The sequence below is a fragment of the Onychostruthus taczanowskii genome, unplaced genomic scaffold (assembly GCF_017590055.1).
Source record: "Onychostruthus taczanowskii isolate IOZ18803 unplaced genomic scaffold, ASM1759005v1 scaffold255, whole genome shotgun sequence".
Lineage (NCBI taxonomy): Eukaryota > Metazoa > Chordata > Aves > Passeriformes > Passeridae > Onychostruthus > Onychostruthus taczanowskii.
The window spans coordinates 93,979-165,592 of NW_024499852.1; the positions used below are offsets into that span (position 1 = coordinate 93,979).

At 42.7% G+C, this 71,614-nt stretch overlaps 2 protein-coding genes across 3 annotated transcripts; both read right to left on the reverse strand.

Moving 5' to 3' along the window:
* Positions 1-3,092: 3,092 nt before the first annotated feature.
* LMNB1 (lamin B1) lies at positions 3,093-25,254 on the reverse strand. Of its 2 annotated transcripts, none has more exons than XM_041407146.1 (11): positions 24,673-25,254; positions 16,080-16,236; positions 15,242-15,367; positions 14,090-14,260; positions 12,589-12,714; positions 9,886-10,106; positions 8,385-8,610; positions 6,330-6,434; positions 5,792-5,911; positions 4,957-5,070; positions 3,093-3,843 (listed from the first exon to the last, which is right to left on the reverse strand). In XM_041407146.1, exons 1-11 carry the CDS (start codon positions 25,020-25,022, stop codon positions 3,802-3,804), a joined length of 1,758 nt encoding a protein of 585 aa, XP_041263080.1. In that variant the 5' UTR covers positions 25,023-25,254; the 3' UTR covers positions 3,093-3,801. The 2 variants fall into 2 exon arrangements, with proteins under 2 accessions (XP_041263080.1, XP_041263079.1); XM_041407145.1 differs by having other exon boundaries at positions 3,093-3,846.
* Positions 25,255-41,356: 16,102 nt separating this feature from the next.
* PHAX (phosphorylated adaptor for RNA export) lies at positions 41,357-50,903 on the reverse strand. The gene is made up of 5 exons (XM_041407142.1): positions 50,722-50,903; positions 48,056-48,675; positions 46,197-46,317; positions 44,299-44,382; positions 41,357-43,257 (listed from the first exon to the last, which is right to left on the reverse strand). Exons 1-5 carry the CDS (start codon positions 50,815-50,817, stop codon positions 42,988-42,990), a joined length of 1,191 nt encoding a protein of 396 aa, XP_041263076.1. The 5' UTR covers positions 50,818-50,903; the 3' UTR covers positions 41,357-42,987.
* Between the last annotated feature and the right edge of the window lie 20,711 nt (positions 50,904-71,614).

A 71,614-nucleotide genomic window follows, 5' to 3' on the forward strand; every position in this document is an offset into this window, starting at 1 on the left:
AAACAGAAAAACCCGATCTGTTAATAATTAAATATCTTTACTTGTTACTTTTTGTGAGATGGCGCCTCATTTAACACACAACTGGTTAATTAAAGAAGCAGTTTCCTTGCAAGCAGAAATGAGCCCTGCCTCTTCACTGCCAATTATTGGGTATTCAAAAGTATCTTTAAAACTACAGTGCCAACTCATGGAATCAGGCAATTTTTAAGGTGGAAAGGATGATGCATTGAGTGCAACCACGGACCCAGCACCACCACGCTGAGCACAAACCACGTCCCCAGGTGCCACATCCACAGGTTTTGTGAACACTCACAGGGATGATAATTCCACCACTTCCCTAAGCAGCCCATTCCACCCCTTCAGTGAAGGAACTTTTCCTAACATCCAGTTTAAACCCATCCTGGAGCTGCAGGGGTTGTTGTGACCCGAGGGCAGGACCCAGCACTTCCCCTGGTTGTCCCTGACCCCACTGGCCTCATCCCATGGATCCAGCCTGTCCAGAGCCTCTGCAGAGCCCTCCTGGCCTCCAGCAGATCCAATTCAGTGTTATCCAGAACTCCAATGCAGAGTTATCTCCAAATTTACTGAGGGAAAACTCCAGATCAATAAAGATAAATAATAACCAGAGCTTGTCCCAGCACTGCTGATGACACTTCACTGATCCATGCTGTTATTCCACATTTCAAACTTAGTTTCACTTGCATTTCCAAACGAGACAGCTTTTTTAAAAAACCAAGGGTTATATCTTAACCCTTAGCCTGCTTTCAGGTATTAAATCTTCTGCTGACAGCCTCTCCTCCACACCTGCTTGTGGCAAGGCTACAAAACACTCGTCCTCAGTTTGGGATTGAAAGGTTACAAAACCAAAGGGAATTTTCTTTATTCTAAGTATACCAAAGACTTTCCCAATAAAACCTGTCAAAACAGACAACAAATGTTGATATCCTATGTACAACATGCCCTTAGTAGTAACAACAAAACACAGCAACCTCAAAAACAAGATGTTGCAGTTGCAGGGGAAATCAATGTCACAGTTTCATTCCATGGCTTCTATTATTATGCAGAAAGTAAGACTTGCTTGCCAAAAATAATATTTTTTGTTCTGAAAATGCAGAACAGCTATGAAAACTCACATCCCATCCAAGAGTTAATTTTTAATTGCTTGAAAATTCTATCAGTCAATCATCTTAAGCTGAAATGTGCCTTCCTTTATTAATGCCTCAAATGAAGCTTTTCTTCAGGGTTAATCACAGTGTTTTTATCACACAGAAATCCTGTATTTATGCAAACCTCCTAAAAATATACCAGGAGCTCAGCAAAAGGCTCTGAGCAATAAATGCACACCAAGCAAAACCTGGGATAAAACAGCTAACTTCTGCCATAATCCTGTGATGGAGCTAGTTGAGTATTATATATAATTAAGTGTCCCAGCACTTCCCTGATGTCCAGGAAAAGCTAAATAAGCATTCACATCCATCACACACAGCCTCCCCTCCCTTTCTAAAAATCACCAATTATTATCAGTTGTCCTCTTTGGAACAGGGGCTTTAAGAGCTTTTAGTCTCCATCAACTACTTGATTTCTTTGCCTGGAGAAAAATCCTTCACAGTTATCACGTGGCCATTTCTGTAAAAGCAGCAGCATTTAACTTGAAGTACAGATACAGCTTACAGTTCAATATAAATACGAAACACAGCGTTTCACAGATAAAAACCATCCTTTTCAATCCAGAAACCCCCATAGTAGTATCAAAATGATACACTGATAAGAGAAATTTTCATGGAAAGAAATTAAACTAAGAGTAAGCATTTAAAATTACATTATTTGTAGAAGGAAATTAATAAATAGCATCTGTTGAACAGAATTTATGTATTCATTTCTCTGTCCATATTTTGCTGTCAGCTTGGGACAAATGTGATGTATATATGTAAATCATGAACAAGGAAACACAAAGCAAAAACCAATTTTTAGGACAAAACTGCTGTCAACAGCACCACAAACTAATTTGCACCAGTTTTGACTACACTGGGGTTTTTATAATGAACACTGGGAAAAAAGAATGCAGTTCACAGGTTTGCTGCACAGGTCAAACCACTTGTTTCCTAAATTCCTAATCTGTTTCTCACAGGAGTGAGTGTGTTTGAGCAGAAACATTTCTGGTAAAGTGTTTATCCAGCTACAAGCAGTAAATTGCTAAAGAGTTTTCACCTGCAGGAGGATGCAATTTGTATCTAATGCCAGAACCAATGATAATCAAGTTATGGAACTTGCAGGGAAGTGCAGAAAGTGTTGGGTGCTTGCTGTACAAGTATTTTAAAAAAAATCAAGCAAAACAAGACCTCCACCTTGTGGCAGCATGTTTCACAGTTCTTTCCTAACATTCCCTTCTTTTCATTTACAGTAATTCCTGCCACAGCAAAGAAAAAAAAAGAAGAATTATTCTAAAATCTCATTTCTCCCATTGCCATTGAAGAACAGGCTCTACAAAAGCTAAAACCAAGAATTTGACCATGCAGGAAGGTTCCTACCATAACTTCAGATTTGTACATCAACCCCTCCCTTTCCACCTTCTGCTGGCACATGGTTGAAATGGCACCAAAAAAGGGTTCATCCAAGGTGAAAGACATGTAAAAAAATCTTAATTTTGCCATGAAAAGTCCAGTCAAAAAAAAAAAAAAATACAATCAACTTCCAAAATTCTGGCTTTGCATTTGAAACAGTAAATTCAGGCTATGGCTATGTCAAAGATAAGTATTTTATAGCACTTCTAAATTTCTCTTTATGTTACTGCGCTTGCTCACATTGCTTAGCCTGGCACTTGCAGGATGCAGTAAAAGCCAGTCCAGTAAGGACAGAACCATGAGCCAAGATGAGCACAAATGCAACAGAGTGTGAATAAAGCTCTAAAGAATTGATTTTCCAAATGTGAAGCAGTATCAGTCATTATTCAGAAGGAATCTTTGCACCTCAAATGCCACTGTTCCATTTAATGGATGTTTCTTCAGCTTCAAAGTCCATCAATTTCAAGGACTCAATGCTCATTCAACTTTTAGCTCAGTTCTAGGAAGAAACAAATTCCAAAAACTTTACTCTGTAGCACAGACATACTTTATTAAAATGTTTTCCAGACATTGGAATAATGTGAAAAGGACAGAAAAACTTTCAACATTGGCAAAATTACAACTGTTTCCCATACAAATGTAGACTAGACCTCTAGAGACTTTGTTGTGTTACTAAAAATTGTAAACAAGTAAGGCAATCCATATTAAAACAGCTTCCTAATTTGTTAGAAAAAAAACACAGAAAATTTAAGCTGGTAACACTATCTTAACAACACAACTACAAAGTGTAACATGAATCCTCTTCCAAAATTAGAAGCTCTAAACCAATCCCCAACAGCACCTAAATTACAAAGAGGTCGTAGCAACTAGTCTAGAGTGGTATAATCTAAAAAAAATCGATCCCCAAAACACACTGGAATATTCCTACTCCAGCAAGGTTTCAATGAAGAGAGACTGGTGTATAAATCTGAGAGAGACACAGGAGCATCAGGTTAATTCTCCTTGTCAGGAGCTACCAGCTCACATCCTGCAAGGAAATCAAGATGCTTGTGACAAACCTTCCTTTTTCTTTTTTCTTTTCTTTTTTTTTTTCCTTCCTTCACTGGCAGAGGAAATTTAAGGCCATCAGACTCGCAGCTTTAAAAATTCACAGACAGGAAAATAAGGTTGTGCTTCTCAGAAGGCTCTGTTCTGCAGGCAGGGATTACCACGGCTGGAGGAGCCTGGAGTGGCTGGAATTTCACATGACCACACAGCTTCTGTTGGCTGCTCTTTGCTCTGCCTGCTGTGAACAAGGGAGAACCATTTAAAACAAAAAAAAGCCCAGAAAAAAAACCCCAAAAAATCCAACAAACCACCCAGCAGCATAACGTTCAAAATGCTTTTCCACTCAAAATAATCTACTGTGCTTTTTGATGTATACTTTTAAGTAAGTGTATATAAATTTTATAGGAACTATAGATTAATTATCTATCAAACATACATTAATTACATAGTAATATATAATTAATTATATATTTAAGCATTTAATTGTATATTTAAATATATTATTATATTTAATATATAATTAAATTTATATACACATATATGTATATACATACATATAAACACACACTTTTTAATATATGAAATTACTGGCCTGGCATGGTACAAACAAGAGTCAGCAAAGCTGTACAACCTGTTTTACCCTGGAATTAAAACAATGTTACATGTCCTTTCTTATTGAGGAGTAATAGAGGACAGGTATCAGAAAAATATAATTTATTGTCATATTTGAATAAGGGAGCATGAACAAGAACCTTAAGAGGTTTTATATAATAAATCTAACCTCACTGATTTCCAACACAGTCTTTTTTTTTGGTCTTCAAAATTTCATGTTTTCAGCATGTCAGGCACATTTTCTCTCAAAGAGTTTTCAAATTTCAACTTATTTCTATCAGAGAAAATATGTGAATATCTCTCTTTATCAGAGAAAATATTTTCTCTATCAGAGAAAATACGTGAGTACAAGACACTAACATGATTTTCTCTATCAGAGATAAAAAGACATTTAAATTCTGAGAACTTTCAGTAAATTTACCTTCTTGAGCCAAGCTTCACTATAAACAATTGGCATGGGGGGGGGGGGGGGGGAGGGAATCTTACGAGGAACAGAGTTTAAGGGGAAAAAAATAATCCCCATATCTTAAACTTGAAAAAAAATGTACTTCTCTGCAACAGGATATATATTAGGCAATATTTTCAGTAAAACAGCTCCATGCTTTCCTTAATTACTGATTAAAACAAATAAAAGAACATCCACACTCTATTTTCAGATTTTTTTTAATAATTCATGACTTATATCTCCATTTTTTTAATGTAAATAACCTTGTTAACGTTAAAAAAAAAAAAATACCTGCTGACGGTAAATGTCTTCCTCATCCAGAGCTTCAGCTACTTCTTCCTCAACTTCCTCATCTTCCCCTTTACGTGCTGTTGTTTTAAACACAGTGCTTCTCTGAGCAACCTCCTGCAAGGCAGATTTTTAAGACTTCAAACAAAAAAAAAAAAAAAAAAAAAAAAAAAAAAAAAAAAAAAAAAAAAAAAAAAAAAAAAAATCTCCTGTTTCCCACCTGCTTAAGACTTTTGAGAAATGAAAGCTCCATCTGCTGGGAAAACTACTTTTACTCATTTTGTCTGTATGCTTCTCAAGGACTGTTGATCATAAACAGTTTAGTTTTAAATATCTTCATGATTAAAAGGACTGTTTCTGACAACACAGTCATCAGGTTCTTCCAAAATCTGTTTTTTTCATATATATTTATTTATTTTCTTTCATTTGCAGCATATTACAGTAACCCCTCATTTCTTCACATGGATTTCACTGTGGGATTCCCCACTCCTCATAAGCACACAGGCTTAAATCAAACTGATTTAGAAGACAAATCACTCAGGAGTTCAACAAAACTTTCTTTTCAAGGCATATTCTAAGGCACTGCCCAGCTCCTCCCATGAGGGAGATGCCTGAACAAGTAATTTTTTCACTATTTAGACTCAATACAGAGTTAAAAAAAAAAAATAAAAAATCACAGGGCTCAGTAGAGGCATTTCTAAACTGCAGCTAGTTCTCCAAAAGGAGAAAACTTCACCAAAAAAAAACCACTGCAGGGCATTCCTGTATGGAGCCCTGATCTGAATCCTTGCAGGTGATGCCACACAGAGAGACCTCACACAGATCTGAGGTGCTTTACCTCTCCCTGAGAATTTTTCAGCACAACTTTCACATCTTCACCGGTGCCCCAGGAATTCTGGTTCTTCCAGATGAGGTCAGTGGGAGGGCTCGCAGTTACTCCAGCATTTGCAGCCCAGATCTGACAACAGAAGTCACACACGAGCATTTTTTGCCAGTCCTACCACATTTCCAAATTCAGTTAAAGCAGTATTTCATTTAAGCAAAGCTGTGAATCCCTGCCAGCAAGGAAAAGCAAGCATCTTCCAAAGTTTTGTGCAATAAAACACAAGTGTTTTTAATGCAGGGACTTTAGAATGTGTAATATGATGTAAGATTTTCACCTGTAGATGGTGAAAATCAGTGCTTCATGCAGAAAATTCTGAAAAAACATCTCTGTATTAATTATCCCAGCAACTGACACAACCAATGCCCAACACAAACACAGGTGACAACTTCCTGAAAACATACAGAGGAAGGACAAAAGTAAAAATCCTTTTGTCTTTTTGGCCCACAGAAGTTGGCCTGAAGTCCATTTCAAGGGAAACTTGACAACTTACTGTAACAGTCTGGCCTGCCTTTAGTACATATCTTGAGGTATATCTGTAACTTGCAGAAGTGTCTCCTATTTTTCGGATCATCTCCCAACCTCCCATAGGTTGATCCTTAAAAAAGGGAGAGGAAAAAAAATAGTTATTTCCACCAGCATTCGTTTTTCTGCTTTGCATGTAGTTTTACCTTTAAGGTTGTGACACACACAAAACTTAAAGTGAAGCGGTTTATTATCACTTGATCTTCAGCATGGAATTAGAATAATTTTAGGTAAATTTATCTTACCTCTTATTTGAAATTAAAGCTTAATACATTCTGCTTTTGAGTTCTGATGTTAACTTAACTAATGTTTATGATTTGCATCAGTTTTATTATCACTTGGTCCAGAGAAATACATATTAGTAATAGGTATTAAATATTAAAATCCCCTTACAAATATTTATTGTGTTTTGAAGCACAGAATGGCAAGCAGGCTTCCTAGAAAACAAAATATTGCTGTTAGTATTCTTGAAATATTTTTACATATGCACACTTGCCACCACATAATCCCTATATTATTTTTTTCCTATCAACTACTTGAAAAGCATTAACAAATCACATACAAGTCATCTTTACAGAATGACTGCTTCAAAACAAGAGTAGGTGTTTTTAAATTCAAAACAAGAGTTTTAAATTCAAAAAAAGCATTTTTTCAACTATCCCACCAGCATAGGTTCTGATCATTCAAGAGGTGCCACTGTCAGGTAAAATTATCTGAAATAAACAATCTTATATATTTCAATGGATGCTGACATTCAGTTTGTCATTGCACCAAAACATGCCATACTTAGAGAGGATTTTATAAATTTTTAAAATCTATTTATTTATATAAACTGTCAAAACACTCATGAATATTCCCCAAGTACAGTTTATTACACTGCACTACAGGTAGTTGCTCAAATCTAGACCCCCTAGAAAAGTGCTAAAAACATGAACCACGCATGGTTACTGGGAAAACTGATGCTTCTCCTTCCTTATGAAACAATGGATGTGCAGGGAAATTAAAGGTGGAGGAAAAACAAGTATATAGAGTTTAAAAAGTATATGTGTGGGGGCAAGCTCAAAAAAAAACTCTCAAACAAGCAAAAAAAAAAAAGGCAGGTTCTGACTCACCAGAAAGTTTTTGATCTGGCTGAATTGAGTCATCTACAGACTGAAGTGTCTAGACCAAGAAAAATGTCAAGGTTTCTTGAATTCACTGCACGAAACCATCACTCCCCAGGGTAATTACAGGTAATTAAAACCCATATTATCACTGTCTGGAGGAGCCTGTCCATATCCTCCCTGATTAGAGGGGACTGGGACACTTGGAACCAGACCAGCTCATCACAACAAGCTGCCTTTTAGTGAAGATAAAGGAGGGAAATGTACTGCACATAACAGCATCATTTTAAGGGCAAAATAAGGAAGTGATTAGTATTTGTCAAAGGGTTCTTCATTTGTGTAGATATGTGTACCCTCACAATACAAATTCTAACCTATTCAGAGAATTATATAATCTCAGTAGTCACTGCAACAGTGGCTTTGGCATGGGAATTGAGGGCTCATAAAATTGTTGGTGCAGCCAAGGAAGAAGAAAAACTGTGATTTAGGAAAGCTCTATGCAGATACAAGGGACACTGGCAGTTAATTTCATCTAGACCTTTATTCTGCATCTCTATTTATTTTGAGCCTTTTTAAGGCAGAGAAGGTGCTGAAAAGGCTTATAAAGCAGCTTGGTGTCTGCTTGCAGCATTTCTTATCAGGAACAATGTCATCTGTAAAGCTTTGCAGGTGCATTACTTGCAAGGCAGAACGCAGAAGTGCGAGGTTTGGGGGACAGGCCACCTTGCAGCAAAACAAAAGCACCAAAAATCCTTGGGGAAAAAGTCACCATCAATCCAGACCAGTGTGTGAAAGCTTTCTTTGAGACACACCAGCTCCTTAAAGCCACAAGCTCTGGGCTCAAAGTGAAGCCTGGGAGCTGCGAGGGCACCGAGGACGCCCCGGCGCCTCAACTCACAACACGTGTGGTCACTCCAAACCTGCTCAGAGGTGTTCTTCAAGCGGATGAACTTCCCATCCACATCTATCTCCTCGATGGACACGTTCCCTGTGGCAGAGGCAGAGTGGGAAATGGTCACGCTGCTGCTGGCTTCGGACTCCTCCACATCAATCCTCTTCCTCTTGCCGCCGGCCACGCGGACGCTGCGGCTGGACGAGGCGCGCGAGACGGTCACCCGGGAAGAGGGGCTGGGGGACAGCTTCAGCCTGGTGTGGGCAAGGGAGAAAACACACACACACACATCCCATCAGGGAAAGGGAAGCTCAGGGAGGGACCTCCTTGCCCTCCACAACTCCCTGGCTGGAGGGTGCGCTCGCGGGGAATGCGGGACATTGGCTGGAGGGTGAAGCGAGCTGGGGGTCAGGGTGCGCTCGCGGGGAATGCGGGACAGAGTGAGAGGAAAGAGATGAAGCTGGGACATATGGATGGTGTACACTGGGTACCAGGAGGAATTTCTTCACTGAAAAGGTAGTCAGGCTTTGCCTAGAGATGTGGTGGATTCATCATCCCTGGAAGCGTTGTAAACACATGGGGATGTGGCACTTGGGGACTCTGGGGCACTTGGGTTTGGTGCTGACCACGGCAGTGCTGGGTCAACAGCTGGATTCAAATCTTTCCCAGCCTTAATGATTCCATGATGTGGTTTCACTTTTTCCACCTTTCTTTTAAAATAAACTTCCTTCCGTCTCCTCTTCTTCCCATAATTTATATAGCAACATAGTAAACAGAGCATGTCACATGAAGAAGTGAAGGCTGAAGTACTTAAGAGGTGAATAAAATGTTGTCAAACAGCTGATTACTGTTCCTGCAGCACAGAATACTGATGGAATACTACATTAAGAGCATAAAAGCATTTCTGTGCATTTATTGAAGAGTACAGAGAAACAAAAACCCTAGGGAGACTTAAGCCACGGTGGGAAATCAATGCAAAAACAAAGTGGCATAAAAGCTTTGGCTGTTTCATCCCCACAGTTGAGAGGAATCAGCAGAGAGCAGCTCAGAATACAGTGAAGAATAAAATTGCTTTAAATGACAGTTGTGACAGAGGTGAAAATTCTCAGTACTGGAAGAACTCTGAGGCCAGATGTGGAAAACGCAGCTGGCTGATGAGCTGGGCAATCACAATGACTTAATTAAAATTATTCTATTGGGTAACAATTAATTAACCCTGCAATTAATTTCGAAGAAGAATATTAAGCACAGCACCAAACAGGCATACAAATGACAATCCATTGCTTCTTCTCTGCTGGCTCTAAACCCAAAAAAAAGAAAAAAAAGTGTTTGCTGCCTTCTTGAGAGCCAGTCTGACAATCAGTGTGTTTGGTCTCATCATGACTTTGAACTGTGTCAGACAGGAGGGGGCAAAACCAGTGCCTTGGAAAGCTGTCAAGGACCACTAAAAACTGCTTTTTAACAGAGAAAGAGACAAGAAAAGCACAGAGATAACAGAGACAGCACCTGGTTGCCATGTCCTTTCCTACCTCTCCTCTTCACCCTCCAGCAATTTCCGGTATGCATTGATCTCCATGTCAAGTGCCAGTTTAACATCCAGGAGTTGCTCGTAGTCAGTCAGCTGCTCCTGCATCTGATTTCTTATCTCTGCAATTTCCTTCTCCTTCTCTGCCAGTGTTTTGCGGCAGTTTTCCTGCTCCTGGGCCAAGCTGCTCTCCAGCTCCTGTGCTCTGTCCTGCCATGCTCTGGACTAGAGGGAAAGCATTGAAAACATCAGCAATAGTGCAGAGGAAAGCCCACCCAAACCTCTACATGTTCTGCTGTTCAGGCAACACAGAATTCAAAACACAGAAGTTGTGTCCTCCCTTATTTCTGTGTTCAGCTTCCTGCTCTCCACCTCACCTACTGCAAATGTAAACACCTCAAATTCCAGTGAAACTTGCAACATCCTTGGGAAAACAACTACTTTGCTTTGTTTTTCTGAGGTCTGACAATATGCTACTGTACTCTGTATTTCCCTTGAATTTACTTGGGGAAAGAAAAATTGAGTTACAGAGTTTAAGTGTTTAACACGTGCCAGACAGGACACAGGAACACTGTCCTAAGCTGCCCCAGGGGAGGTTTAGGCTGGACACTGGGACAAATTTCTTCACCAAAAGGGTGGTTAGAGATTGGAATGCGCTGCCCAGGGAGGCAGGTGGAGGAGTGATCACCCCTGGAGGTTTTTCAGTGCTCTGTAGTTTCCAGATGTCTGCTTTGTGCTTTGGCTTGGTGCTGCTAATCCTGAATTCTGGGAGGCAGCTCCCCTAGAGGAATAGGGGTTGTTGTCAGTGCAAACCTGCCTGCCTGTCCTTAAAGCCTCCAAGGCTTGCTCAGAGTGTGGTGATAAGCATTCCTTGAAGAAATCTGATTTGTCTCCTGCTTCAAAAATTCCATCAGGTCAGCAGATCTTAAAACTGTATATCCAGAATGGAATGCTTATCAAAGAAAGCCCAAAATTATGTCAGCTTTAGAGTTTCCATAAGCATGCTTTCCTTTGTTTCACAGCCCCTTGAGATTTAATTTTTTTTTTAATTAAGTAGCAGACACAGGAACCAATGCCCCATAATCACAAAGTTTGCTATGCATGTATCCAAATTTAAGAAGTCAGCACATATTCCAGAGAGGAAAGGGAGTCTCCATGTCTGACACAAGGGACCAGTATAACTGGTTGTCAATGCTAGGAGTCAGATAAGGAATTTAATAAATGGAGTTTTGTATCATATGGAAGATCACAGTGGAGTCTACTACAGAGCTCAGAGCTGGCAACTCAAACCAGACCAACATCAGAAATAAAAGATTTCCAAGAAAATAAAGCTTAACTTAATGCTAGTAAAGTGGAAAACAAGTGTCCTGGCTGACTTCACTCATGCTACCATAAAAAACCACCCCAAAACCACAGCGAAATAGTTTCTTTGGTGGAAAATCACGGTCAGAACAATAGAAGTTCATTTTCCCTGAAGCTGATTGCCCTGGAATTAGCAACAAACACTTTTGCCAGTTCAGAAGGAAGTCCTCTGAACCAAGCTGTCACTTCTGAAGTAACAGAACAGAGGAAATTAACTTAAGAAAACCTGTTGACTGAACCCCGAAAAGGTGATGGTAATCTAAAGGCAGAAATAAGATCTATGTGGCCAAAACTTTCCATCCAACTCCTGTGGAACATCATGCACATTCATTCTATGACCTGATCTTTCCCAGAGACTAACTTGACTAGGTAAAAGGAGAACTAGGAAGACTCTTACTAGTATCTGCCAATTTATTTGGAAAATTAGGAAATAATATCCCTCACATTTATATTTTTCACTAGAAATACAAAGAATTTTGATGTTCTATTAAGAATCTATTGTACAGGAGGAATAAAATTCAAAATGTATCACAGATAAGATCAAACAGTACTAGTATTTTATATTAATAAAAAAGTTTAAATGTTTTGTGGCATGTTCCAAAAGCTTACTGTAGAACCTACTCCTAACACTTCTGATTTTCACTCTGGATTTTCCCACTGCAGTGCACACAATGTTACAAACAGGCCAATACTGAACATATCACTTGTCATACATACATTATGTCACACTTCTCTGGGTGTGATCTATGCCCTCTGTGATCTAGGAATAACCAATTTCTGCTCATAATCCTGCCTTACAGATGCTTAAGTACAGTTATTTGATGTTTTTACTCAGTCTCACATTCCTAATCTGGGCAAGATCACATCATTAGTTTTGGGTTTTTTTAGATGTCTGGATGCAAACTGGATCTAGGATGAAAAGAGATTGCAAATTCCAGTTCTGGCTTTGAATGTTGCTTTGTAGAATTCTACACTAGGCTGGTCCAGTCACTATTAAACTGCTCAATGTCAAGAACATTTAACAAACGTTTGTCTAAAACTGCATTTATCCACAAAAATGTTCAGAAAAGCCAGTTAACAGTACCCCGTTTCAAACACTGGCTCTATAGCAGAATACTAAACACAGAAAAAGAAAATAAAGCCTGTCAAAAGGAAACATTAAGAAATTTGAAAAAGCACAGAGCAGGAGGAGAGAAAACAAACTCCGGTCGTGACACTGAACAAACTGAGGGGGGGAAGACAGACCTTTAATACAAAACCCAACAAATTTAATAGGGAAGAAAAGCCCTTCAATGCAAAACCCAACATCTGTAAGCAGCAGGACCGGGGAGGCACAGCTGGATACCTCTTTCTGGAGGCTGGTGATGTGGGAGGACAGGCTGTCGATGCGCATGCGGCTCTCGTTCAGCTGCTCCCTGATGGTGTTGGCTGCAGAGCTGCTCATCTCCGAGGACAGCCTGGCACTCTCCAGCTGCAGGGCACCAAAGTGAAGACATCAGTTTCAAAGGAACTTTCACCAGAAGAAGGAATGAATCACCAAAAAGCCACAGGCCACGCTAAGCCACCCCAGTTCCTCTCTGCAGCTCCAACGCACTGAAACTTTTCTTTCTTTAGGGCTAAAATGTGGTAACCATGTTGGATTGCCCTGCCTGGAATCCCAATTCTCTGAATATTTACTTTAGGATTAAAATTTTCCCTTGTAGACATTACTGAAATTGAGCTACTAAGTTCAGTTTTCATGCTGGCCAAAGTTTATTTAATACACTTAAATGTTTATTTAATACTTCTTAGTAAAGAAGCTACACTGAAATTACCAATTCTCTAAAAAGAGGGAAAATTGTTAACTTTCAGGCAATATGAGCAAATTGGTACCAGTGCCCTAAACCACTACTGCTTCATTCTATCACTTCAATCTTCAATAGTTTTACTTTTATAAAGTAACTAAATCGTTCCTGTGGAACACTACCACACACACTTGAGCTGCACCACAGATTTATTGAACTTGTTGATGATGATGCAAAGAATCTATTTTGTATAACTAAGTTTCCAAAAATACAGAGGAGTACACCTGAAGATAAAGACCAAGGAAGCAATGAGAGGTTGCATTTTTGGTATTTTATTATTAGCATTATTGTTGGCATTTTTGTCTAATTTATTATTTATAGATCATACTTTAAATGATCTTTTCCAAGCCAGATTGAAGGCCTGGAGATAAGCAGGCTGAAAAGACCAAACCGATGCTAATAAATTCAGTTTATATGGGCTTTTCTGATGTAAAATCCCACTTTGCTTTTAAAAAATACCAACTGCAACAAGCACAGCCACAGAAACCAGGTTCAGTTGAGACATCAGGGTGCCTCCTGACATAAATGCTGAGTAACAGCAGAGGAAGGAAATGAAGAAGTTTAACTGATTTCAGCTTTCTGCCTAGATGAGTAAAAAACAGAAGTTACAGGGCATTGTAAAACTTCCCCATGTTTTGTACAGGCTCAGAGGACTCTGTCTTCTCACCAAGCCCCATTATGAATTTTTATGCAAAAAACGGATTGTTGTTCAGTATCATGCTTAACAATGCACAAACTTTCCTTGAATTCACAGTAATCCCAGCATTAATCACTTTTCCCCCCAGACCACCTCCACACAGTGCTTCCTTCCCTTCTGTTTTTGTACCTGGTGAGGATTAAACCTGCTCCCAAAGCGAGAAGTGAAAATGCAAATCCACACTCAAACGCATGCTAATTTCAAACCCAGCTCCCTAATAAACCCCTCCGAGCCGCCAGCAATTATGCTATTAAGCAAAACAAAAACAAAGTACATCAAACAGCTGTGTGAAAACATGTTCTCACTTTGGAATGGTAAGTGTCTTCGAGCTCTTGTTTGTACAGCTTCACTTGTGCATCGTGCTGCTCACGGATCTCGTGGAGGGCCTGGGCCAGTTTGTGCTCGTATTCAATCTGACGCCCAGAATCAACCTCCACCAGGCGAGTTTCATGCTTCCTTCTTGTCTCATTGATTTCCTGTGAGAGCCAGGAAAACATGATAACACCCAGTGAATACAGGACAAAAAATTTTCAGGAGACTATGCTGCTGAGTGAAGAGTAATGCAGGTTCTAGGATCAGATTATTCTGGCAGGAAACTTTTAGTATAAATGCTTATTTTGCAATAGCCAGTCATTAAAATAAGAGCTAGGATACCACTAGCATTTTTTTGAGAGTTCTCTCAATTTTCAACAAATACACCTCAGCATCATCAGATTTTAGAAATATATCCCCCCTTTCTTGAGGTCTCCTCTGTGCTTCAACAAAATCAAACTACTGTGAAATAACAGTCACCCCATTTTCCCCATTTACTTGTGTGCTTGCCTGTGCTTTCTCTCGAAAGAAAGGAATTCCAACAACATGAAACCAAGCTGAAAATACTTCTAGCAAGAAAAAGCACACATGGAAAAAAAGACAGTATGGTCAAGTTCATTTGTTACTGCCCTAAAGTTCCTCCTGGAAAGCCTCACATTAATGCCCCAGCTGAAAGGGAAGGTGGCAAGAGAAAGCTCTAAGAGAAACTATTCCTCCACTTTTGTTTCCATTATTCAAAAGCATCCTATTAGAAAGGTTTGAAATTAAAAACAGTGCAGGTCCAGAGCACCTGTTTGAGTCTCCCCCCATTTTACTTCTTATAATGGGATTATGTGGTAAATTACTAACCTACTTTCTCATTAATAAAAAAAGACATGTGCATTGCATACCATGATCAGAATTTAAGATGAAACAACATGATATATAAAGTTATTTTACCACAAGAATTCAGAGTTAAAATCATTTTTCCTAGAAAAAGGAAGTTAGAAATCTTCATGCTACAACAGAGGTAAACCCTACTCTGAGTAGGAGTTCAGACATATTGCAAAGGTACCTCCCAACCTAAATTATTTTCCTATTCTAGAATTTCCCACACCTGTTGCCTTCTTCTCTTTATAAATGTTAATTCTTGAGGCTAAATTTACCTCCTCATACATATTTTTACGGAATTCCAGGTCCTCAATGAGGCTCTGACAACGGTTTTCAAGGTCCACTTTCTGCAAGGTTTCGTTTATAAGCTGGTCCTTGGCAGCAGCTAAAGAAGCTTCAAGCTTTAAGAAATAAAAATATCAACACAAAAATTATGCAGCAGAGCTCACACGATGGCCAAAGTCTCACAGACCTACAGCTAACTATACACTAAGGTTTAACTTCACAATCAAATCCCAATATTTACCCCAGTAATATTACATATCACACATACACACTTTTGCAGTTGCATATACAATAGAGTTCTATATATTTCACGTTAGTAGCTGGTATTAAAATTGCTACTCAATGATTTTCCTTACAAATCAGTTTTTAATACATGGAAAACACCAGTCTCCTTGTCTCCACAACTTGTCTCCTTGAGGTGGTGCTGCTCAAGATTACAAATCAAAAGGCTAACAAAACTGGGTCAAGAGGTTTTCCTCCTCATTGTTCCACCAGAACATGCAGAACCACAGGCAGAACCAAAAGGAGGGCAGAGCAACTGTTATTTGTCAGTTATTATCTGCTCTTGTGAAGTCAATGTGCCCCCCAAAACACTTCTGAAAAGTGTCAAGTGTACTTTGAGTCTTGACCTGCTTTCTTCCCCCTAAGTAACATCCCTCCTAATTTCAGCATCTGCAGTTTTAAGGGCTCTCTCAGCTCTTAAAATTCACAGGTTTTCATCCTTTTTTTTGGTTACAAAGTTATATTTTATCAGATTGGCAGCTCATAATACAGAAAACCATCTCACTCACTAAGAGAACCTGATGGTTAGATATCTTTCCTTCTCACCTCTCTAATTTGATCTTTCAAATCTTCAATTTCTCCCTCCAGACTTTTCTTATCACCAAGGGCTGTGGCCAACGCAGCTTCTTTAGAATTCAGGGCTGCTTCAAACTCACGAAGTTTGACCTGGGCTCCACTGAGGTCAGATTCCTTTTTTCCATAGCTGGAACAAACCAGAGAAAGTGGTTGCAAGAAAACCAAGGACAGTTGGTGGCTAATAAAGCAATCTGAATCTTGAACTTGAGGAAAACCTGTCAAAACCATTTTGTGTTAGCTAAATTTACTGTGCTTTGGCAGCACCCTTCAAAAATGGCAAAGCTCCACAGACCTGAGGAAGCAGACCTAAATCCTGTTTACACAATATCTGCCATCACAGAAATTACACTGGCACAGAGGTAATTTCTTTATGAAGGCAAGCACAGAAGATTTTCAAATTACCTTCAAATTGGTTTTTGTGTCTAGACAAGCAGTCAAGCATTTTCTAGTTGTTTATCTCCTAAACCAGCATATTCAAACAGAGAAATCAAATGGGGGGGAAAAAGTGATGTCCCATAAACACAAGTTTATTATCCACAAATAACACTGTAACAGGCTACTATCAAAAACAGGAGAAGGGAAAGCTATATTCATGAATCATGAATCAAAGTTTCCTGTCCTTAGATGGCACAAGCAGCCATTAAATGTGTAACAAGTTGTACAGCCTTGGAGTTCATTATATTTCTGCCTGGGATATCCACATTTGTCTATCAAGGGCAGTAGCATACAGAAGTCCCAGATGGTCTTAATTGAACTATGAACTTTTTAAAGGAATGGACAGATTTAGCCTCAATAACACCAGAGATGACATATCCTTCTTCAGTTCTTAAGCTTTTCTTTCCAGACGTTTACAAAAACAACAACAAAAACCCCCCCCCCAGAATTAACAAAACAATGTGAAGAAAATTGGATAAATTAAAATTGGATAGATTCAGAATCCATCCAATACTCTTTTTAGTCACTGCACAGTTTATAAGACACAACAGCAATACTCCTTGACAAAACGAGAACTAATGCAACATCAACACAATTTTAAAAGGAGACACCCTCAGCTTCAAAAGATCCTATTTTCATCCAAGATTACCTGCACTTATCATGCTGAGGAGAGGTGCATGCACAGAGGGATGCAGGGATTGAATGCAGTCTGGAGGTTACAGCACCACAGCCACACCACATGGCAGGCTTTATGCAACAGATTTAGCGCTCGTTAATCCCGATCCCGTGGGATTAGCACCTGCTCCCCCCTCCATGGCATCCAAGGGCCCTGAGACACACAAAAACACTCTCTGCTGCACTCAGCAGCTTCCTCCTGCTCAGCACTCCCCACTGCCTTAGTGGCATTTCACTCCTCAGACCCACAGCTGGATCCACCGCTTGGAAAAAAAACCAACAGGATTTAGGGTTTGGACACTCCTGCTTCCAGCTCTCTGCATTATTCCCTAGAGGTCCTGTCCTGTCCTTCCTCTTCCACCCAGGCCTGTTGGAACTGCAGCATGCAAGGAAGGTGCGCAGCAGAACAGGAAAAGGAAGGAAGGGAAGGTATGTTGTCTTAGCACACGTGTAAAAAACCCAATCTCTCCATCCCCTACTAGGAGTATGAGGGTCCACAGCAGACATTTCTTGCTTGATCACTTCTGAGAAAAAAGCTTTAATCAAAACATGAAGAAATTGCTTCTCCCATGCTGAAACCAAGCCTACCAAGTCAGACCCTGAAATGAGGAAGTTGCAGAGCTTCAGACAGTGTGCTACTCCCCAAATTACCCTGGACTCTGAAACAGATTCCCCAAAATGTGCCACTATCCAAAGTGTGTGGATCTGCTTGGATCTTAAATTATTTTAATGCAAGTGCCTTTTAAATGCATTTACAGACTGAAAGGCAGCTGAGAAGAGCATTCTTGCCATGCATCAGCAGAGAAAAAAGGGTATTATAATAAAATAGACTAGCAACAACAACATGATTAAAACCCAGTGTAGTACCTGTACCACAAATAGTATTACCAGTTAGATCAGCCCTTTCTGGCTTGTTTGCAACAAGACTGTCTGTGAAGCCACACTATAATTTAATGCAACAAAAGCCACAGTGGGGGGGTGGTGGGTGGGTGGAGAATTAAAATTAAGCACTATTAGTTGTTAGTGACATGAGCTGTCTAACTATGAGACAGCTCATGAGAACACATTCTCAGAGAGAAAACAGAAACTAGAGCTCAGCACTTCAAACGCTGGAAGTCAGATGAAATCTCAGCAACTCAAGTGTCATCCCAGCCCTAAAGGGAATATAGGAAAGGAGGGAAAGATCAGAAAAGCCTCTGTGATTTATAAAAGCAAACACTAATGTATACAACACATACTTCACCCTTACACCTATTAATTTTGACCAGGAAGAACTTCAGTCTCTTGACAATAGATGACTTCTTCCTCCCCAGAGAGCCAAAGCTACACCTGAATACAGCAAATGAAAAAACCTCAAACACCTTCCTGTTGCAGTGTTCAGAAATTACCTAGAACTGTGCTCCTTTTCAAGTAGTTTGACTCATGAAAGGAAAATAAAAGCAAACAAGTAATTGCTGACTTGCATCTTTTTCAAAGAAGCAGTTTGGTTTTCTCCCTTCTGACTTCAAAGTGCGTGGATCTTCTTATCCATGGAATTGTTTACAACAACCTAGAATTTCCCATCATCTCTTTAAACTTCTTGCTGAGTTAATAGAAAAGCCACACAAAAAACCCAAAAAAACCCCCTCAACTAAACAAAAACCCCAAATAAATAATTTTCTAGAAATGACCATCTGGAGCCAGACAAACCACACACCCAATGCAAGGCAAGCAGTCAGCAGCAGGACCTTGGGAGGTGTAATTCAAAATTTCCTTTGAAACTGACCAAGTGCAGGATGCCACCAGTCTACAGATTGTTCTCACCTCCCACACCTCACCCACTCCTTTTTGCTGCTACTTAAGAGCCTGATCACAAAGATAAGCATTACCAACATTAATCAAACCCTCCTTGAAAAGCATGGGCTTTCAGCCAAGTCATGACATAGATACACACGTGTTGCAATTCCTGATAATACAACCTATATTTAGACCCATATAGAGTTTCATTTACTGCACAGTGGGCTGGTTTTCTACTCCACTTGTAGAGAAATATGAAAATAATAAAAAAAAAAAACCAACTACAGTCATGAATTTTCTGTGTTTAATTTAGCTAGCGGTCACTTTCCCACATTTTTCCCCCATGGCAGACAAAATGCTAAGGCTGTATTTTGCAAGAAAGAGACTTAAAATAACATAAGAAGCAACTAGGAGCATTCAAATTTTTTAATAGAGACCAACAAGAAAATAAGAGTAACTGGACAGAGTTTGGCTTTCCTGTAAATAAGTATATGTAACATGGTTTCAACTTGTCTCATGTCACCCATTTTATTTAAATGTAGTGTTTGCAACCAACAACACATCATCTCTGGTCACATACTGCTCAGCTGTGACCTTACTTAAAGCCACAAACCCAACCTGAAGCTCATGGTCACCTGTGTGAACCCCATAAACCCCATTTCTAAGCAGAAACTACACACACAAACACATACCAAGCAACTGCCCGTTACCCTGTCATCATTACATGTGCAGGTATTTGAGACCAAATATTTATGTCCTACACTGCACAGAAGACATGCTGACTTCAGAATATAAATTCTTGCGTTTCAGTGGCTTGAATTATTTTGCAACAGTTAATTACTCCACTTTTTTTCTGGGTGCTCTGTGGTACACATCCAAACAGTGACAGATTTCAGATTACAGTTCTGAAGTTCCAATCTTTGCCTCGCTTTCCAAGATCACCTACAATAACAAAAATATGCCTAAAAAATTTTCAAGTCTTTGCTTCCTTTCCATAGTACCTCCCCAGCTCCCTACAACACACATGCACCCTGGAAAAGCCTGGAACAGGTGTGTCACATCTTTGCCTGCACCAACACCACATGGTCTTGTGTAGCTGCTCAGGGTACCAGCTGCAGAGTGCCACACACTCGCACAGTAATTCAAGCCACAGGCTGATGGGAAGCTGTTCCTGGTATTTATTTTACTGCCTAATCTCAGTGCAGAAATGTACTTCAGAGTGTAGATGGGAAGGAAGGCCAACTGGAGATGCAAAGCAAGACAGACAGATAAATTATCTCTTAGATATTTAAAATTAAAGTTTAGCTGCTTGACACAATTACATTTGCTATTAATGCGACAAAACACCTGAAGATAATAAAGGAAGATTAAGTCCTTTACCATCACCTTCAATAAAATACACAATTTCCTTCGAGGTTACTTTAATCACACTGTCTCCTCTTCCAGGAGGAGCAGATGTCCCTCAACACTGGCACACTGCCACAGTGAAACCCCAGCCTGCCAAAGACAAATGTAAACAATGGGTTTCCTAAATGAACTAGAGCTAACACCAGCTTGTAACTCCTAAAGAACACAATTTCCTCACACAACCAACCGGAACGTGTGCTCAAGCCCAGCCAGGGATTTTTGACCTGCCATACACTGAATTAAGACCCCATTGCAAACATTCTTTGAAATAGATTTTCTTTATCTTGGAAACCATTTCCACCAGTGGAAAACTATTCTGAAACCTGACCCATCAGCAGAGCCACACAAGACACAGCCAGCCTTGGCTTTCTGAACAGCCCTTGTTCAACAGGACTCGGTGACACAGCTGTGCCAAAATTCACAATGTGCACCCTTGTTAAGTTAATTGCTCCAGTGACACACGAGACCTTTTTCCACCCACCATCCTGGCCCAGCAGTTCTCCCTGGTGTGCACTTGTGGCAAATGATGAACCCGTGACACATTTCCCCTCAAAAGCAGAAGCTTTGTCCAGTCTTGTAGAATGTCAAGGAGCAACTGGGACCTGCTGCTTAAATGATGGCATTATGACATGCCCAAGGATGACATCCTTCACTGATTTGTATGCCTTGTCTATTTAATCTTTTTCTCAAGAAATATGGAATTTGCAGCAATCTGAACTCCCAACCAAGGCAATGCCGCTCTGTTGTAGGAAGTGCACTTTACCTAAAAATAACAGGAGTTGTTACCCCAAAAGAATTTTTTGCTAATTGTATCATCACACATTTTGAGACTGCAAGATCCTGCTACCTACAGGCAACCTTTCACCTTTATTGTTCATGAGCAAATAAAGCAGCTGGAAATCAATATTCACAGACATTTTTTCTGTGGAGCTACTGCTGGTGTCTTCCACAACCCTTGATTTGCAAAACTGTAGCAGTCACAATTAATTACACTTGTTATTTAAAGGACTGAAGTAGAGGCATGTCTCTACAGCAGCCAACACCAATGGCAAAGCATACAGTAAAGTCTTGTCTAATCACTGAGAAAATAAATTGGAAATACTGTGAAATTTTTACTGTCTCTCAATTCTTTCTCAAACTATGGAAGAGAGATCTCCCTCTCCTCCATCTCCCAAGAGCTCTCCAAGAATTCCATACACCTAAACACAAATAACATGTTTTTTCCCCCAAGTCTTGAGACAGAGATTTATTTTCCTTTATCTCCATTCTGCCCATCACAAACTTCCTACCTACACAACCATGAGTATCGCTTTCCCATCCCTTCCCCACAACAGATGCAGGGAAGCTAATTGTTTTAATCTCACTTTTTCCACCCCTAATTCTTTAGAGATTTGAAGTATCAAGGGAAAACTTCATATTTTTGCTACAGCAGAACCCACTGCATGGCAAGCACTCTAGAAAAAGAGTATGCAACAAGTCTGCTATATACAGGAGTGTCAGCTAGAGAGAAAAATGCAATTTTCTTGAAGGATTAGAAGTATAAGCAGAGCAAGCTTTTTGGTGCATCACACCATACAGACGGCACTGAAGTCAGCAAATCCAACAAATAGGTGACTGGACCTTTAAATTTTGTAAAGAAAGAATAAGAGAAGTCCTACAGCACTTTGAGAGGATCTAGAAGCGTGAGTTTGAGGCACTAAGAATGACTGAAAGATGACTGGAATAAAATGGGTCAAGCAATTAAGAAGGAGGCCTGGTAACCAGAGGAAAGACAGTTGCACAAGAATAACACCTGCAAAAATATTCAAGTAACACAAGAAGGCCAGCTAGACCATGAATGGCATTGCCCAGCTTCAGATAATGAAGTGGCAAATCATCTTTGCTCCCTCCACAGACCCAGAACACCTGGAGAGCCATTTCTCCTCCACTAGCTCTGTAAGGAAACAAAACCATAACTAATTTGAATGTTATGGCTACCAGAATACCTAAACCACATAAATCAAACATGCCAGGTAACTTTTATTTTTTTTTCCTTTTCTTTTCCCCCCCAACCGGCTCTGTTAGATACTCTGTTACATACCCAAATTTTAACTAAAGCCAGTGCATACAGCACACTGCAGTTCAGGTTTCAGAGAGGGCAAGGAAAATCCCGTTGAGATCACACATCCTCATCTTACCTTGCAAACCTTTACAGTACTCCTATGCACACTTGTGCCAAGTGCTTTTAAGAGTATTTTTTTTTTGTCAGGTTATAATGTGACTTAACAGCTTTAAGAAGCCATGAGGGAGCGTGCTCCAGTTCAAGTGAGAAACCCCTCTGCTCCTTTTTAAGACTTTGCAAATAGAATGTCAGATAAGCTTAGATATCCCCAAGATATCCATCTTAACACTCAAAGACTAAGAAACTGCACGCACATCGTGAGGTCTGGCACCAAACAACACCAAAGAGCCACAAACAAGTGGAATCCAGGAGCCCCAAACAGCATTAAGTGTTTGTTTTACTAAACCATCCAGGAGTTCTTGGCAATCAACACCCCACCCCCAACAAAACAGGTTTTTGCCAAGTATCCCATCACAGGCAAATGCAAGACAGAATATGCAGATGCCCATGTCCACATTATTAATGCCCTGGTTCCAGCCACAAAAAGGGAATCCACTGCAGTCTGCATTTAGATCCCAGTCCCACGCACGGAGTTTTGTGAGAAGCTGACACAAGAGTGCTTCTTCCTCAATAAAATCACTAAGATGTGGAAATTCCTGGCTTGACCTTAGAGTCAAGTAATGTTGGTGCCTGTCTGCAGCTACACCTGGCTTTCCCCTATCACTGTCAGCGACTACTTTGATTTAAGGCTTTCATAAGGCACCAAGAGATAACCTCAAGAACAATCAGTCTCGCTAATTAGAAGCTCACCGTTTTAGTTTTTTACATAACAAAGTCCAAAAGATACCAGGGCTGTCTGCAGACGCGCGACATCAATATGCTGGTTACACATGAAGTATCTTTCTCATCATGAAAAAAATCAGGACTGAGAGGGCATTTAAGACACAGTAGCAGACGAAGAATAACAACTCTGGAGGTTTTTTCCCCCATCCCAACATTGCCACACCTTGCGATTCCCAGACTAAAGCATGAATGCCTAAAACTGCAGCAGTCACAAAAATCAAACTGAAGATAAACATAAACAAGGAACCAAATAAACAACTGAATAGAGTCGAATGCTTAAGAAGCAAAATCTGGTGTCTCAAAATCAGTTCGCGGCAAGACGGGGGATCTTGGCACTGCGCCCTAATGCCGCCAATCCGGGGGATGTATGGACACAAATTCCACCTTTTGTAACATCTGAACATCCAGGAGGGGACACAGAGATTACAGTTCTCTTTGGTTTTCTCCATGAATTACCTAGTCAGTATTTTTCAGAAAGGTTCAATTCTCTCATCCCGAAACAGCCTGAGCCTTAAAAACAGCCCTCTGTCCGTACAGGGAGAGGTGAATAGTCATGGAATAACAGTGCTAAGGGACTGGAATGGACCCTGAAGTCACAAGTCCCCAGACACAGGCAGGGATGCCATTGACTAAAGCCTGCCGTTCAGAGCTCCATCAAGCCTGGCCTGGAGCACTTCCAGGCATGGGGCATCCACAACCTCCCTGGGCAACCTGTGCCAGGGCCTCCCCTCTCCCACGGCCAAGAATTTCTTCCCGACATCCCATCTAAACCTGCCATTCTTCAGTTTAAAGCCTAGCACTCCGTGCCCTTGTCAAAAATCTCTCCCAGCCTCCTTTAGCTACAGGAAGGTGCTCCAAGGTCTCCCTTGCTGCGGGTAGCAATCAGAGCAATTCACCTCATTTCTTAAGCGCCAGCCTCCCCGTACAACCTGTTCCAGCGCCTCACCCGCACGGTAAGCAACTCCTGCCTAATATCTAACCTGTCTAACCAAAACTCCCCCCTTTCTCCCTCCGCACCGGTCGGGAGCCATCCCGGAGCATCCCGCGGACGCAGCGGGGGCCGGGGCACTCTCACCCGGCAGGGGCGGCGCTCGGGGCCGGCTCTTCCCGCCGGGGCGGAGCGGCGGCAGCGCTGCCCGTGTGCCTCCTCATTCATTCCCTCATTCATTCCCGGCCGCGCAGCCCCCGGCCGAGCGCCGGCGGGACGGGCGGGCGGCAGCGCAGGGCGCGCACCGCCGGTGCCTCCGCCAGCGCTCCGCCCGCATCCCCATCTCCATCCCGCCACCCCACGGATGCTTCCCGGCCCTTCCTTTCCCCGCTGCCCACCTGCCCAGCAGCTGCTCGTGCTCGGCGCGCAGCTTGCCCAGCTCGATCTGCAGCTTGGCGCGCTCCCGCGCCGTGTCGTCCAGCGCCCGCCGCGCGTCCGCCAGCTCCGCCTCGTAGATCGCCTTGAGCCCGGTGACCTCGCGGCCCCGCACCTCCTCCCGCTGGGTCACCTGCAGCTGCAGCGCGCTGTTCTCCGTCTCCAGGCTCCGCACCTTGTCGATGTACACGGCCAGGCGGTCGTTCAGCTGCCGCAGCTCCTCCTTCTCCTGCAGGCGGGAGATGCGCGTCGGGCTCTGCGGCATCGCGGCGACGGCTGGGCCGCGGGTCCGCGGCGGCGTGGGGTCGGCCATGGAGAGGGGGCGCGGCGGGAGGACACCGGCGGGGCGGGCAGCAGGCGGGGACCGACGGACAGGCGGACGCACGGACGGACGGACCGACCGCCGTCGCCTCCTCCTCCGCCGGCTCCGCACCGATCCAATATGGCCGCGCGCCCGCCCCGCCGGACCGCGCTCGCGGCCCTCCCGCCCACGTGACCGCGCGCCAGCCAATCGCGAGCCGCCTTCTGCCGCGGGCTAAATTCAAAACCCGCCAACGGCCGGCGGGCGCGCCACCGAGGCCACGCCCACCTGGCCACGCCCACGCCCCGCGCACATTCCCGCCCCCCGTTCCCGCCCATGGCTCCGGACAAAGGGACCCGCGTCCCGCATCCCCTCCCGCCGCCGCGCCCGGGGGTCTCCGCACGGCCGCCCGCAGCCCTCCTCGCCTGGCCGAGCCCTCCCGGGGACAGGCGCTGCTTTGGCGGTGTGGTTGTAAATTACAGAATCGCGGGGTAAATCAGGCGGGGGTGATCGAGCCCAGCGTACGGCCGCTGCCACGCCTGTCAACAAGAGCGTGGCACTGAGCGCCGTGCGGGCTTTCCTTAAGCACCTCCGGGGTTAGTAATTTCACTACGTCCCTGGGCAGCCTGTTCCAGTGCGTGGGCACCCGTTCTAGGAAGAAATTCCTCCTGATGTCCAATCTAACTGCCCCTAGCACAGCTTCAGGCCATTTCCTCTTGCCCTTGTTCCCTGGGAGCACAGCCCGACCCCCCGGCTGTCCCCTCCTGGCAGGAGCTGTGCAGAGCCACAAGGGCCCCCCTGAGCCTCCTTTTCTCCAGGCTCAGCCCCTTCCCAGCTCCCTCAGCCTCTCCTGGGGCTGCAGCCCCTTCCCAGCTCCGTTCCCTGCCCTGGCCACGCTCCAGCCCCTCCATTCCCCGTGTGAGGGCCCAGAGGTGACACAGCACTGAGTGTGGCCTCAGCAGGGCCGGCACAGGGACGGGCACTGCCCCGCTCCTGCTGCCACCCACGGCTGGCACAGCCCAGGGGCCATCGGCTCTTGGCCACCCCTGGGCTCTGTCCAGCTGCAGCTATAAACCCCTCATAAATAAGGAATTCTGCCGTGCCGGATGTTTCTTACACGAATTCACTCCTCCCTCACCCACAAGCTGCTCGCTATGGTTTAAAAAACAAGCTTGGCTCCTGGTGGTGCCTGAGCACCCAGTGTGGGGCTGCTTTGGAGGAGTTTTGTATCCAGGGATCTCCCAGCTGCAGGATGAGAGGGCAGAAGGGGCTGCCAGGGAGGTGGTGGAGTCGTCACTGCCGGTGGAGGTGTTTAAGGAAAGGCTGGAAGTGGCTCTCTGTGCCATGGTCTGGGTGACAAGGTGGTGTTCAGTCCTGGGCTTGACTTGATGACCTCAGAGCTCATTTCCAACCTAACTGATTCCATGATTCTGCAAGTTTGCTCATTTCAGGACTCGGAGTGCAATTCCTCAGGTGGAGTCAGCCCAGCTTTGAAGTCTGCATTTTCATATTCCTTGGCTGATGTCAGCGTGGCTCACGAAGTTTTGCTGCCAGTGAGAGGCACTCACTTTTAGGTTGAACATTAATTATTCAGGAAAAATGGGAATCCTTTTCCAAATTTCCACTGCTATGTGACAGCCCTTCAAACTGCAAAAAGAATATATTCCAGTCACAGGGGTGTATATTGTTAAAGTAATTAAGGCATAGCTGGGAGCTCCTGCTTTTCCCACATGGTGCCTTTGCTGACACAAACCATTATCTCTGGTTTTTCCTTCCCTGCCATTTACTAGAATTTGCTCCTTTTCCACTGGAAAAATAGAAAAGCTGGGCAACAAGAGTGATAGCAGCTGGTAAAAAATTCTACAGCACCTGCTGGAACATAAAATTGTCAGCACAGTAGGATTATAACCCAGGGTAATTTTACACTGCAGCTGGCGCTGGTGTGAAAGGGTCTGTGTTCACAGGCAGTAAAAGAGACAAACTTTGGAGGTTTTATTGTTGGACAAACTGAGCCCTCTGCAGGTGTTTAGGTGTTTGGTTCTCTCTGTTTCCAGAATTTAGTTTGGTGCTTGGTTTTAAATCAAGGAGTTTTTATTGTGTTATAAAAAATTGTGGTATCATCCCTTCCCCACCCTCGTGTATTTGTCTTGCAGTTGGTCTGCCTGAAGCAAAGCACTTTTCTCTCCCAACAGAGGTATGGGTGTGAAGTGTTCTATTTCACCTCCCAAATCAAAAGGATGTATTAAAAATCCAAACTATTTGTAGGGAGGCCTTCCTTTCCCCCTCAGAAGCCTCAAGATTCATTTTTTTTGTTGTTGAAACCATTGCATTTTAGCTTCCTGGTCTACCACATGAGATTAAACTAAATAGTGCTTATTTAGCAGACAAGATTGGCTCATACTATTAAAAAATATTAATGAAAACAAATACTGTAATGGAAGCAGCTGGCCAGATCAGTCTTCTTGTTGTAATTGCCCAGTGGAAAAATAATGTTGATTTTGCCGATTCCATCCTTATTTTTTACCAGTCTGTGTTTTCAGGTTGCTGCTTCCACCTAATTGAAAAAAAGAAAAAAAAAACAACAAAAAAAACCATTGATGTACCATTTCCTATGCACATAAAATTATAATAGTTGAATCTATTAATATCTCATTATTAAAAAAACCTAAACTTGTGTTGGTTTCAACAACACGACTAGCTTCCATAAAGAAAGAAGTAATCATTGCTGCTGCCAGATTTCCCTGCAGTTTCTTTATATCTGAGATTTCTTTCTGGTGCTTGCGTGATTGAATTCTTCCTGCTGGATTAGTCTGAAAAAGGAAGAGAGTAAATGATGGGTGTTCAAACTGTGCCTGGACTGATGAAATTGAATATCAGCACTGTTCCTCTGTACTCAGGACAGCTTCAAACAAACAAACAAGCAAAAAAAAAAGGAATGTGGTGTTTACCCTTGTGACTCAGCCCTGCCTCTGACACACCTCTAAAATACATCACAAGTACTTTCCACAGGGGTTCAAAATGCCACTGCAGCTACAATTTATTCATTTTAATTTACTACTTTTTTTTGCAGTCAGCATAAATTGTGTATATGTGGCTTGTACACAACTTACAAACCCATCAGATTACACCTCTTGGACTCACTTCTTCAAAATGTGGAAAGCATTTCAATAACTGAGACATTTTTAAACAAAAGCATTCCAACATACACCATTTAGTAGCAAAAGTTTTCCCTGTACACTGATTTAAGTTTTGAGAAATTTGCATAAGTCCTGTAATTCCTAATAAATGAACCAATTTTGCTGTTGCCAACCTTGTACTGCTAAAACAAATTTTATATGTATATATAATAATTTGTATTTATACCATATTTACTTTTAAAGTGGACAAGAATCACAGTGAATACATTCTGCATATGTGTCCATAGACTGCAGGTTACCTCGATGATTCAGATATTGTTCTCCTAAAGAAAAACAATATAAAAATATTTAAATTTATATTACCTAACCTGAGTACTTATGAGAAAATACTGTCTGATTGTTTCCACCTGGGGAATGTCTGCTAAAGAAGAGTCAAAAAGAGAATTTGCTTCAGTCTGGGCTTTCAAGAAACCAAGCAAAACAACAAAAAACAAACAGAAATGTTTTTTTTTTCTGTAACAGCCATGGCAGGAGGAAAGAGCATGGGGATGTCTGCAGCTGTTTAGAAAGAGAGCAAAATCTGGAGACTCCTCACATGAGCAGATGGGGTAATAGTAATACTCCTCCCTGGTTTTTGGCTTCAGGGATGTGAAAATGATAACTGTGACTGCTGCATGGTCCCTGTGCAAATTCTAATTGCTGCTCTGTATAGCAGTAACTTGAGTATGACTACGCTGCACTTTGTAGGTTCCCTCATGCAGAACTTAAACCCTTTCCTAAAAAAATACTTTAAAAATATTGATTTAGCACTGTGTCTTACCAGGATTCCAAGAGAGGTATCAATATTGTTTGAGCTAAATGATTATATGAAATGAAAACAAACAAATAACATTAAAAAAATCTGCAATTTCTTTTTAAAACTGCTGTTTTGGGTAGAATGGAAAGCCTGTTTTTCATTTCTGCTGAACCTTTCACATTGAAAACTTTCTTAGAAAACTTTGTTTAGGGTTCTGTGGGGTCTCTTTCTCCAGAAGAAGCCCAAAATAGGATGAACAAACACATTAGGGACGCGGACACACAACATTTGCCCGTGACAGGCTGGAAGATCAAGGAGTGCTGGGGCAGGGGAAGCAGAGCAGGAGAAACAGAAGCAAAAAGAACCATCACAAGAACTGCCCCGCTCTGCTTTTCATCATCTAAATCATCATCTAAACCACCACTCTCCAGCTTGCCTTGCTTGGGCAGATGCTGAGCCAGGCAGGGATATGTGTTTGAAAAGATAAACACACGGGGTGGGCGTTGGGTTTTGGCTGAGAACGGCCCGGGGAGTTGTCTGCCCGCACTGCAGAGCTACCCACAGGGGAGAAGCAGTGATATGGCTGTTAGTTGTGGTTGAAATCACTCCCCACAGTGATTGCAAAACACCGAGAGGGAGAAGGGGGGAGAAGCTGTGGAAGGCAAAGGAGAAGCAGGAACTCATAATTGCACAGTGCCACATGAAGGTCAGGTTAGGCTGACTTCAAAAAAGACCATGCAAAACTGGAAAAGTTGCATTTCTGCAGAACAGGCTACAAAACAGAGTGTAAATACAGAATCTCCATGCTGAAGAGCCCAGTTGTTAGCACAGATGGTTTAGGCTTATAGAGAAGCAGTTGTTTTTGGTAAAAAATGGTTTTTGCCATGAAGTTACAGGGGTATTAACCCTCCTAGTACATGAGAGTGCATTACTGTGGCTGGTCCTGTGACAGGACAGCTTAATTTCACATTGTAAGTGCATGGTTAGAGAATACATCAATTATTGCCATCTTCTGAGACTTTGTAATTAGTTTTATGAAACTGTCAGCTTTGTTTTCAAAGGCTAGTTATAATAACTTGTCAGATTAACCACAACTCAAAGTCTTAGTTAACAGATCCTTGACCCCTTAGAGGCAGGGGAGCAAAGCAAACCTGTTGTGTGAGTCAGTGCAAAATTAAACATCTTAAAGAAAATTAAACACTTGCCTTGAGTCTAATCTGGCATGTGGCAGGTAACAGCAGGCATGGTGAGTTTCCCAGATTCTCTGAGTTAAGGTTAGTGCAGATGAAGCTGATGTGCTCCACATCTCTGGACAAGTATAGCACAGAATTTCAGAAAACCAGATTTTAGCAGCCTTTTTGTCTTTCATATGCTGCTCTCCTGCCAGTCAGAGAGCCTCTCTTCTGTTTTTACAGAGATCTAGAGAGTTTGGGGCTCTGGAGGGTTTTAACTTCCAGAGCTGCTCGTCTAGAAAATTATTTGGTGCTTTTTCCAGAGTGAAAATGCCTCATTTCCACTCACCCACATCTGGAAGATTTTCATTATCAACTATTAAATAATTACTAAGCACAACTATTTTTATTATGTTTGCACACCCAAAAATAGTAGTAGGGGTGGAAAGCCAACTTTCTTCAGCAGGTCTTGGAGGGGGGATAGCTATGGGGTGAGCCCAGAGGGTTTAGGGAACCCTGAAATTTTACACACACACACCTCTCCCCACCCTGCTGCCTGCATGGGGTCACTGGACCACGGGGCTGGCCTTGTCCCTCAGCTGCAGTGTCACCTGTGTCACCCCCATGGAGGGCTGACACCCACCACAATGTAAATGGGGCAGGGCTGTCCCTGGAGGGTTCCTGTTGTCCCCAAGCAGGGGACACTCCGGTGTCCCAGCACAGCACAAGCCCTGTGTGTCTGTAGGGCCAGCGCCATGTGCCCATGAGCCCTGCCTGTCTCCCAAGCCCAGGTACTCCTGACATCACCTTAAAGCAGCAGAGAGGGATGGGAAGGGGAGCTGAGGACAAGGCTGTGCTGGGAACTTCAGGCAAGATTTCACAAAAAATACAGAATTCTGAGTTGGAAGGGACCCAGAAGCATTGTCGGAGTCCAGCTTTTAAGTGAATGACCCATACAGGGATCCAAGCCACAACCTTGGCATTGTCAGACACTCACCTGCAATGTCATGAGTGGCAAAAACACCTCCAGACTTTCGGAAGCCCTTCTGAGAGAGGAGAAGGTCCAACCCCAGCCCCAGGGCTGGTCACCAGCTTATGTCTAAAGGATCACACAGGTGTTATTGAGCCTCACAGGACTCAGGCTGCAAACCAACTCTATCTATGGAGATAACACAAATTATTTTTTTGGCAGCCCCAAAAGCTAAACACGCCTTGGGCTGATCCCCCAGCGTGGGCAGCAGGGGAGGGGGAATTCTGCCCCTCTGCCCCTGGACTCAGGTGAGACCCCACCTGCAGGGCTGCTCTCAGCACTGCTGGAATGAGTTGGGGTAGGATAGAGTGCTTTTTGAGACCTTCCATGGAAACACTAAAGTCTTAGAATGTGGACAGTCTGTCTGCTCCTACAGGAGTTGCTGTGGGCGACAGTGCAAATAAAATACAATAAACATGCAGCAGATTTCTGGTCCATACATGCCCTTATGTTTAGTTTTATTCCAATAGCCTCTTCTATATGGCTGCAAAGATAAGGAGTGTCAGAGTTTGTTTTAAGGGTGTTGCAGGCATTGGATATACCCGTGTTTATACTTTGAGGGCACAGCCTTATGGTTTTGTTAAGTGAGTTAGCAACGTGATAATTACGATTTTAAAGTTTGGCATCTTGGCTGTACAGTTATTTTTTAAAAGTCACATTTGTGAAGAAGCCTTGTGAATATTGTTTCAGAGTTAGGAACTTCGATGATGATGATGATGATGATGATGATGAGTCATTATTGATGACTTCAACCTGTCAAGGGATTTCTGATACAGAGAAATGACATAAGGAAAATATTGTAAGCCACAAAACAATTTCAGTGCAATTAAGGCGAGTCTTCCTCCTAAGCCCAGAAGAAAACTTCATTTCTTAGATATGCAATACTGCCTTACAGTGTCTCTCCAGTGGAAATTCTGTATGTGTTTTTTTATGAGTCTTCTGAAGATTCAGAGTAAAGGGGACTTGCTCAGGCTGCTGAATTTGATAGTTGAAAACTCTTCATTTTAAGTGTTGCTTTAGCTGTATCTGTCAAACTGTCCTGGATCTTGTTTGGCAGGGGAAAAAGATCGCAATTTCAGAGCTGTCACAGCAGTGTCTTTTCACAGCCCAGCTGTTTGTGACCCTAAGTTAGGTGGGAGTGTGGATCCCCGGAAAACTGTGCAAGCACTCAAGTAGCCATTTCAGAAAAAAACATCTTTGAGAACAAATGTAAAGATTTGCCAAAACTTGAGAAGGAAGTTTCACCGTGCATTTGGTTCTAAGTTCTGGGCTTTATGAATACAACGTTGTAACCACAAGTGTAGGAGAATTTCAGTTCTGCAAGTTTAAGAGGTTTTATTTTTTTTTTTTTTGTTATTTTATATTTTACTGCTTTTTAACTATGGCTCTATTTAATTTTGGCATGCTGCTTCTTACTTCTGGAGGGAAACACATATTACTGGCAGGTTCTTACCTTTTAAATTACCAGTAACATCATTATAAACATTTTTCAGTGCACAGGTATGTGCAGGACTAATTCTTCAGAAAGAAGGATCTATACCAGGGTGCAGAGCTTTATTATACAGATCCTGAGTACTTCAGCAAAACTGATCTCACCCTATAATTTTCATTAATAACTGCCTTTCACAGAATAAATTTGTTCATAGAACAATACTTCTTGAAGTTCTCCTACATCTATTACAAATGGTGCAAGAACACCCTGGAATTAACTACAGAAAATTAAAAGTTGTTTTTCCACTTGGCTTCAGTGGCTAAAGTAATGTGTTGTGTTTGCCTTTAATATTCAGCTAGCAAGTTCTCTGAAAAATCAGCTCACTGCCTCAGCATGAATTAAGCAATTAAGGTGAGATAAACCAAGGTCCAACAAAACAGAATCTGATCTTTCAGCTTGAGGATCACAATTCCTGTGGTGGGGATGGAGGGAAAACTTTACCTGTTCCCTCAGCTAGTAAATTAACAAAGCACGGACTAAAGATAGGATTATTTGTTCTATAACAAATAGACAAGAATAATTTTGTTATTATTTATTTTATTATTTTTTTACCCACAACTATTTTCAATAAGCTCTGTATGTATACTTGTAGTTTCATGCTCCTGTACTTTATTTCATTTTATTTTTCTGCCAGGTAAGGCTCCTAATATAAGACTTTCCACGATCTGTGAGTGTTTCCTTGTGAATTTTGGCCTTAGCTATCACCAAATGAACACTGTTAGCAGCAATTTCTCCAAATCAGCTTCATTTTTGCACTGAGCACATGTGCTTCTTGGTCACTACAGTGCTTCTTGCTTAAACTACAAGAAATTCTCTTCTTGTCCTTCTCTAAGGAGGACAAGAAGAGAATCAATATTGTTAAGTCACACCTTTGTAAGTTTCAGGTCTTCTGTTAATTTTCTGCAGGGCCATATTATTTTAATTGCATCACTGTAAAACGATTTTACAATAATACATAAAATTTTTTTACACTGATAATTGGCTGCATGGCACATTAAGAATTTTTGGAATCCTGAAGCTTAGTTCTTCATGGTTTAAGAGATTTAGGTATTAATTCCAAACGGCATCTCACAAAGGGCCAAATTCCATCCAGGGATAAATGACTGCTCATCCATGCCAACTTTAATGTGATCTGCTCTGCTCAGCAGAGGCCAGGATTTCACAGAAGGCTATTTGATTCTGCACCCATTTGCAAAAGTGAATACTTTCTGCTTCTCTTGGGCACTGTTGAAATGGAAAATGATGTTAAATGCTGCTAAGGGCACCAAAAAGAGCTTGAGCTAATATTCTTGCTGATAAAAAAACCATTTTTGAATTAGCAGACAGAAACCTTATCTCATAAATGAAAGGTGCTCTGCCTTGTAGTAGTCTGTGAGTGGGAAAAACAGCTTTTGACAACAAAGCTTTTTAAAGGATAATGCAAATTATCCTTTAAAATTAAAATGAAATTTCTTTACAAAGAAAGTAGTGTAATGCAAACAAGGTAATAGCTAAGATACTGATGTGCTGGCTACAAAAGGTAACTCCTGTGCTTTCTAGAACTCTGAGAATCTGTTCATTGTCTCTCAAACTTCTCGAAGGCTCAAACAGTACTCTGCCGGTTCCAAGAGTTTAAAGATATCTGAATAATTATTTCAGGCCTTGAGCCAAAGACTGCTTGAACATCTTGCAGAGATGACTTAGTGCTGAAAATATGCGTGCAGATAGGCAATAGTAGACTTGTAAGATATCCTCTCCAAAGTTCTGGGATAAAAACTTAAAGCAATAAAATCTGTTTCTTTCTCCCCTGCCTTTCCTTTCAGGATGTAGCTAATTTTTCTTGCCTGTGATTTCCCCTAAATGTGCCCTGGCAAAATACCACTTCCTCTTGTGTGTACCAATATGGAAGGATATTTTGCTGAAGAAATATAGGGTATAGAAACAACCAAGAAAGAATAAGGAAGTAATTTATTTTTTATTCAGCCTGCATGATAAACTTCATGCTTCACTCTGAATCAGAGATACCTAAAAAAATCTAATGAATGGTTACCTTTATTAATCAGTTCATTTATTTACTATAAACCTTTTCACTTGCAAGTAGTGTTTGCAGGCTTTGGGGCAGAAAATTCATTATTCCTTCCTCCTCCCTTGGTAATTCTTGCGCAATTACCTGCCTCAGCTTTAAAGGTAAAATTTGTAGCTCTACAGACAAACATCATAAAACTACCTTCAAAGAAGTGGCTCGGAAACACAAAGCACTGGTAACGTGTTATCTTTTTTATGATCATTATTCTTAAGAGTAACTGCTGTTGGTCTCTGATAAGCACATTCAAGCTGCAGAAACAACGCCACAGCCAACTCCTTTAGACAAAAAGCTATTTTAGTGCCTGTCCTGTAGGGAATGCTTGGGCAGGAGCGACACTTAGAGGAAGGCAGAGATGACACACTTTGTCAGGATTTTTTAAAAATCAGTTTTCGATATAACTAAATAAATATGTATGAACAAAATTAATTTTCCTGCCCATACCGAGGCAGGGGTATGGTGGGTGCCTCTGTTTGGATTTCAGTGAGCCCCCAGCATCAGTTTAGATGATGGGTCTTGCTGAGTTTGGCTCCAGGTCCTGCTGATAACACCTCCTTAACTTCTCAGACATCAAACTGCTACTTCCTTCATTTACTCTTCCTCTGGGGGAGCCTGTCCTCCCACCAGATCCACATTTCCTCCCCTCACATTCCTGATTCACAGACGTTATCCAGCACCTGCACAGGATTTCCTTCAGGGATGCAACTGCTCAGTTTGGTGCCATTCCCACATCTTCAGCTTGAACCACCAGTCGCTGAACCTAACTCTCTCCTATTTGTCTTTCAGTTTAAGAAAAATCAGCCAATTTCCCTCAGGTCTCCTGAACGATCTCTGAAAAATTTCCAACACTCTTAGCCTGTAGACCCTTAATGTTTTTCCTTTTTTCCAGTCGTGGGGAGGAAGCTCACTCCCAGGTGAGGCTGAGTTCCAGTCAGAAGGTCTAACTCTCTTCCTCCAAAATACTGTACAATAAACAGGGTAGAAACCGTTGCTCTGATAACCTTGAAACATTTAGGATAGCCCAGGGGTCTGCATGCTGCTGGTGAAGTCTCATCACCCTTAGAGACAACTGGGGCAAACACTCTGCTGTACTTGTGTGGGGGGAAGAGGAATTATGGACAATCACAGAGCTAAATAGGAATATTTTGGAGGGAGTTGTGGGCATGCAGAAATTCTCATGCAAGGAGTAGGGAAACTACAGGTGACATTCTCTCACATGATGCTCTTAAAACCTTCTTCCCATGCCTTGAGTAGTGGTGAAATATCTCAAGTGAAATTACTCCTCCCACCACAAATCACTGGGTTATGTTTCAATGGAAATGTTTCTCCTCTATTTTCTACCCTGCACAAATCAGACTTGTAAGGAAATGAAAGCTGCAGCAAATGAAAGCTGTAGCACAGCCTTGTATCCTGCAGTACAACCAACTCTGGACTGCAGTCTGTAGATAATTTTTAGGCTTTTGAAAGAGGCTTATTAAATCCTACCATGGGGTGTTCTCCATTTAGAGGCTGAAGATTTTACAAGTTGAGCTGTTAACGTCTACCTACTTCACCTTGAAGTATCAAGGCACTTTATCTACAATCCGTCTCTTTTAGGATTTCCAAACTACAGTGAAAGTGTGCTGGTTTGAAAATTGCAAGTAATTACATCTTCAAGAAAATTCTGCTTTTCCCACTTAAACTCATTCCCTCATAAAAATCAAATAATTATTTTATTTCTTTATTACTCGAATCAAGTGATTTCACAGATGTGGTTTAGCATCATTATCAATTCCTGTTCACTGCTGGAAGGCTTAATTTTCCCTACATAAAACTGGCAGCTCTTAAACACTCCCAAAAGGCCCAAGGAGCATTGTGGGATTTTCTGTGTGCAGTGTTGGGCACAATTTAAGCAGCATACATAAGGTACTGGAATGCATCCAGAGTCCCATGTCCCCAGCTGAGGAGTTTGGGATTGTCCTGTTTGGAGGGATGGCCTCGTGGTTCTCTGCAGCTTCCTGAGGAGGGGATGTGGAGAGGGAGCTACAGAATTCCCTGGGACCCAGTGACAGGGTGGGTGGGAATGGCTCAAAGCTGTTTCAGAGGAGGTGCAGAAACAGAGTCCCTACAGAGGTGATGGATACCCCATGCCTGACTCTTGCCTTAAAACAAATTATTTGGACAACAGCCTTAATAAAAGGCTAATCTCAGCTCTGGAATGGTCAGACAGTTGAACTAGATGATTTTCATAGGAATATTTCCATTTTTATTTTTTTCTATTTCTATTTCTATTTCTATTTCTATTTCTATTTCTATTTCTATTTCTTTCTATTTTTTATTTCTATTTCTTTCTATCTATTTCTATTTCTATTTCTAATTTCTATTTCTAATTTCTATTTCTTTCTATTTTTATTATTTCTAATTCTATTCCTAATTCCTCATTTTTAAGGGCCTGCTGGAGGAACCTGTTGATTTCACTCTTAGCTATCTCTTGGGCAGGGACTTTGGTTTTGTAGATAGCAGCAGAGTGATATATTAATTACAGGAACAGTCCCTTTCATACTTGCTTTAACCTCATCTGTTTAACTCCTCATGTAACTGCTGAGATGACTCTAAGAATTACCTTATGGCTTCTCTCACATGCACACACCCCTCCATTCTCTGCAGGGTTGCTGTGCAGAGAAAATCCCAGCAAGTTTATGTCTCACTCCCTCTTTTCACTTGTGAAGAGAGTAAACAAACCTGCAGCAGGGAGGAAGGGAGGGAGAGAGGAAAGGAAGTGGTGTCCCAAGGGACCAGGACCCTTGGCATGGAGCTTATCCCATAAATGCTTTTGGACCTATCTACAGGAAACTCCTGGAGGTCACTCCTAGAGCTGCCTGCTGAGCAGAGTATTTCTGAGAGCCCAGGGCAGGCAGAACCCAGGAAAATGTATCTTCAAGGTAAGGAATCCTGAAGACCAGACCCTTCTTTACCTGCTTGCTCCCTGTTCTTTCCATCCAATTATTCTTCAAACTGCAGATTATTGCACTTTCCAGCTGTGGTGCTCAGGAATTCACCTGCTCTACACTCTTTTGGCTAAACTGGAGCATCCAAGCCTGCAAAAAGCTCCAGTCTTTTGAGAGATACTGAGGATGTTTTGCACAACTTCATCTTCAGTGCCTTTCACTGGGGAATATCTGTGTAAGGTAAGAAATTAGGCAGTTTGCGGGAAACAGCTCAGAGGATAACATTACAAATAAAAAACAAATAAAAGCAGACAGGTGTTACCTGTTCCTAAAGCATGGAAATGGACTCAGTATTACTAGCAACTTCTGTAGAGAAGAATGTTGAGTCAACCATAGATCTTTAATCACCATGACAGAAGTTCTTAATGGAAGAGCAACAAGGTGCAATATATAGTTTATATTTTTTCCTAAGTAAATATAAGTGCAATTGTTTTTTAGATTTGAGACTACTTAGGGAAAAATGAGAAGATTGAGCTGTTACATAGTTCCTGTACATCTACACAGACATTCTGATTTTCCACCAAAACCCTGAGTGCTAAATATTTTAGGTTGTCATATTCTTTACCAAGGAAAGCATGTCAACAGCAAATTGGTGGGGTTTTAAAATTTTTTCTTCATAAAGAAAGTAGTCTACACAACAGTTTGATGCCATTTTATATGCCATTTAAACATTACATACCTATTATCTTCCAGTTTGTTTTCTAAAAGAAAAAAGCAGCTCCTAAGTTTTCCAAATGGAAAAGCAATCACAGTTGCCCAACATTTGGAAATGGGAATGTGTGAGGATATCAGCAACTAAAATTTCTCGATTTTTTTTTTTTTTTTTTGAGGCATTTTTTTCATCTGCATGGCAAGGTCTCTCCTGGTGCTCCAAAACAGAACAGATCCAGGATCTATTTCCCCCAGTTCTGCATGTTGAATAAAGAAATTTCAGTGGCTGAAAGGGTGTCAGTACAAAACTGAGAAGTGGTAACTAAACACTGAATGTAAAATAATTACTGTACTGTCCATTGGGGGGGAAGAAACCAAAACCCAAACACATTAATCCGCAACAGAAAAATGAAAAATGCAGATGGCAAACTAAAAAAGTGCATCTTCCGCAGAAAAATGAGAATACTTTTCAAAGGGATTATGTCTCAATGCTGATATAATGAATCACTAGTAAGTTTTCAATTAATAAAACACTGTATTTGGGGAAAAGTTTTCAAGATAGTTTTTTTTTTTCCCTGTATGTATTTAATTATACAAAATTGTTGTTTTGTTTTTTTTTGTTTCTTTAAATAACGAAACAAATCTTTCTGGTCAAGCAAAAAAAAGAAACAAGAACCCCAACAACCTGAAAGGCATCTAGAATAGCTAAATTGTGTGTAGAATCTCCCTTCAGATACACATTCCTCATTTTTACCATTATTTAGGTCCGGATGTTTGTGATTCTAAAAATGCATTTGTCTGGGCAATATTAAATGTATCACAGCTGAGTGTTCCTCCCACAGCTCTGAAAAAGTGGCATCTTATTAACATTGCAGGTTGGGGGGGTGGGGTGTGGTGGCAAGAAACCTTCAAATACATAATTTTTAAATAAAAAAAGCAATTCTGCAAGAAATTCTTAGGTCTGGCAGATCATGAGTAAGATGGGATGCATGAGGTGTAAAATCACCACGAGGTCACAGCTGCTGCAAAGGTTTCACATGTTTTCCAGCTGCCTGCTGAATCCAGCAGATTCAGCCAGCTGAATCCACCCAGAGGTGGTGGCAGGAAATTGCAGTCATTGTCTCTGCCACATTCCTGGAATCCCTAAAGCAAATTGTGATGCCAAAGGTCCAAGACTAGATGATAGATTCCCAGATCCACTGAAGCCCCAGAGTGGGTCAGAAAAAGGCTTGGATCTCTGAGGTGCTGCTGACCAGTAAGAGTTAGGAGCAGGAGCAGGGCACCAAGTAAGCCTCTATGCACTGGAGCCATAAATTCTCCTCTGTACACTGAAATAAATGTATTTTTTAAAAAATACTGCCTCTGACAGACTTCTCTGAGTCATAGGATGGTCTGAGTTAAGGGGATAAATAATGAGCGTTGTCACACTGAAGTTTTATGACTGATAAATACTTGGAATGTCAAAAAAAAACCCTCAAGAATTGTCTTTATTACTCAGTCTAACCTTCACCTTTACTCTGAAAAAATACAAGAAATTCATCTTCTCTGTAAGAAAAAATGTCATAATTATACAATCACTTCCTTTTCCTGTCACCCTTATACCCTGAACTGCGTCATTCCATGCTTGGTGAGAATTTTGGTGAACAGCAGTTAATAAGCCCAGAGAGCAAAAGAACACCTTAATGAGATCATCTACTTGGAAGGGGAAGGAGAATCTGTAAAATTGCAATTATACTTCAAATGATGCTTTCAAGATCCACAGTTAAACTGAATCATTAATAAACTATTTTTTCCAGTTGTACTGAAAATCACTGGAATTTTGGACACAAGGTAGCAAAAGGTCTTTGGTTATAAACAAGCTTTGTGTTTCCAGACCAAAGCACATTTCCCTCCTTTTTTCAGCATCTTCTTTGGGTATAACAGAGATGGCTCGTTATGCCGGGGTAGTTTATGGGATGGAGGGGAATGTTTGTACCAGCAGTACAGTCTTTATTTCCAGCAAAAATAATGCCTCAACCATACCTGCTCATCAGAGAAACCTGAAGAGCTCAAACCCCAACCCGTGTTGCTTGCATTTTTGGCTGCAGAAGATCAGCTACCAAAATCTACATAGATCTGCCCCCAGACAAGAGACAGGCAGGGCTGCTCCCTGTGCAGGGATCAGCCCAGGAAGACTGGAGGTTTAATTAGGAGCTGAGAGAGAAAACTTGTCTCAACTGCAGCACCACCCAGAAACTGGTGCTGCTTAATGCAACCTGTTTGATGCCAAACACAAGATTGCTGGTGGAGCAAGCCTGAAGACCTGGCTAATCATCATTCTGATTTTTGGCTGTTGGAAGGACTCCACTGAAAGCCAGGGAAAACAGAGAACAGCCACGAGGTAAGAAAAGGTCTTTTGGACACTGGGAGGAAACTGAAGCATGGAATCTTCAGAGCTGGAAGGGACCATCCCAGCTCCTGGCCCCAAGAATCCCACCCTGTGCCTGACCAGAGAGCAGTGTCCAAACACTCCCTGAACTCTCTCAGGTTTGGCGTTGTTACCACCGCCCTGGGAAATCTGTTCCAGTGCCCAAACACCCTCTGGGGAAAGAACCTTTTCCTGATACCCAATCTAAACCTGAAAACCCTGACCCAGCTTCAGGCTTCAGGTCCTGTCTTTGGTGTTGTTACCACCACCCTGGGAAATCTGTTCCAGTGCCCAAACACCCTCTGGGGAAAGAACCTTTTCCTGATACCCAATCTAAACCTGAAAACCCTGACCCAGCTTCAGGCTTCAGGTCCTGTCACTGGTCAGCAGAGTGAAGAGTGAAAAGATCAGTGCCTGCCCCTCTTCTTCCCCTCCTGAGGATTTTGAAGGCCCCAATGAATCTCCCCTCAGTCTCCTCCAGCTGAACAGACCCTCAAAGCGCCCTCAGCCCCTAGACCCCCCTGCAGACCCCTCCCCATCCTCACTGCCCTCTCCAACTGCTTAATGCCCATATCACCCTTTTGTTAAAGACAACACTTTACACACCATTTCAGTACCCCTTGCCTGGGAAATCAACGTTAGAAATATTAACATTAAAAAAATACACAGTGCAAATTACATAACGATAAAAAAGTTGCTTAAACCAACGTTACAATTTGCTGATTCTATCCAGAAGAGAGTTAAGACATATCCCCAAGCAGTTCCCAAAACCAGGATGAAATGGTACAGTCCCAAAACAATTAAACAGCACAAAAATCTGTTTCCTTTACAGAAGTTATCAGTTTACTCTGACCATCATTGGTTAGGAAAATTAATGAAAAAATAAGAAATTTTGTTATTTCAGCACGAGCAACTACTACCAGCAAAGGCATGCTGCACATCTGATTAACCTTTTGACAATTCGGAGCTCTGACATGTGAACAGATAAAAAGCAGAAAAGTCAAAACCCAGGTTTAGTAAGGCAGGTAATGGAATGTGCTGTTATGTGTAAGAAATGTTTCTTCAAATGCTGCAATCCTTTAAATGCCTGTTCTTAGCAGTACTGAATTGTTCAATTTCATAAACTGATTATGTGTTTTAGTGACACACTTTCCTTCTGAAACTCAGGAACTCAAAGGTGAGCAAAATTTATGGGCAAAAGTTGGGCTGAATAGTGTCTACTCACAAAAAAAGCCAAAACTCAGTAGTGACAAAATACTTTAGACACAGATATCAGTGTTGCACATGTTCTTCAGCTATATTAAAAACAATATTCAACATAATTTCGGCCAAACTAACAAACTACACAAGTTTCCTGCATCAAGTAAATAATAAAAAAAAATATCCCCTGCAAGAGTCAGCACAGAAAAACTCCAGCTCTTCTGCAAGCTGCACATTATCTCACTGCACACAGGAGGAGGAAAGAAACAAGAACTGCGAGGTAAAGGGTTTATATCTGCACGTACAGTCTACAGACCCTTGAAGTGAACACAGGTCAGTAAAATCTCACTACTCTGAAGGCTTTTAGTTATATTTGTCTGCAAACAAGAAGATCCATTGAAGTTAGGTGTGTGTCTAATCATGGAAAATGTTTAGACAGAACAGATAGGAAGCTCAAGTCACCACTGGAATACAAAGATTGAAAATACTGCAGAAATATGAAGCATACATTGCTCAATACTGCTTATTTACAAGGTTGTTATTCAAAGGTCACTGACCACTAAAATTATTTCACAAACCAATCTCTTTTTACAGGTCTTAATCCTATAAATACTGTTTTTGTCAATACACTGCCACATTAAGAATATATGATCACTTATATCAAGACTAAAATTATTCTGTTTTTTCTGTTCATCTGTAGTAAAGAGCATTGCTCATCTGATGACTTTGTGAACTTCAGCAAATTAAATGAGAAGTATTTGGTTAAAACATAGCCTTAACTCCTAAACCTAACATGTGACTAAAAACACTTCCTAAGGTGACGCAGGGCTCCTATCTAGAAAAATCTTAACAGGTTCTGAGGACTCAGCAAACAAGTAACAGGACAATTAAAAGTCTTTCATGCTGTTAAATTTAGCTAAGAATTACCTCCTGCTCTTCAGCATCAAGTATCCCCCATGCTTTGAAAACTAGAAGCCACGGGATTACAAGAAAGGCTCATTTAACATGTTTTTATAGAGACTCTGTATCAAGAGCATTAGTAACTAAAAGATCTCCAAATCATGGGCATTATCAATTTCAATAGTATCCTCAGGTTCCATCTTTGCCTCGTGGTGCCCTTCCTGCAGGTCATCCAGGGAAGCCAGAGCCTCGTTTGTGTCACTGGCAAAAGTCTCACGAGATGCATCATCATATTCCTGCAGGTTGAGCCCCTTGATGGCCTTTTTCATCTTCTTCCCCAGAACTTGTAGCCTCCTCTTCTTGGCAGCTTTTTTGTTTTCATACTCCTTCTGGTTTTCCAGATAGAATATTTCCTTGAAAGAAAACAAGTAAACACATTCATTTTACTGGTATTGCCTAAAAAAAAAAAAAAAAAAAAAAAAAAAAAAAAAAAAAAAAAAAGTGAAGTAATAAAAAGAAAATACTACAAATACTGGTCAATATTTAAGTAAGCTACTTGTTATTGAGAGCAGAAGTGTGAGAAAAGACTGCACTTAAGAAAAAGGGGTAGAACAGAAAATTTACTTTCTAATAGTGTAAAGTGATCAGCCTTGCAACTTTTAATTTTTTTTTCTGACCACTGCAAGCTATGAAAGGATGTCAGGATTTTATTTTCCTGTCTTTTTTTTTTTCAAACCATCTCAATGTTGATACAAAGTTGACTTTTTTCTCAATTCCCAGTACCAGACCCTAGAAAGGTTTAGAAAATTACCTGTAGTCACCTGCAAGCAAAATAAAAACTCTAACACAAACTTTTTTAATAAAGTAGCATATGCCACCAAAAAAAAAAAAAAAAGTTGGTATTTTCTTCACTAAGTTAAGAGATCTCAGAGAAATAATATTTACAAGCTTACAAAGCTGATTTAAAGAGCAGCACAGATGAACCCAATGAGCAATTCATCAACTGATTTAATGAGAAATTCTGCCTGGTGCCACAGCTGGAGCTATACAGGACGAAAATATTCTGCTGGGAGGCCTGCATTCAATCCATGCACAATGACACAAAGCTCCAAGGGGAGAAACACAATGTGGGCAACTTTGCTGTAAAGAATACAAATACACAAATCAGGAATATCTAACATTTACCTCTGCCAGAATCTACAACCTCATCTTCCTCAACAGGTTTTTGTGACTGGCAACATGCAAAAGTGAGTTCTTTCTGCTTAGAGTTAATGGCAATTCAACAATTTTTGAGTAGGTTTTTTATCTTTTGCCTGTCTTTGGAATGTGAAAGCCTGGTTTCAATGGAATACACAGTTACATTTGTTAGAAGTTAGAGAGTTCCAGTTGTGACATTTCTAGTAGGAAGAAAAAACCCAAACGAGAAGGTGCATTTGAATTCCTGACATTTTTACCTTGATTTTTTCTTCTTTGATGCTCGGTGTGTTCTTCAGCAGGTTTAAATAAACACCCCCAGGTGTTCTTCTCCTGGTGCCATTCTTAATAGGGAGAGAGGAAATTAGGAATAGCATGCTTAATGCTAAGTGTTGACAAAAACACAGCCTCTAAGGCAACACTCAGTGTTGAGACAGAATGAAGCCAATTTAAGTTCTGGCGTGTCAAATACCACATGAAAATAACCTTGGTTTTGTCTCATTTGTGACTGAATTAGTCATATGAAGGTCAACAATCAGCCTGCTAAATCTGGACAGGAAAATAATGAAGTTACAAAAAAACTCGCTTAGAACATAATGTTAAATTGTTAAAACCACACACTAAACCTGATTTTGGTAGTGAAAAAACAAAGTACAAATAATATTCTAACTACTCTCACAGCTATTTGCAACAAGTTATGCACTAGGTTAAACACTCAAGAGCATTCCTAACACATAAGACCAGTAAAATGTCTAAAACAAATCTAATAAAATTATATTCATCCCAGGGTTTTTTTTATAATTGTGCTCAGAAATGCTACTTGTCTGTGTTATCTACAGGATTTTGCATTTCTGTTGAAGGCATAGCAAACACAACCTGTACTTTAAAATTCCTCCCCACCAGATGTCTGGCCCAGAAGTTTCCAGTGCAGCAACAGCAGTGCACGGAATGGGCTCAGCTTTGAAACCTCTGTAAATTGCAAGTGCTAATTATCACACTATTATTCAATTAAAATTTGCAGTATAAAACACTGCTTTTACCCCAGTAAAAACTGGATGACACTGGTGCAAAATGTGATACTTTCCTGCTAAATAAAGTACTCTATAATCTAAAAATTCCAAGAAGAGGGATGGTCAGGTTTTAAGTAGGTTCTTGAAACAGCACATGTGAACATCTTTTTATCACCTGCATTTCATGGTGCCTTTTGTGATCTGCCTTCTTTCAAAGAGTGTACTCTGATCTCCTCCCAAAGCACCCTGTGCCATCAGCAGCTGTGTCCCTTCATCTCTCTGTTAAACACTTTTTCATTTCACTTTCAAGACAACTGAATGCTTGAACACAACCAGCTAGCTGGAATTTGTTGCCTTTTCTTTTTTGAAGGAGGGGGTCATTGTTTTGTTTTGTTTTTTAATTTATTTGGGTTGTTTGTTTTTTTTTATATTGTGTTCCCCTACTTGTTTTTTGCATCCTCTCTACTTCCAAGTGATAGAGCTTAAAAATTGTAATCAAGTGGAAGTAATTCTTCATTTTCACCCGCTTTTTCCTCACCCACAGCTTTTCTTACCCACTATGTTTTTTGCACTGAGGCTCATTATTTAGAAGAAAAGTAACAGACCAAAAATAGACAACCTAACCAAGGAGTACAGGGTTTTTTAACACTATTTCAAACAGAAATCAGTGCTCAGTTTTGCTCTGCTGATTCACAAGCCAGTGGTTCCTTAATAAAGCTAACAGTTTTCCTTTTGGGAGTTACTCTCCAAATGGGATGTTGGAAATGCTGGTTTTTACTCCAAACCTGAGAATCCTTCGTCCTCAAAGATGAGTGGAAGATTCCAAGGAGAGCAACAGTAACAGACACAGCATTATCCCTGCAAATCAGACACCAGGGTCAGCACAAGAACCTGGGTAATTTCCAGGTTCATTCACCTTACTGTTTGCTCAAATCCTGCTGGAAGGTTATACAGATTATTTTTTCAGGGGTTACAGAGATTTTCTTTAATGTTTATCAGGGGAGTTTCATGGCAAGGGAAGGTCATAAAACTCCAGGAGAACATGTCCAGCACAAGTGACTTGGAACAGCACTGTGAAAATTCTACAAGTGAAGAGCTGTGTTGCCCTCCCTGAGCCTGGCAAACCCACAGGGTGACATTTTCCTTACCACAATGAACAGTCCACCATTCTGTTCCACTTCAGCTGTTTCCATCAGCAGCTCGATGGCTTTTCTCTTCCCAATTATCTTCACTACTCGAGCAATTAAGTCCTTCTTTGGCTCACAAAGTCTGACAGAGAGGGGAAAAAAAAAAGAGGCACATTTGTTGTCAGAATAATTCCTGGAGTGTAACTGACTGTGGAACTTCCACAATGAGTAATTCATTTTGTGCTGAAGAGTCTATGTGCTCAAATGTGTTTAAATGGTTTACTGCATCAGATTTCAAAATACTGAGCTTCTGAAGCATGTCTTTTCCCTGAAGCATGCATTTTTAAAACTTGATTCAATGAAAATGCCTTGAGTGATTATTTTTTTTCTATTGATGTGTTAAATATCAAACCAAATACGAAACTGCAAAGACCTGCACAGACCTCTGAAATGGAAGTATAAAAGCTTCTTGTGCATTTAACAGTTAAAATTAACTTTTTACAGTTAAATCAGCAACTGGAGAAAACAGGAAGTATAAAAGCTTCCCTGTATCATGTGCCATTTCAGTCAAACCTACATAAGAAGAATCAGTTTATTGACTGAGCTACGATAATCTATAAAAAGCAAACAAAACAACAAAAAAAAAGACACTACAACCAGAACCCTACTGATACAGCTCAGTGCTACTGCTACTACAATTAGAATTGTAGCTCTATACAACAAAAAGGAGTTTATTGCAAGAAATACGCTTTAACTTTTCAAATTAAGAAATGAGGAACTACCCAGAACTATTAACAGCATTAATAACTAATTGCTGTAGTATTACCAGATTCTGAAGTAATACCACATGTATAAAAGCAACTATGACCAATAAAGAAGTTTTATTTAAATGTCAAGCTAAGTGTCAGTAAATATTCTAAGTCTTGCTTCCCATTTAACATAATTTTCTTCCCTTGCACCACTAAAAGAGGAGCGTGGCAGTTTAACTCCATCCAAAACACTGCACTGTCCAAGTTATCTACAGTTTCAAAGGTTTAGAACAGACTTTTGTGGTGACCACAGCATGTGTGCACTAGTGTCAAACTTGAAACAACCATTGAGTATTTCCCCAAAAATTGCCACTACTAAATCTGTAAAATGAGAAGCAGTATTTTTTGCTATTTATTGCCCTGTTCCCAGATAACAAACTACGCTAGTGGCTCTGTAAATAAAAATATAAAAATTTGAAGAAACAGGCAGTATTATTTTGATGTTTCTACAAGATCACCAGCCACAGTGATGCATTTTTATCCCAAGATTTTGGAAATGCTTTTTGTGATCTTTATGCCTTGAGAAGGCTGACCTAGAACAGAGTCTAGCCCGAGTTAAAGAATAAAGTAGGGATTTATTAGAAGGCCTCAACAGATCTATCTTGGGCAGCACAAGAGCCCAGCCAGGGCTACATCCCAGGTGAACCCAAAATGGTCACAAAAATTCATGACCAATCACAGGGTCTCTCACTTTTGTAAGCTCTGCTCCATCTGCATATTGGAGTTAATTGTACAGTTACAGTTCCAGCCCATGCAGTCGAATCTTTCTTGGTTTTCTCCTTCATTCCACTGTTGTTTATGCTCTTGGGCCTGAAATTTGGATCATCTGTCCTCGGTCTCCAGCTAGAGAAGGAATTGTTTTGTCTCCCTACTCTGTAAAGAGAGCTCACCATGCCCTAATACACAGCTTAGAAGTACACATTACAGCAGTACAGAATGTAAAAAATACAACAGCTAAAACCCAAGGCATCAATGTGGTGTGACACCTTATTTAGCAGCAGGGGAGCTTCCCTCCCACTTCTTTCTAGCAACCACCAGTACTTAGTGAAGATGCACCATAATTTAACTCACCGATAAGCAATTTCATCTGCCACTTTTTCCTCTGAATCTTCCTCAGTTATCTCATACCTTCCCTTGTATTTCATCTCCTGCCTTTCCCCCAGTCTGTCTTTCACGGGCCTCTTCCGTTTGAGGAAGCCCTGCCCGTGTTCCTCCTCTGCTGGCAACGTCTTCTTGTCATCGTGCATGTATTCATCCAGCTCCTTATCCAAAGTCTCTGCCTCCTTCTGCTGGGCTTCCTTCATCAGCTTTTTAGCCAGCAGGTAGTTGTAAGTCTCAGACTGCCTGCTCCTGTCAATTGAACCGTCCATGCCCAGAATCCCAAGCTCGGTCGCCACCGCATCCTGGTTCTGCTCCTGGAGCACGGCGCCCCAGATGTTGTTGACCTTCTTCCCACGCAGAGCAGTCTGTTTTTGGTGGCTCTGGCTGAGCTGGAAGGGCTCAGGTTTGGCAGGGGGGAAGTTGAAGCATTTCTGCCTCTTTCGCTTCCACAGGCAGCCGTCGTCGTCGGAGTCGGAGCCGCTCTCCTCGCTGGAGTCCAGGCTCTTGGTGGTCCTGTAAGGAACACTGGGAGCACAGGATGAGAGGCTGCTCTGGAAGGGCCTGCAGGAATCACTGCCAGCGTGCAGCTTCTGCAATTAAAAAGCGAATTTAAACCCATTACTCATAAAAATTAGAAGAGCTATCAAATCGTCAATTAGCTAAAATATGTAATTCTGACCCTTGCGGCCATGCAGACCTCCATGAGCATCTCCTGGGCCACAGCACAGGAGCATCCTTTGAAACTCCTGCCTTTTGAGTGCATGGGCATGAAATAGAGCATGGCTGACACAGAAACACGTCAGGGGTTGCTCTTCCTCTTGAGGCAAACTTTGCTGAGCAAAATTTATTACAGAACTGGAAAAGTGGTGAATATCTGCAAACTGGACAAAGATGCAAGATGCACAGCAGGCTCTAAGAACAGTAAAATACCAGAACAGACAGCAACCTACCAGGGCTTTGTCTAATGTCAGAGAAGTTAATAATCTCTCTGGAGTTTTAAGTCAGAAGACAAAATGACCAAAAATAAAACCCAAAACCAAACCCACAACACTGGGACAGTTCTCAGACTAAGAGTGTTCTGTGATCATGCACCTGACCAACTTGGGGACAGCAGATCCTTTACAAAACCACCCATTTTTCCTCCTTTAAACCAACAACACACCACGGATTAACTGTCCTATGAATTAGAACAAACACCCCCCACCAAAAAATCATTCCACTAATATACAAATACTCAAAAAATGCTTTTACTCCTAATTCCAGTTATTCCCTGACTGATTTCTTATCATAAAGTTATATGCTGTCCCTTATCTTTCAAAATAAGATCTCTTCCTTCACTTTCAAGTGAAATGGAAATTCTTTCTTTAGTCTTACTGTTTTCATCAACACGGTGCCATTTCTTCTTTCTCCAAGCAGGAAAATGGAAGTATTTGACTTACCACGTTATGAAATACAAACTTTTAACTTCAAGTGTAATGCAAAAAGCCCAAACCCAGCATAAATAAAAAAAGACTGAACACTTCTGTAAAAAACTTCTTTTGCACTTCATTTCTCCGAAATATATCGTTAAGATCAAAACAACTGGAGAAAATAAAATTCGTTACACATACAGTGTCACACACTGATTTTTGAAATCTCTCTGTCTGTACACTGCCGTGAATACCTCATACTCTCAGTACAAATTCCTCACTGAATAAATTCCTCATATCCTCTGAGAATCACAGACTGGTTTGGGTCGGGAGGGACCCCAAAGCCCCCCCAGTGCCAGCCCAGCCACGGCAGGGCCCCCTCCCACTGTCCCAGGCTGCTCCAGCCCCAGTGTCCAGCCTGGCCTTGGGCACTGCCGGGGATCCAGGGGCAGCCCCAGCTGCTCTGGGCACCCTGTGCCAGGGCCTGCCCACCCTGCCAGGGAACAATCCCCAGTTCCCAAGCTCCCAGCCAGCCCTGCCCTCTGGCACTGGGAGCCATTCCCTGTGTGCTGTCCCTGCAGGCCTTGGCAATTGTCTGTGTCCATCTTTCCTGCAGCCCCTTCGGGCCCTGCGAGGCCACCCTGAGCTCAGCCCAAAGCTTCTCCTGCCCAGCTGAGCCATGGCAGCTGTGCCAGCCTTTCCTGCCAGCAGAGCTGCTCCATCCTCTGCCCATCCTGGAGCCTCCTCTGGCCTGGCTGCAGCAGCTCCAGCTTCTTCCTGGAGCCGGGGACTTCGGGCTGGTGGCGGAGGGGACACAGAGAGACACGGGGACAGCGCTGGCATCTCTAGCCAGGCACGGAGAGACGCGGGCGAGCCGTGGTGTGCAGGGGCTTGCGGCCCTCAGGGCTCTCTCCGAGGTCCCCCGGCCGCTCGCCCTCACGGTCGCCGCTGTCCCCATTGTTCCCGCGCGCGCCACGCGCCCGGCGCGGCAGCGGCTCCGCGGGGAGGCCCCGGCACTACCGGGACAGCCACCAACGGAGGGACAGCCACCAACGCAGGGACAGCCAAGCCAGCAGCCCCGCGAGAGACCCGGGAGAAGCCCCGGCCCAGGAACGAGCGCCTCACGCCGGTAAAACCCCCTCAGGCGCGGCCTCCGCGGCCTTCCCGTCCCGCAAGCCCTGTCCCGGCGCTCCTCAGCCCGGCGCTCCGGCCGCTGCCCACTCTCACCTGTCCGGGGGAGCCGACGCCGGGCATGTCCGAGTCGGAGCCGGACAGCTCGCCGTCCTCCACGTCGCCGTCCATGCCCCGCGGCTCCTGCGCCATGTCCCGGCGGAAGGGCGGAGCGCGGTGGCGGGGCGGGACAGCGCGTCCGTCCGGGGCGGGAGCGCTGAGGGGCCGGCCCGGCCGCGGGTCCTCCTTGCCGGGTCCTGCCCTGTGGAAGTACCTCGTAGTAGAAGGAAGCAGGGCTTTATCGGCCTTGCAGCGGCTGGTGTGGCTCTGGGATGCTCGGCACAAGCCTTGCGGGGTGTGGGATGCCTTAAGCCGAGTGTTGTTTGCGGTGGAGTCTCGGTGTGCTTTCAAGCCGGATCAAGAAAAAAGTGCATTCTCATCAGTGGCACAGGCAACAGATCCATCCCTAGTCAGGATATCCTGGAATTGATAAGCTTTAAGGGTGTAGTAGATAAAGGCGTGGAGAACACAAGGCTATGACGGAATTAATTAATGCGTATAAATGTCTCCAAGGCAGTTCCTGAGGGGATTCTGCCAGACTCTGTTCAGTGGTGCCCAGTGAGGAGCAATAAACTAAACCACAACAGGAGGAATAAATTTGCCCCGTGGAGGGGCAGAGCACTGGAATGACTTCCCAGGAAGGTTGTGGAATATCCCTGCCTGGAAGCATCCCAAACCCACCTGGATGTGTTCCTTTGCCACCTGGTGACCCAGCCTGGGCAGGGGGCTGGACTGGATGAGCTCCAAAGATCCCTTCCAGCCCAAATCATTCTGTGGTTCTGTATTAGAAAAACAAAGAGCACTTAGCATCCCCCACTCAAGGACATCTGGGAACTAAGAAGCTTTAAGCTGATGGTATTATTGCACGGTAATACCAGTGCTCAAGGTATTATTAATTACTGGTTGAGAAAACCAAAAACAACAAAAACAAATCCAAGCAGATGCCTAATAATTCTTCAGCACATACCAGCTGCTGGATAGGTACATTTTAATGTAACATTTTAACAAAAATAGAACAGCACAGTCGATAAATCACTCCTACTAGAAACATCTTGACTCCAGGAAAACAAACATAACTGTGATTTTCCTGAGAAGAGTTACATCACAGCAAGGCATTTATGGTCTTGGTGATGTGGCCCTGAACACCCAATAAATTTAAGAGGTGCAGTTTTTTACTCCCAGTATTAACAGGTCCATGCATGAACACTGTTTTTCCTTTATGCATTTTAGATTGTCTTACCCGAGGACTGCAAACCATCAGTGCCTCATTCAAAATCCCTGTTGTGGTCTAATTGCATTTTCAGTGCTTGGACATTTAACTGCAATTAAAATCACTGGAAGCTACTTCTCATTATCAATTAGTCATCCTCATTATCAGGTATCCAGTCAGGCCTTTGAAAACCCTACTTGACATTTTTCTGCACCTTTGGATGGCTACTTTACTTAAAAATTTCACTCCTGGACTTAAATTTCCTATTGTCTTGACTTAGAAAAGGCACAAAGCTGAAGAAAGAACAGGAACAGTTAAAGTTCCTTCCCTGTTTGGTCCCTCAGGACAGTCATGTTGCAGTGCTTCAGAATTATTAATGAAACCCAGTGAGAATGAGATAAATTATAGTGTGCTTCTTTCTGTGCTGTTCTCACCTCATTTCCCATTGCGTTTAATGATGCATAGCACTGGTCACATCCTGTTCTGCCAAAAAGCTGATTTTCATCTTCCTTGCAATTAAATCATCTCTGTGGGATTTCACTGGGTTACAGGGTGTTCCTGGGTTGAAGGTAAGGGGAACTGTGGAACAGGGAAAATGTAATCCTCCAGTAACTCACATGAAGGAGTTCTCTATGTCAGCATAACCTGTACATGGCACTGAGCAAAAACCACAAAAAAGCCACCACAACTTCTAGTTTAATTTCAGAAGAATAATTAATTTAGGCACTTCTTAAAATATCCAGAAGCAGGCCCAATAAGATATATCAGATAATAGTAGAATTTACTCAAAAAAAAAAAAAAAAAAAGCCAGTTGATTCACAACCCCATATCTGGATTTCCTAAATGAATATTCTGTATTGAGACATGTATTCTCATCTGCATCTTTAATGCAGGCTCAGCTGTAAAGAAGATTTTGTGTTCTCACTTCAGGCATAGTAGGGATGGTAGGAAAGACCTTGGGAGAGGACAGAGAAATTCTTGGTTAAACACTAATTTCAGTCATGGTCTCCTTGCTGCCATTTTTGCACATCTTCAGTTTTCCCCTTACCAAAACCAACTAAGCTGACAGAGAAAGCTTAAAAACCACTCTTTGATAGAGCACATCACCTTCAAAATATCACCTCCAAAAATCATATAATCTATTGTAGCATATTATCATATAATAATTAGACTCAAAAATCAGATAATCAAGTGGTTTATGCCTGCAGCTGCTCTCTGTTGTGTTACTGCAGTTCTGTGTGACTGGAGCCTCATCACTGTAGGTCCAGATACGGCTCAGAAGATCCATCTCTGATTGTAGAAGCTTTATTATGAGAAGACAGAGTCCTGCTGAGTTTGTAGCAAAGTCATTTCATATCTATGGAAACAAAATGTGCTGTATTTTTAAAACCAAGCTGAATAAATTGTGGGAAATTACTCCCTCCCTGTTCCAGTGGATGATTCCATACTTCTTGCAGCTGTGACTTAGTTCCTTGTGACAATACCAGTTTACCATTTACTGGCTGCACAGATAGGGTGCACAAATTTCAGAAAACATAACCTAATTTGTTTGTGAAATCCATTCTGGTTTTCCTGCCCCGATGGGCAAGTCAAACAGATGGAGAATATTTATTTCAAGGTGTATGTTTAATTAAAGCAACCGAGGTCGTCATGGCTTCTTCACCTCATCACAAACTGAATTCACAAAAGAAATGACTCTTAACTCCTCCAGAATTTTTTTTTTTTTTTTTTAGGAACCCAGTTGGTGGTGATAAAACTAAACAATCTGCTCAGCAGCACGTTATGTCCCAAGCCCAACAGGATGTTCACTTGGAAAGGGCATTATTCAGGAATGCTTGTGCTCCTTAGGAGGGAGTTAAACCTGGAGGAGGGGTGCAGCTACCTGATGACTTTCATCTGTGCTTCCACTGGATGGAAGATAGGTTTAGGTTACCTGAGAAAAATGCAGAAACTTTTCAGATAATCACAGTTCTGTGTCATAAGTGTTCATCCTCCCACTCTGACTGCACTGCAAATACCTGTTTTTAAAAGCCATGAATTCCTGACATGTGGGCGGCGTGCCAGGGTGTTAACATCCTCAGTGTGGCTTTGAAACAGAACAGCAAAAATGTTCTCAGTGCTGTCTTTTGCAATAGGATTTCGTCAATTAAATATTTATTGGTTTATGCAGCTAATCAAAACACTTTAAAAAAATGCACAAACCTACAAATATCAGTAACAAATGCCAGAGTTAAGAGAAGGTTTGTACAATACCAGTCAGTGAATATTAAAACCCTTCTAATGCATTTGTAATATGTAATTGTGAAATCCCAGTGAAAATTTAATCCTTTAAAGTGGTCATAAACTGAGGGAGATGAAAATGCACACAGGCACAAGGAGTATATGTGAAGCCATCTCTTGGGTTTTCATAAGCAGAGTTTTGAGGTTTTAGGTACAGAGGGGTAGAGGTGTTTGAATGTGGAGTGGCTTTTTGGTATGTGTATTGGGAGTCTTTTAAATTTTTTTTTGGGAGGGAGGAGATGTTTTGTTGTTGCTGTTTATGTTTGTGGGTTTTTGTTTGGTTGGGTTTTTAAAATTTTTTTTTGTTTGTTTGTTTCTGACTAGCCTACTCAGTTGCAATTAATTTGCAGGGAATTTAATGAATTCCACCAAGTCAAGCCTCTTTTGGCTGTAAAGTAGAAAAATAATCTCTCTATCTCTGTCTTAATTTTTTTTTCTATTTTCCTCACCTGTCCTTCCTGTGAAAGTGATAGAACACTTGGGGGCCAACAAAGGTGAACCCACCACAGAAATTAGACTCAGTCCTAATCTCACTTAGAACTCTTACTTAAATCAGCAATAGGCAGTTTTTATATTTGCATTCAATATTTTATTCCTAGCACATATTTTATTATTATTCTCAGCATTGCTGTCCTTTGTGACCCAAAGGCTGCATAAAAAAGAGTTTAATTGAAAAGTTTTATGAAAGGAGTTCCAGAAAAACGTTTTCACTTCAAATGTGCTCTCATAAGTAAGTGTTTGGTTTCAGTAAAGAGTTAGTAAAGGTTAATTGCTAACTGATAAAAATATGTGAGCAGGAAGGCAAAATGAGCCTTGTCACTCTATCAAAGAGTTTCATAGGCATTAATACAATCATTGTAGCATGTTAAAAAAAAACGGATTAAACCTTTGCACTTGGAAATAGACAATTATTAACTCATTAAACAGAACTTGTAACAATGCTCACTAAGGCTGAGTCATTTATCAATAGCACAGATGTGCCACATTTAGATGAAAGAGATCCAACAAGAAACCAATTGGTAAGTGCCAAAATATTTAAATTTTTTTCCAGTGCATTCCAGTAACTGTAAAACAATTAAGTGAACCTGAAAATGTTGGAGGTTTTTGTTACGTTTTGTGTCAGTTGCTCCCAAAGTAAATACTGGATAGTAAATACTTGGATTTCTGGTGCTTCACATTTAGGAGTATTTCAGACTGTCTAAGCCACCAAGTCTGATCTAAGTTAGAAGGTGACACTGGGATGTAACATTCAGGGAGATAACAGAGCTCCTCCATGGATTTGCAGTTGTGAAAATGTATTTTCACACATGTATTGCATCCACTTATTCCATGACGAGGTGAGTCTCTGAGAAGAACTTGTAGTTGATATTTGTATCCCTCTGGAACAGAAAAATGAATCATGAAGGTAAAATGTTACATCCCTTGAAAGAAAACTGTAATATCCCTTATTTTTTATTCCAGTGCAATTAGAGAATGAATGCATGTGTTTAAATTTTTCACTAAAATGTATTTTTATGAAAAAAATGGTCTGCTGAGGTTTTGTCACTGAGAAAGAGCGATTCCACAGTTCATATTACTGTGCTTGTACAAAAAACTTAACTGCTGTAGATTGTAAGATCTTGAAGTAAGGATTTTAGGGACAATAAAAAGTTTGTAGACTTCTGTTCTCTCTCAACACTTCCCCCCCCCCCCCCCCCCCAAAGAATGCATTCTCATTGAAAGGGGGAAAGAAAAAGGAAGTTTTTATTGATTTTTCCGGCTATAGGTCTTACTTTATACTGGAATATTTACTTTAATAATAATGATGATAGTGAATAATAATGAAAATAATAATAATAATGATGATGAAAATAAGGATGAAAATGATTATGATAATAATGGTATAGTACTACAATTTTTTTCTAATTAATTAAGATTAATTCTAATTACAATATATTGACCCAAACAGAATTAGTTTCTCCATCCTAGCCATGGACAATCAAATCTACTTATTGTATATTCACTAACAAAACCAGCCTGGTTGGTCAGAACTATACAGAAGGGAAAGTTTTGTTATCTCTATTAAACCATTATTCCCATTATTGGGATCTCCACGCAGATTTTTTTTGGTACACCAGCAGGGGCTAATTGTGCACTCACTGCTGCTCTGATGTAAAAGGAAACAACAGCAAAAGGTGATTTTGCAATGCATACAAACAAATAAGTAAATAAGTTAATATCTGTTATATCCTCCACCTGTTTCCATCCTAGCCTGGGATGAGTTCTAAGGCAAAAACATTTTGAGGAAATCACGTCTGCAGTTGTTCTCCTCCCCCTTTCATCTCCCTGGTAGCTTGGGTTGAAGGGCAGTTCCTGTGCAAGGCCTGCTGTACAGAATGCCATGTTCCAGGGCTGTAAAAAGGAAAAAAAAAAAAAAAAAAAAAAAGCAGTTTTTTTCATGTCAGGGTCTTGGATCTCTCAAGCATTAAGTGTGCTCACAGGAGCAGATGTTGCTTGGCCTTGGAATGGGAACATCAAGAGCTCTGGTAAATGAGCTGCCACTTTTACAGGCACAGCAGTATGATTTCCTCAAAGGTATGAGTGGGAAATAACATTTCCAGTGTCAAGCAGGGTAATGTCCTCACATGAACTGCAGAGCCATCCAGAGCTTGATTATCAGAATATAAATATTTCTGTTTGGTTATTGGAAAGAAGGAAAGATTGTGCTACTCCCTTTAATAATATCTTCCTAAGTTTTTGCTGTGTCTGTCAGAGACTGCAGAGAGAGAGGAGGCAGCTGAGTGACAAGTCTGAAACAAAGAGTTTTAAATCTCACAGCAAAGAGCTGTTAGATGAACATTCCTAATAAAATTTTTGAGTTAAAATTGGGAATTTATTCACTGTAGACATTTTCAAAAACCCAATAATTTTCAGGCATTTATAAGCAGTAAAACATGCAAGATTTTTCACAGACACTACCAAAGGTCTGCCTGTTGTATTGCATCATGGCATAAGTGTTTTGTTTCTTTTAATCACTACCAGAAGATCTCATCTATCTTTGTTTAATGGATACCCCAAGTTTTATCCAGGTAAACAGTAAATTTGTTGTCCTGTCTGGACCATTACTATTAATTAAGTTTTCTGTGGTGTACAAACCCATGAAGTGGTTCCCCTATTGCACCTGCAATGTATAAATCAAGTTTTCTGGGGTGCATAAGCCTTCAACTCCTTAACTCTCTCAAGATACTTGTCCCCTTCTATGACATCTAATTAATCTCTGGTTATATGAAAATCATTAAAACGTTCTTTATTGAATTTTGTTCTTCAGCTGTTGATTGAGTTCTAAGGGGTATGGGTCCTTGGAGTTCCTTTCTGCAGGTGCAGTGAGGTAATTTGTCAGAGTTTTTTACTTTCAGCAACACAGATCTAAATCAAAACCAGCTAAAATCACAATCAAACATTTCTTAACTAATTAGACATAGATATTTCCTTTTTTAAAAAAAAATCACCAAACTCCTGGCTAACTAAGATATAACTTGCTCGTAGTCAGGTTAATTTTTGCACTGCTTTTCCACCATCTCTGTTTTACACAGCAATTGAGCAGTCCAGCAGTCTTTCCTATGCCTACCTGATATGTTTATACAGCTTGAAAATAAATATACGACCTGCTCATAAGGTTTGAGTAGCTGCAATGAGAAAACACTTTTAGTCTCAAATTCCCTAAATAAATACATTTAGTGTTTAGTGTTTTCTACCTTATTTTTGTTTGCTTCAGGACAAAGAATGAAAGAGAGTGGGAGGATGTACATTTTGGCACTGATCTAAGGGGGTGAAATGCATAGTTCAGATCTGGATAAGACAAGAATAGCCACTGAGTACTTAATTCCCAGGATACTTCCCTTAGGTAAAACACAAAAGGATTTGTAGGAGATGTTTATGAAAACGTTTCAACCAAAATTGCTCGTGACAACTGACCCAGGGTTATGGAAGTTGTACCTGAAAAAAATACAGCTGTACCTTCCACATTTTTCAAAGACAGGTTCCAGTATTGATAAAGCAAATCTCCAAACTAAGTGCAGAAGTCTGTGTTCAAATATCCCCTTATAGCAATGGGGATGTCAAATGGGTGATTTATTTTTAAATTTTAGCATTCTAGTCAAACCACGGCAAGCAAATTACTGCAAATCCATGCCTCCTGATTCCATTAATTTCCGACTTTGCAAGTGAAATGTATCACTTCAACTCCCAAGGCTTTCAGGACACAGCCGGTGTGTAGTTCCCAGGTTTCCCTGCAAAACAGAGAATTTCTGTGATCTCCTTGTATGCATAAACCTGCTTGGTTTGACAGCAGCATTTGGCCCAGGGGCTTCCACACAGGATTTTACACAGCCATCCCACACAGAAAGGCAGAACACACACATCCTGTGTCCTCTGGAATGTCTGCATGTGCAACAGAACTTTAAAAGGGTTTTTTTTTTTTTTTGAGAAGTTCAGACATTTTATCTCGCTGCAGATTTTGTGTGTATGTATGAAGTGGTGGGTGAACTGAAATCAAGTAACAGAATACAGTGTGACATAAACACACAGCTTTTAGCTAGATTTATCTCTGCTATTTATAAACAATATAATAAAAAGATACCAGTTCATAAATAGGACATTTTTTATAACACAGGGGTTTTTAAATTTGTTTGTTCCCAGTTTCCACATGAATTCCATGATCCTAAGTTATTATCCATTTGAAAGGAATTCCCAGAAAAATGCACTTTTCTTTATATTACTCTTCCTTGCAGCAGAACTTTGGGCCTTAGTACCACTCAAAGCCAAGTTTCATCAGTCTTAGGTTAGAATAGCACGCCTGAAGTTTTTTCAATAATAAACACACAAAGTTCCCAGTAGTGAGTGAACAAAACATGTAAACAGAAATGCTGGGCTGGTGCTCATTTTCTCAATACAGTGAATGGCTAGCAAAATAAGCTCCCACTTCTGCACTTTTCAGAATTATTTTATCTTCAGAGAAAAGATATAAATCTAAAGCATTTTTGGTCAGTAAATAATATCACTCACTTCTGTTATTAATAGGACTACCCACAGAGCTGAAGTTTGGATGCCTTTCTGGCACTTTTCAATCTTTACACTGATATATATAGATTTTATATATCTATATCTATATCTATATCTACATATATATATACCTACATATATATATTTAATTGTTTTTTTTATAAGCATGGGAGATACCAGTCACAATTCTCATGTAATTTGGTAACTTCTCTGCCTTGGTTCAGCATGTGAGGAGGAAAAAATCTGAATAAAGTTACTTATTTATTTATTGTTGCAGACTCCCACACCACTGTCAGAAGCACTGGTTGCAGGCACAAATAGGTTTTTGCAAAACACTCCTGACAGTTTTTTAGGTCAGCTGCTTCCAGAATGAGCACCTGCATGAGCCTGAATTATCACCCACTCCTGGCCTATAGAGACTCAAGAGGTCTAACACAGAAAAAAGCATCATATCCTGAAATAAGAGATTTAGACCTTAATCTCACCAATCCTTCCTGTTCTCCAGTTAGTATCACTCACAGCACCCAGAAGACCCAGTCTACCCAAATGCTTCACAAAAGACAGGATTATTAAAAAAAAAAAAAAAAAAAAAAAAAAAAAAAAAAAAAAAAAAAAAAAGGGGAGGAAAAGAAAAAAGAGAGAGAGAGAGAGAGAGAGAAAGATAAAAGAAAAAAGTTTAGCTTTTATGATGGATAACTTGGACCAGAGAGCACAATGGCCAGGTTTTCAATTTCAGAACTACATGAAAAACTGGCAGCCTGCCAAAAGTGGTCAGAAAAATCCTTGGTCTGGAGAGGGTGAAATGCAAAGCCTGCACTCTGCTGAGGATGGTGTGGAATTACCTGCAGCTGAACAAGCACACATTTGTCACACAGCAGGAAAAGTTCCAAATCTCTGCATAATAAAAAAAAATAGTCTGTCTTCAAAAGGTCTTGGCAAAAAAAGAGGTTCCCAGGCTGAACACTGCATTTTGGGTTCTGTATGAAAGTAATTTACAACAGACTTAGAAACCCAGAAGGAGCTTAGCCAAACTTGCATTTCCTCAGGGAAATAACCTCACCAGCACTGTAAATCCCTGCAGGATTCAGGAGGTGCTTTCAGAGGTCACAGCTGCACACATTATTCTCATAAACTCTGGTCTGGGAGTCAGGAATGCCTGACGTGGTTTAGAGTCTTGATCCATTTCCTTCATCTGATACTGTTAAAATAAAGATCCATTTCCCCATCAGCATTTTCATTCCCCCACTCACTTTCACCAAAGATATTGTGGCCATAGCTAATACACAAGTTTAAGAGTAAAAGGAAAAAAATAACATCCTGAACACATTAAAACAGAGGCAAGGAGGCTGGATTTCATATTTAATTTAAAACCCTGAGGTAGTTTTACAGATTAAGTGAAAGAGACAAAATTTCTCAGTAAAGGTAACATCCCTTAACATGGTTTAGGATGTAATTGGCTCAATACAGCAGTGTAAGGTAATTATGAATATTAATTGTTTCTGTTTGTGACCCATTTCACCAGTCTGATAGAGGCTTTATCTTGGCCAGTGCTGCATTGACTCACTTATTTAGAAATTGGACTAAACTGAACACTAGAATTGAACAATAACCATCTTGCTGGCCTTCAATCCTCCCTCCATTCAGCCTCCCTTGCACGGGGGTAAATGTAAGAATTTAATAGAGCACTGTTAGGGAAAATTGAAAAGGGGAAAACCATGTGTAAGGAAACTTTGCTCACACAATCTGTGTAACATAAATTTTAGCTTGAGGCTCCATTTCTGTATTTTACTTGGAGATCACTGGGGATGAAGTACAAAGCCATGTGTGCTCAGCAAACACTGGAGGCCCAAAAGACAGATGGTTTTGGTAGTGAGTGGGCTGCAGGGGTGGCTCCTGTGAGATGAGACTGGGGGATGCCCCTGTGCCAGACAGCTCCAGGATGGAGCAGCTGTGGGGAAAAGCTGAGCTCTGTGACAATGTGTGAGAGAGAGAGGGTAAAAAACACTGCAGAGCAGCTGTGAGAGACAGGAGTGGGACAAATGTGAGAAAAACAGAGAGCCAGGGCAGCACAGGAGGAGGGGCAGGAGCTGCTGTGGCTGCTGGAACTGAGATTCCCCTGGGGCAGCTCAGCCCCCTGGGCCCCTGCAGCCCCTGGAAGGGAACAGGGGAACAGAGATGCCCCTGCAGGTCCTGGAGGAGCCCAGGCAGGAGCAGGGAGATGTGTCCTGAAGGAAATCACAGCTCCTGGAAGGGTTCTGGCCCCTGGGAACCCACAGTGGAGCTCCTGAAGGAATGGCACCTCAGGGAAAGGATTCCCATGGGAGCAGTTCTTGGTGGCATTGGGGAAGATGTTTTATCATTCTCTGCTATTAACTGGCAATAAATTAAATTAATCTTCCGCATGTTTTGTCCATGATAGTAACTGGTGAGTAATCTCCTTGTCCTTATTTTGACCTGTGAGCTTCTAATCTTATTTTCCCTCGGCTGAAGGAGGAGGGGGAGTGAGAAGGTGGCTCACTGAGCACCTGGCAGCTGGCCAAGGTCACCCCACCACAGCAGCCCTGGAAAGGCAGCAAGGAATGGAGCAGAGACAGATCTGTTAAAGAATCACTCCGAGACATTTGTGTGGCTGTAGCCTTTGGATAAGAAATTTTGCAGCTGGCTACACATGGCCATTAAGGGCATCAAGGGATGTGTGCTCTGTCTGGGTGGTAATGGATGCTGTGACCTGCTAGTCTCAGTTTCAGGAAATTCTCATTTTACAGGGACACCTCCCTCCCTCCCTCCCTCCCTCTGCTGTGCTTTTCTTTGCTGTTCAGCAGAGGCAGGGGCTTCTTGGGCTGCTGCTCTGGCACCCCTTATTTTGAGTAGGGGATTGCAGGAAAAAAGGCAGAGAAGCTCATAAACTACTGAAGAGAAACAGTCACTGACAAGAACCACCGGCTGAAAAAATGTGGGAAATGTTAAAAGGGCAGAAAATGTGAGGTGGCAAGTGTGAGAAACGTGACTGGAATAGGTTGAGAAATGCAAGTGGAAAAAAGAGACCTATGAAGGAAGAAAAGGGTAGGAACCGGAGGGGGAAAAGGTGACAAGTGTGAGTGAATGTAGGGAGAGGAAGGTGAGGGGAGAAAAGGGCAAGAAACATGACTGGAAAATTCTAAGAAATGTGAGGAGAAGAGGGTGAGAAATATAAGGAGAATGAAGAGAAGGAAACATGAGGGGGAAAGGGTGAGAAAATTAACTAGCAAAAAGAGAGAAATGGGCAGGAAATGTGAGGAGAACATTTTGAGAAATGTGAAAGGAAAAGCAAGAGAAACATGAGGGGAAAAGGCAGAAAATACAAGTGAAGAAAGGGCAGAAAATGTGAGGGTAAACAAAGGGAGAAAAGGGGAAAATGTGAGGGGAAAATTGTGGAAAACCTGAGTGAAAAAAATGGCAGGAATCATGAATGGGAAATGTAATAGGAAGACTATGATGAAAGTGAGATGAAAAGGATGGTAAATGTGAATGAAAAATGGGCAGGAAACAGGACAGGAAAATGGTGAGAATTGTGACTGGGAAGAGGGAGAGAGATGAGGGGGAAAAGGGCAGGAAATGTGAGGACAGAAGAGGGCTGGAAATGAGAGGAAAAGGGCAGGAAATTCCATCCAGGTCCCTTGAAGGGGAAGCAAAACACGCTGCAAAGACAGCTACAAAACCCACGTTCCCTGCAGTGAGTCACACTGAAAGCCACTGCTTCCAACACACGATGTCACAGTGAAATGTCAAGCAGGGCAATGTACCTTGTACGGGTGCTGCCAGCTCAGGATACAGCTCCTGCCTTTGTTGGTGTTCCAACTGGGACACAACTGTTCCAGAACTGCTCCCCTTAGCCCCAAATGACTTCTCTGGTGCCCGATAGCCCCCCAGCCCAAGACGACACCCCCTACTCTATGTAGCTCCTCCTGCTTCCCATATGCACTCTCAAGCCTCATATGGCCACCCCTAGCCCTACAGGTTCCAGTTTGTCTCTGTGGGGTTTCCACGCACACTCGGCCACGCTCCATAGCATCCTGACACATGCACCAGCTCTGAATTCTCCATGCTCCCATCACTCAGCCCTAGATTCCCCGTGCCGGGGTCAGGATTCTCACCTGCTGGACCCCGGCTGGGTGTTTTTTCTTCACCAGATAGAAGGAGGGCAGCTCGAGTCCTGGATAATTTCAACTGATTTATTGCAGGGTCCAAAAGGGATAGGAAAACACGGAGGGTAGGCTGAGGGACAGATGGTGAGTCAGAGGGGCAGCAGGGAAGGATAACAACCAGCAGAAGGACTCCAGGGCCAGTGTGCCGTTCTTAGGGAAAGTTACAGTTTTTGTGCACAGCTACATGTTGAGGGGGATGAGAGAAAGAAAAGTTTTCACAGGAGTAACTATTGAAAGATAGAAAAGAGTACAGAATGGGTGGGAGTACAGCATTCAAACCATGGGAAAGGAATGAATTTCTTCTGGCTTACACAACGGTGCTTTCCCAAGGCATTCCTGAGATAGCTTTCTCACCCCTGACCCCCACATCCCTGATGTTTCCTCCCTCCTCAATCCCAAATGAGCTCGAGCTCCATAAAGGCCACCTCGAGCTCCACAGGGTCTCCTTTGTCTCCGTGGGATGCCGCTGGCCCTGTAGGATCCTGCCAGCTCCATCAGTTGCCTCCATGCTCACAAGGTATCCACCCTTGGGGAAATGAACAAGAGCAGGAGCTGTGCTGGGATTTGTACTGGGACCTGACTGGGACCAGCCCAGGACTAGGCTTGGGCGCGAGGGCAGGATCAGGACCACAACTGGTGCTGGACACAGATCAGCTCTGAGGACAGGGTGCGCAGCTGAGTAGTGACATGGCCAGGATGGGCTTCCTTCCTCGAGTGCAGGGCCTGAATGTTGGCTGAGAGCACCTGCAAACCTGCACAACACGCCCACTGCCTCATGCCAACTTTGGGGGCAGCTGTGGGCAACATCTGCCTGATGGGCGTTGCCTTCCTGTTCCCTCAGGACAGCCTAGGAGTTGCCAACAGCAAACTTGCTCCTCCTCAAGCAGCTGCTCACACTGTGGCAAACAGATCAGCCACATGAGGCCATCAGCAGAAAGACCTGCAGCAACCCGGCCATCTGCCTGGGGCCAAGGCTGCTGAGCCCACCCCAGGAGGAGCAGCTGGACCTCCAGCCCATGCTGGCCGAGAATGACAAGGTCATGGTGTCTTCTGCAGCCAGCTGCAGCTTTGCTGGACAACTTGGCTGCCCAGAGGTGCCTGTGTCTGGCAGCCCCCTCTCTCCAACAAAAGTTTGCAAGAACTGCCCACAGCCAAAGCCTTCTGTGCAGGGGAAAAGGCTCAGGAGAGATGGCAAAGGCTGCTTGGCACACTGTCAGCACCTGGGCTGAGACCAAGGCTTTTCTCTGCATAGGTGAAAGTGCTGGTGGAGTTTATGATGGGAAAACTGGATGATCTTCAGGGAGGAAAAGGGCGGTCTGGAGGAGCCACCAGCACCCCCAGACACATCCGCTGATATGATGGGGTGTACAGTTGTCATAGCCGTGGAGCTCGGATACCAAAAATCTCAATATCGAGAAGACAGATGGGGAGGGGCTTGGGTGAGTTTTGCTTTATGAGTTCTTGTATTCCAAGAAGTTGCAAGGCTGCACCTGCTTTTCTTTTCTTAACCTGTGTTTGGAAGAGCCAAGTGTGCCTGCAGGCCAAGCAGACAAGGACCAAAAGACAAGAACCTGTCTGGATGCATCCCTCTTTCTACCAGAAATCCTCAGAGTAGATGGGTGAGACACTGTAGTGGAGCCAAATGAGCAGGCATATGTTGTTGTGGTGTGCTGTTTAGTTTCACAGGAGTTGGTTCATTCCGTTACCTCCATTCACAAAAATGGTTCAGTCTTGGGACCCCCCTTCCTCCCTGGTTAGCCCCTCCCCATGTATAAGAGCTGTCAGTTTGTTGTCGCCTCCCCTGTTTCCTTGGATTTCTTCTGTTAACCCCTCCCTGAGCTCCTGTCTGTCACCCACTGACCCCTCCCCTTTTTCCAGAAAGTTCTCCTCTCTGCAGTGGGAGATTGGACCAGGAACAAGAGTCCCTCCCTACTACTTTCCCTATTAGCTAGCCAGTGTGTCTGTCATGATTATGCTCCCTCCAGAGTTCTCCCTCATTGGTTGCTGCATTGTACCCACTCAACTGTTCCACCCCCTTTATATACTATTGTATCCCCTTCCTCCTGCTCTTCTCTCAGCTGGCGCCCCTGGAGACAATGAACCTTTGGACTTTGCCCCTGAGAGGAGTCCCTCTTTTCTTCATTTGCTTTGCCTTTCTGCTGCTCACCACTGCCTCCTGCTGAGGTGCTCCCCGGACACCCCTGGCGCATTTGGGAAGTGCCCCCGCTGCTGGCTGCTGTGCCTCAGCTCGGCCGGTGCGATCTCCTCCCCTCTCTGGGGGAGTAGAGAATTTGGACAGCAGCATGGCACTTTGGCGCCCAGTGTGGGGCCTGTGAACATCGCCGGACCCCATGGCAGGGAGGCAAGTGACCAGCGGGAAGGTTTCATCCTTTCTTCCTGGGACACGGTTTGCTCCGTGGTCACCAAGCTACCCTGGTCCGTGAGCAGATCTTGTTCTAGAGGTGGCGCTCCGGACAAGGACGGGATCGGCAGCTCCTACACCCTGGTGTCAATCCCTGGTGAAGTCTACCCCTCGGAGTTTTTTCCCACTGGCGCCGGTTAGAGGGTGAGTATCCCCAGCTCCCCATCTTTGGGTGGTTCCCCTCTCCTAACCCCCTGGTTTCGCCCGGTCGGGTCAGTGGTTTTGCCCCAGACCCGGTGGGATTAGGGCTGGCACTTTGGTGTTTTCAGTTCGCGTTTTATTAATTTTCACTCTGAGGGGGTGGTTATTTGGCTGTGTCGAGATGGGTGGGAAGCTCTCGACATTGCAGAAGAGTTTATCTCCAAGTTGTGGGTATCCTTGCGGGGAGGGAAATTTAGTTAGTAAAAAGGAACTAAACCAGTTGGTTTTATGGTTGCTCACTCAGTTTCCCCAGATCACCAGCGAAATCGTGCATAAAATGGACTTTTGGAACACAGGTGGAGCTAAATTATCACAATTGGATTCTGCGGGGGGATCAAAGAAAAAGAAATTAGCATAGTGGAGTTTTCAAATTATAACTGCCCTAAGAGAGAAAGTGAAACTGAGGGAACAACCACTCCCAAGTTCGTGTTCACCCTGTCCCCGAGACCCAGACGCCCTTTCCACCCCGTCTTTACCCTGAAGCAAGGGAATCCTGAGGAGAACAGCTCGCGCAGGTACCGCGCCAGGTTTTTGCCATCCCCTGGGTTTTCCTCAGGGTCCTCCAACCCCCAATCTCCAGAGTCCTGGCCAGATTTTGGGGTATTCTTCCCCAAACCCCGTTTTCCTCCCCCCGAAGTCCCTAGTTGTTAAACCTAAAGTTAAATTTTTGGTCCCAGAGCGTGATAGCTCTTATACCCATTCCCAAGATGGCTCCCATGGAGCTCAAGATGGCGGCGGCCGCATGGCTTTTCCTGCCACGGCACTGTCTTTTCCCCACAATCCTTTCCTTGTTCCCACCAACCCCTTCCTCCCCTCCCACCCCCTGCAAAACCCTGCCCCTCCCTATGTTAATCTTCCCCCCGTTTCTCTCCCCATTTCTCCTTTCCCTGCCCTATTCTCCTCCCCTTTCCTTGGTCCCACCCCCAGGTTACCTCCCACAGGCAGAGCCTGTTCCACTTCCCGTGTCTGCCCAGGCTCCCATGCACTGCCCCTCCCTCCCCTGTTCTGGTTCCCACGCCCCACCTTCTGGTTCTGGTGACCTGGTTTCCGGGGGGGCGGAGCTAAAGGACCGGAACACCGGGCCCATGCCAGTCATCACTGCGGCCCTGGTCACATACCACCGGGAGGGAAAGGGACCCATCAAAGCGCGGTGGGCCCCATTCCCCCACTCCACAATCAAGGAACTGTGCAAGGCTCAGAAGGAATTCTCCCGGCAAAGTGAATGTTTCTGGGAACTCCTTCGAGCCTCTTTATTGGAAACCAATGTTGTTCTCCCTGATTTGGGGACCAGACCAGCACAGTCCTTGGAGATGAAGTGGTCTGCACCGAACATCTTCTCGGTCTTGGGAATTGGGCTGATGGGGCAACTCAAGCCAGGGTTATCCCCCGTACTGTGCTACGGGAAAGTGCAAAGGTGGCAGAACAGGCCTTCCTTTCTCTAAAAACAGTCATGCAAACTTTAACCTTCTCAAAAATATCTCAGGGAGGTGAGGAACCATTCATAGTATTTGTTGAGTGTCTCCGCAGGGCCATAGACCAACAGGTTCAGAGCAAGAGCGCCTGACCTGAAGTGCTATTGGAAATGGCTGCTGCAAACGCTAACACCTCATGCAAGGCAGCCATCCTCAATCTTCCTCTGGATCCACCTCCAACCATCCAAGCAATGATCGAGGTTTGCCAGAAAAAGGTTCCCATCATCACTAAGGAAAACACCGGAATTAAAACACCAACGCGCCGGGTTGACTCGCCTGAATTTGCCGCTGAAGTGACGCCAGCTCAGCCGCAGCGTACTCCCACCCAGGGGAGAAAATCTCCGTCCCATAAACAGTGTCATCTCTGTGGGAGCCTGGATCATTGGATGCCGGACTGTCCGCTACGGAGTCAATTCCATGAGTTTTGTAGAAAACAGGCGGCATCCCAGGAGGGACTGATCCAGCATCAAAAAAACTACAACATGAGCGCAGCCCCTCTCTGCATGTGGACATAAATGGGGTGGGTGATTTGTCATCACACAAAGGGGATTTGGGGAGGGGATCACAATCTGCCCATTCTACTCCTAGCCAATCTTCACCGGACTCAACTTCAAACACAGCAATGACTTTTCCATCGCTAACCACTTCTTCTCTGGTTTCGCCTTTCAGGTTGCAGCTGGTAGAGCTGTTACACATCACGGATTCCCAGTGCTACCTTGCGATGGTTGCGCCTCAGGCACCAGGTACCTGGTTCTGGATCAAAAGTAAGTGTGTTGTTGTTGGAGACACTAAATGCACACCACCGGAAATTACCATCATTCCAGGATTGCTGCCACACGCTATTAACACTTTTGCTGTAGGATTCTTCTGCATACGACCACCCCGTCTTTACCTAAACAAAGGTCAAATTATAGCTCAAGCCATCCCTGTGGATCTGTCAGAATTTACGGCATGTGAGACACCACCTTCACCATCCACCAGTTTAACGACTATAAAGGTCAATTGGTCTCAAACAGTGGGGCAGGGGAAACCTCGTCTCACATGCAGGTTGAGCATGGATGGCTAAACTACAAGAGTCAATGGAATGTTGGACATGGGGGCAGATGTGACGATCATTCCTACCAAGGAATGGCTGTCACATTGGGAATTGCAAAGTGCCGCTGGACGTGTCCAGGGTATAGGGGGTATTCAATTGGTCCATCAGTCAAAAAGCATGGTACAAATTATGGCACCGGATGGGCAATTGGCTTCTTTTCGCCCATTCATTTTAGACTACGCGGAACCCCTGTGGGGAGAGACGTTTTGGCCCAGTGGGGAGCCACAATTGGCTTACCTAAGGCTCCTTAGGTTTTTCAGTAGCAGCCAGTGAAGATTGCCCTACCCAAAAATTGAGCTGGAAATCAAATTCACCTATCCGGGTAGGGCAGTGGCCGCTCAATAAGCAAAAATTAAAGGCGCTCACGGAGCTTGTACAGGAGCAGCTGGAAAAGGGTAACATCATGGAGTCCACATCACTGTGGAACTCCCGTCTTTGTCATTAAAAAACCAAACAAAGACAAATGGCGGCTCCTGCACAACCTCCACCAAATTAATAATGTTATTGAAGACATGGGTGCTCTCCAGGCAGGGATGCTGTTCCCAACCGTGCTTCCTCAAAATTGGAAATTGGCCATTTTAGACATTAAAGATTGCTTTTTTCAAATTCCCTTACACTCGGACGATGCCCCGTGCTTTGCCTTCTCAGTTCCTACCATCAACCGGGAAGCCCCAATTAAAAGATATCATTGGCGGGTCCTTCCTCAGGGCATGAAAAACAGTCTTGTGATCTGCCAATGGTATGTCTCTTTCTTCTTGTCCCCTGTCCAAGAGGCAGCAAAAGATTCCATCATCTTACAATACATTGATGACATTCTGGTGTGTGCTCCTGATGACAGCGCACTTACCCACATGCTTGTCCTGACAATCAATGCATTGACTTCTGGAGGGTTCGAGCTTCAGGAAGAGATTCAGAGGATGGCACCCTGGAAGTACCTCGGTCTGGAAATTACAAAGGGGACCATCGTTCCACAAAAATGGGCCATCAACAGTCAAATTAAAACCTTGGCCAATGTCCACCAGCTGTGTGGGTCTTTGAATTGGGTAAGACCTTGGCTGGGTATTCCCACGGAAGACCTAGCTCCCCTTTTCAATCTTTTGAAAAGGGGAGAGGAGCTTAGTTCTCCCAGGACCCTTACCCAGGAGGCCACCACAGCCTTAGAAGAGGTACAAAACATCATGTCACTGCTGCGCTGCTGGCAGAGTCTCTCTACTCCCCTGGGCAGGGGAGGAGATTGCACCGGATGAGCTGAAGGCACAGCAGCTGACAGCGGGGGGCACCTCCCAGATGCGCCGGGGGCGTCCGGGGAGTGCCTCTGCAAGAGGCAGCAGTGGGCAGCAGGAAGGCGAAGTAGAAGAAAGAAAAGAGGGACTCTTCTCAGGGGTAAAATCCAGAGGTTTATTGTCTCCAGGAGAGCCAGCTGAGAAAAGACCATGAGCAGGGAATACAGCAGTTTATAAAGGGGGCGGAACATTGGGGTGGGGACAAAATGTCAACCAATGAGGGAGAACTTGGGAGGGATCAAACTCGTGAGAAACATGCCGGCTAGCCAATAGGGAATGTGACAGGGAGGGACTCTTGTTCCTAATCCAATCACCCACTGAAGAAGGGAGAACTTTCTGGAAAGAAAGAAGGAGTCAGTGGGTGATGGACAGGAACTTGGGGAGGGATTGACAGAAGGTAACCAGGGAAACAGGGGAGGAGACAACAAATTGACACTCTCAAAGGGAGGGGTTACCAGGGCAGGAGGGAAGGGGACTCCCAGGACCGAACCATTATAACTTTAGGGAGAAACAGAACAAACCAAATGAACCATGCACCACAACATGTCACAGAGACAAGCACACCGGTATAATCCAGACTTACCATTCAGTTACATCATCCTGGGAAAATTGCCTCACCTGCATAGGTTCATTTCCCGGTGGGATTCCTCCGTCAAAACAACTAAGGACCAGGGCTTGAAGGACCCTCTCTTGATCATAGAGTGGGTTTTCCTCAGCCACCATAGGTCCAAGACGATGCCATGGCCACACGAGTTGGTAGCTGAGTTGATCCGGAAGGCCCGCCTCCAGATCTGGGAACTGGCCAGTGTTGATTTCACATGCATACATATTCCTATCCAATTGAATTCGGGCCACCTAGCAAAAGCCATGTTGGAGCATTTGCTCTTGGAAAATGAGGCTCTCCAATTTGCTTTAGATTCATATACTGGGCAAATTCCAATTCATAAACCGGCCCACAAATTGTTTAAGTCGGTTGTCCAATTTAAGCTTTCCATAAAAATAATTCAGAGTCGGAAACCTTTGAAAGCTCTGACCGTTTTACAGATGCGTCCAGCGCATCCCAGAAGTCGGTAGTGACTTGGAGGAATCTGCAAACTCGGCAGTGGGAGATGGATATTGTAAAGTGTTGTATCGTGCTTTTTGTTTTATCAGTAGGTCTATGGTTTGATTTGTGATTTAGTGGTTTTCCTTGGTGCTGGTTTTCTTTTGTCTCCACCCTTTTCCCAGAGATGTCATCAGCTAGTTTCTAGTTTCTATTTCTCCAAACTTTACCCATTTCCTAAAACTGTTTTTCTTCCTTGGAAGTTTATTGGTTCACTACTGTTATTCCCTGCCTAGGTTTTTACTCCCAACTCTCCTGATTTGTTGGAAGTTGAGTCTGCCCCTGCCTTTCGCCTGAGATATAAGTCTTTGTTGGCCCCTTAATCGGGGCCCAGGAAGAGAAAGGGGAAATTTGTCGTCAAATAAAGTTTCCCTGGGACCCGTGTGCGCTGCCTGCTTTTATACTGTGCCGAAACAACTGACAACTGGGATTCAACGGAGCTCCAGGGGGAAAAACTGCCCCCCCCCCACTCTTAACATCAGCTAGTCGGGGAAAGAGAAGCGGCAGTAAAGGTTGAGGGATCACCTCAAATTGCCGAGTTGGCCGTGTTGGGAAGGATGAAAGTTTGACAAGAAAGTCTCACAAATATGTATGCTTGAC

Excerpts from the sequence above, each read along its gene's own strand:
- LMNB1 (XM_041407145.1), bottom strand. The coding sequence starts at position 25,022 with ATGGCCGACCCCACGCCGCCGCGGACCCGCGGCCCAGCCGTCGCCGCG. Across the intron at positions 6,435-8,384 it reads TGAAGAACACCTCTGAGCAG|GATCAACCTATGGGAGGTTG; the intron begins GTTTGGAGTGAC and ends CCCTTTTTTAAG. Across the intron at positions 3,847-4,956 it reads AAGACATTTACCGTCAGCAG|CAGGCAGAGCAAAGAGCAGC; the intron begins GTATTTTTTTTT and ends CCTTGTTCACAG.
- PHAX (XM_041407142.1), bottom strand. The coding sequence starts at position 50,817 with ATGGCGCAGGAGCCGCGGGGCATGGACGGCGACGTGGAGGACGGCGAG. Across the intron at positions 44,383-46,196 it reads ATGGTGGACTGTTCATTGTG|AATGGCACCAGGAGAAGAAC; the intron begins GTAAGGAAAATG and ends CTCCCTATTAAG. Across the intron at positions 43,258-44,298 it reads TCAAAGAAGAAAAAATCAAG|GAAATATTCTATCTGGAAAA; the intron begins GTAAAAATGTCA and ends TTTTCTTTCAAG.